The 70,853-nt window shown below is 43.1% G+C and overlaps 2 protein-coding genes across 6 annotated transcripts; one reads left to right on the forward strand and one right to left on the reverse strand.

The window, feature by feature from the left end:
- Positions 1 to 4,339: 4,339 nt before the first annotated feature.
- Positions 4,340 to 6,561, reverse strand: LOC135179077 (uncharacterized). The gene is made up of 3 exons (XM_064150447.1): positions 6,480 to 6,561; positions 4,951 to 5,666; positions 4,340 to 4,470 (listed from the first exon to the last, which is right to left on the reverse strand). The coding sequence occupies exons 1-3, from the start codon at positions 6,559 to 6,561 to the stop codon at positions 4,396 to 4,398; spliced, it is 873 nt and encodes a 290-aa protein (XP_064006517.1). The 3' UTR covers positions 4,340 to 4,395.
- Positions 4,398 to 51,759, forward strand: UGT8 (UDP glycosyltransferase 8). 5 transcript variants are annotated; one of them, XM_064149854.1, is made up of 6 exons: positions 4,398 to 4,456; positions 25,627 to 26,450; positions 43,670 to 43,812; positions 46,110 to 46,186; positions 47,618 to 47,837; positions 49,427 to 51,759. In XM_064149854.1, exons 2-6 carry the CDS (start codon positions 25,629 to 25,631, stop codon positions 49,788 to 49,790), a joined length of 1,626 nt encoding a protein of 541 aa, XP_064005924.1. In that variant the 5' UTR covers positions 4,398 to 4,456; positions 25,627 to 25,628; the 3' UTR covers positions 49,791 to 51,759. The 5 variants fall into 5 exon arrangements, with proteins under 5 accessions (XP_064005924.1, XP_064005925.1, XP_064005923.1 ...); XM_064149855.1 differs by having other exon boundaries at positions 4,409 to 4,834; XM_064149853.1 differs by lacking the exon at positions 4,398 to 4,456 and adding an exon at positions 5,473 to 5,558.
- The last annotated feature ends 19,094 nt before the right edge of the window (positions 51,760 to 70,853 follow it).

Consider the following 70,853-nt stretch of genomic DNA (forward strand, 5'->3'; position numbering starts at 1 on the left):
AAAAAAAAATAATACATGGGTGAACAAAGTCCCTCTAGGCCACTTGCAGGAAAAGAAAATAGCCTTTGGAGACAGTGCTGCCACTTTCTGTAATCAGTTCCCCTACTACTCACCCAGAATGCTCAGCTACTGCATTTGGACACCTAGAAGCTAAAATTCTACCTTTAGTAATTGATTATAGACTTCTGCTGCTGAAGCTGATTGCTCTCTTTATGAACTTCCTCAAACAGCCTGTCCCCCTAACTTCCATATAAAGAAAATGAAAGTTAGCTGCTCTTCTACAAGAGCTTCCTTTCCTCTCTTCAATGTGTTTTGATACTTGCTGAAATTAGTGTCACCTGGTTCTTAGATTACAGGATCTAGTGAATAACAGCTGTTAATCTATCGTCTCTACTCCCTTTGCAGTTTTAAAAATCTTGACCATACTCTCCCTTGGCTTTTTCCTTTCCACACAGAAGAATTCCAGCTGCTTTAGCTTCTGCTTGTAAGGCAGCTACTAAATCTCCTTAAACCCTGTGAGCACTTCTGTCTGTGTCTTCTCTAACGTATGTCCTTTATAAGAAGGCATGGTGAAGTAAGACTAATGACTTAAGCTTTTCTACATGAGCGTTCTGACTCTTTGGTCAACAAACCCTGTGATCAGGACAAAAACCTCCTCAGAAAGTTACAGTACTGCCAGATGAGGAAGAGATGAGCTCTCACTTTAATTTGTTTGCAAATGATTCCTTCTTCCTATGTTAATATTTCTGCTCAAGAAAACAAAGTTATGTTTTGTAAACACACTGGCTGCACTGAGAGAACAGCTGCAGGTGCATCACAGGGTTCTCCTCTCAGAGAAAAACTGATAGAGAACCCTGTATTCTGTTGCTACCTACATTTGTCAGTTACCTTGAAATGACTATTTCCTGCCTACAAGATTCATGCAACATTGTGTGATCACACAGTAGGTATTTTCTGTTAAGAGCCAGCATTTATAGCTGTAATATACAGCTATGGGAGTCACCTATGCAAGTAGAATAAATGGCACTTTAATGTGTCAGTTACATGAGATAATAAGGCCAACTGTTGCCTACAGCAAAGGCAGATGCTTCTGAGCTTTACTGCATTTATGAGGACTTGTGAAGAAGGTCACAATATGTGGCAAGTAGATCTAGAAGAGATAGTCATCTGGTAACACTGCAGTTAAATTAGGTAACATACATTTCAGATGATTAGCTCCATCTGGCAAACTGGTAAGGCAATAGAACTGAAAACCATATTTAAATATATTTGTTTGGCTGCTTATGATCTCATACCAATGAACAAGCAAACTTGCCTAACACTACCTTAGATGAGTTACAAGGAAGGTTACACATCTACTTTGTTCTGTAGAAACTCTTGAAGCACATGCATGTAGAGACAAAATAATCAAGGCACAGGGGAAAAAAACAATTAAAAGAACTGCATGTAAATCATCACGATTCAAAAATCTGCTGGGGAAATGACTCTTGCCAACAGGCCAGTGCAAATCAGGAGAAAACCACAAGGGATATCAACTTCAGTTCAATTCACACACATTTCTAGTCCAAATAACTAGATTCAAAGAAACACAAATCTGGAACTAACAATTTCAATATTTTCATTGGTAGGATAAAAACTCTAGCGGGAAGAAAACACAACGGGAAAAGTGTTCTGCAACTGTTGCACTCTTGCCTTCATTCATCTGAATCAAATTCTAACACACACACACACACAGAGCCCCACTCCTGAAACCTTTCATTTTTTGTTAGTAAAAATAACCTTGGTGACAATAGCATTCATTTTAAAAGCAAATTAAATAAATGTATCTTTTGAAAGCTACTCTGAAGAAGTCCCTTTGGACAACAATAAGAGGTTATTCAAAAACACTTGTGAACTGTTGATCAGCCCTATAAAATCTTAATGAAATTGAAAATGCTTCATATTTATAGAATGTTGTGTTTTCATTATTTTATATTTATCTGATTTCCTTATCATGATTTGGAATTCAAAGATTCCAAATTTTTTGCAACACAAAATGTTTGGAATTCACTGGAGAATAAAAATTCCCTATTTCAGTACTGGCTGTTTTCCGTATATATCTTATGCTTATAATAATGTATTAATTAATAATTCATACCTTGTATTTACTGTTGCTATAAGTATGTAGCAAGTAAGAAATAAATAGAAAAACATAGAAAAGCCCCAAAAACTTTGCCTTACGCAACCTTCTAGTACGTAAACAATCTACAGTTCACTTGCATCTCTAAAATGTTTAAAGAAGTAACTGAACATCATTATACTGTTCATCAAAATAACAGGGCAATAAAATACTGGAACTCTCAGATACAAGACATGATATTTCAAAGTAAAATACTATCTTGCCTGCCAACATCCCACAATTTGAGTCTCTAGGAACATTAAGTATTTCCAAGAGTTATTAAATGTGACAAGATACAATTTTGTGTCTTGTATTACATATTAAGAAAGGTATCACACAAGTTAATAATTCTAGTTTCAAATACTTTGGAAAATAATTGTGATATGAAACTTTAGAAGGTTTCACCCAAAATGCACTGTATTTCTGTATATAAACACTGAAGACAAGACAATCAACATTTAGTATCTCTGGGGCCCTCTGTATGAGGAAGTCATTGAAAAGATTCAGCTACAGTCACTATTTGAAGTTGCTTTTCTTGGAATAGAAAAAAAAATAAATTCCAAGTTAGCTGCCCAGAAAACAGTAAACTGAAGTTATACTGAGTGTTCATATTTGAAGATACTCTTCCAATCCAAAAGTCAGTCTGAGAGCAGGTGCTACTGCAACATTAGGTACCACATATTTCACTACTCATTTTGAAGAGACAAGACCATCTTTGAAAATATAAACAATTGCTAACCATTGCATATCTGGAGATAGAAATAAAATCAGCTTTGCAATGCCAGGCAACAACAGGACAACACAAACAAAGATCACTACATCACATTAAAATCAATGTACAATGGAAATCATTAACTCTGAACACATTAATTTTCAATAAAATGTTTTATCAGACATGCTATGCTGCTATGCTGAAGGCAGGAAATTGAGAAGGCAGAACACTGATAAAATCAAGCAACTCTGATTTGCTGCCAGGAAAAGTAGAAGGTGTAGGAAAGAATAAAAAAGCTCCTGGAAGTAACATTCTCTCCTGAGGTGGTATTAAATTGTCTACAGTAATTAAATTTGAAATACTACCATCACTGCGAGACATTTGCAGTACAATACTCCATGAACAGACTCTCACATTAACTCTTTACCAAGGTCTGATAATTAATTTTAATAAAATCCTCTAGATAGTTGCACCAGTTGCTACTTTTCAGCAATGCTACTTCTACAGTGAGGCCAGCTTTATTAAAACTGCTACCCAAGGAATAAAACAAATATGCAGAAACATGAAGGATATACTAAAAGATCTCAGGGAAGTCTGAACAAATATTAGGCTTCAGCCTACTGTTAACCTAGAAATAGTTCTGCTGTGTTTGGATTTGACTTCATCAGTTAACACCGGATTAAGAAAGTATCTTAACATCTGCAGAGAAACTGGATTTATTTGACTTTTACCTACCGTCTTCAGTGTACATTACAGTTTGAAATTTGCCTGCAAGTAACTAAAACTTTCAACAAGTACTTGTTATGTACTCTTTGACTTACCTCAAAACCAAAGGCCACTATCAGCCAGCATGATTTAAGTATCATCTGCTAAAGCCCCAGATCTCATTTAATATTCACCAGATGTCAAATGAGGCATGAGTTTTCAGAAATGTAATGATTTCTTTTATACATGGGAAACAGAAGAGCTTTTAAAAGGCTCTATAGTGTCCCAAATAAATTGGATTATTTTGAATCAGAGTTTAATTTTCTTTTGCAAGTCATCTTTCCTAGAATGGAGATCAATTTATAGCTTATGTTCAACTTTCTTATTGTGTGTTTCATTAACTTTTCAAATTTCATTAACCTTCTTGTTTTGACTGGTGAAACTTAAACTTTTATGACAGAATTAACTTGATCTGCCAAATCAGAAAGAGTATGAAAAGTCTTTTCTTCTAAAGTTCATTATAAGAACTTCAATGAAAGAAGCATTTACCTTGGTGGATCCATAAACCACTTTTAAGTTTATAACTTAAGCAGGGAAAAAAATTGCATTTTAATGTGTGCGGCAGGTGAAAGGCAAATCTTGTTCTTTCAAGGAACTTTGTTGTTGGTCAAATAGGAAATTAAACTTTTATTATATAAGAAACGAGTAAAAGTAAAAATACCCAAACCAAACACCACCCCACAACAAACCACACACACAACTAATTGGAAAATTACCATTAGTATTTAAACTTTCTCTGGTGAAGGCTTTGAAGACTCTCTCAGGGTGGTGAACAACAGGAGAGTAACATCCCTCTTTGCTTGCATTCCCTAGGCAGAGAGGTGAGTGTCTTTTCCTGCAGGAGAAAGGACAGAGTATCACTGGTATAGCCAGGACCAATTATGCAACTGCACTAAGGTCTAATGAAGGGGATGTTGGAGAGAAAATGTTTAGGTGTTTGTTGACTACTTAGGGACTATGTTTTTAAGCAAAGTTAATTTACGGTAAAAAACAAGGACTGGTGTTACGGCACAGCTCTGTCGTGATATTCCTCGAGGTTACAACAGGAGATTAAGATTCCCGCGGGGTACCAGCTTGTAAATCCTTCCACGCTTCGCAGCGCGCATTTCAACGCCTGGACGCCAGCATGCTTGGCTGCTGGCGAGCGTGAGAGGAGCCCGCGAAGCTTGGAGCGAACAGTCAGGCTGTATAGAGCTGCGGTAAGGAACAACTGCACCGCTCCTATACAGGCAGAGCCTCACTTCTTCTTCCTCCCCCACGTCCCATACCGCAGCCGCCGCTGCGGGCGCGCCCCCGATACCTCCAGCGGCCTTACCGCTGCGCTCGGACTGATTGGCGGAGGGCGGCTCCGGTCCCACCCGCCAGAGGCGGGCACAGGGGACCTGCCCCGCCGGGAGCTCCCCGCTGTCCTGGGAGCCGGGGCAGTGTATGGGGCAGGAGGGCATCCGGGGACCCGGACGGCAGCTCTCCGCGTCGGCGAAGGGAGAGAGAGCGAGGGAAGCCTTTCATTGTCTGCTCGGTAGTAGCATCTCCGTGGGGGCCGACAGCAGCGCCGGTGTATGCCTCCGGCAGGCGGTGGGGTGCCAGAACGGAGTGGAGGCAGAGAAAAGTGATGAGAAGTTGAGGGAGGACGGAGTGAGGGTGCCCTCTCCTCGGCCCGCGCTGCAGGAACAGCCCAGCCCAGCAGCAGGTGCAGCAGAGCCTGGGCGGAGGGCACAGGCGGGCCCGGCGCTCCCGGCGCCGCAGCGGAGGGTGTCTGGCGAGAACAGGGCCTGAGACTGGGCCGGACGGAACCGCGCAGCCCCCGCGCCCGCTCGACTGAAGGAAAAGAGTGGCAGGCGGAGCTCCGAGCAGTAGTTCGCTTCGGTTTGCGGCTCGTTACCAGAGGCAGTGAAGCAGAGAAACGGCCCAGAAGGGAGAGCGGTGAGGGAACTCGGGAATACCCCCAGGGGCAGCGGGAAGGGGGCGAGGCGGACAGAGGTACCTGCGCAGGGCGCAGCCGGCAGGGAGATAGGCGCGGAGGAAGGCTCTCTTTTCACCTTGCGGGTTTTTTTGTTTGTTTGTTTTGTTTACCCCTCTCTTGCTTGCTTTCCTTCCTCCTTCCATCTATCCCGTAACGCAAGAGCAAACCCTGAGCGCCTTGCATCACCCCTAGCGGGGGGTCTGGAGGAGTGGGTGCGGGGGTGGGGGGGCGCGGAGAACGTGGACGAACTGGCAAGAACCCGCAGGGGAACGTGGCGATGCGGTGTCCCTGAGCAAGCGGAACGGCGCGGAGGGGACGGTGTGACCTGGGAGTGGGGAGGCAGGAAGCGCCGTGTCCTTGTGGGGGTGCTGAGGGGCGAAGAAACGACACCTGTCTACCCGTCCTTACCCTGAGGTGAGCTTGGGCTGCTGGTGCGAGGAGAGAAGGGGCTTGAGGGGTAGCAGGGAGTGCGACCATCCATTCAAGAGGGTCGCTGCGCGGCAGGCACGGCACCTGTGTGGCACGGCCTCTCGGGGCGGGCAACCGGGCAGTCAGGCGGTCGCTCTGGCCGGCCGCCCTCCGGCGCCGCAGCGGTGAGTGCGGGGAGAGTCACTGTGGGGGGTGGTGCTGGGTGGGCAGGTGCCCGCGCCGCGCCTTGAGGAGGTTGAGCGCCATGAGTCGTGCGAAGAGGAGGAAGAGGAAGGAGGACGGGGCCGCTGCGGTGCTGCCGCTGAGGCAAGTGCTCAGCGCCTTAGCGGCGGGCAGGCGCTCAGGAGGAGTGGGGAAACTGAAGCGAGTGGTGCCCGTGCGTGAGGGGCAGGGGGCGAGGGGGCGCGCGCCGCGGCCGTTGGCAGCGGCCGTTGGGCGCGGCCGCGCGTTACCTGCTGCTCGGGCACCGAGGGCGGGAAGCTGGGACAGGCGGTGCCGCAGGCCCTGGCGGTGCCGGTGAGGAGAGGGAGCCATGCGCCTCTGACACTGATTTTTGGCTTAGTGCAGCCTTGCGTTTCGCTCTGCCCCGTGTAGTTTAGCTAATTAAAGTGGTTGCTCAGCCCTCGGTGTTGCCGTGAGGGGCTGTCACCCACAGCCGTCCCAAAGTTATGTAAGCCGGGCGGCCACATTGGCTTGTGGAGGCCGAGAAAATGTTTTATTACCCGGCTGCCAACTTGAACACATCATGTGAAGGATCTCTGTGTGAGTGTTTGGCCTGGGACGCGCCTGGAGCGTGCTGTGCTTTCCCTGAATGCTAACTGAGCTTGGACCAAAAGTGCCTTGCCTTTGAGGGGAGAGCATTGCAGCAGTGCTGCCATGCCTCGCCTCTGGGCTTAGAAAGAAGGAAGACGATTAAGCAGAAACTTTTAAGGGAAGATGTCAATTAAGTTGCAGCGTTTAAACAGATATTACCTTGTTTCTCGTCTTTTGTAACTTGCACACGTACTGGCCTTAGCACTACCTATGGAACAAGAGGAAATCATTACAAAATACGCAGCCTGTTTTGCATGCTCATCAGAGTAGCTTGGGGATGAACAGCAGTGGGTAACTAATGGCATAGTTCCTTGGAGGTTCCTTCACCGCCTCCCAAAGCAAACACCTTAAAAGTAGTGTTTTCATTTTTGCTATTATGACTAAATGACCTGAGTCACATAATTCCACTTGTTTCTAGGCATTCTAAAATGTGTCTTTATGTTTCCTATCTGAAGCTGCCTTTTCTACTTCAAGCAGTTGCCACACAAGGTCACTTACATACTTCAGCTGAGCTAGTTTTATAGGACCAACACAACATAGTATGCAGTTAACCTTTTATTTCCTTGTTTTTGTTCTTTTGTTTCTGTCATTAATCCAGGTTGAATGTTGCTTGCTGCAGTGACTCTGTTTTGTTGGGTTTTATGTATTTTTTTTCTCAAAACTACCAACCAATTTGTGATAGTGTTTGGGTACTTTCAGAGAGCTTCTATGTTATTGTGAAAATGTTTTTCTGTTGAAATACAAGGAAATGAGTATTTGGTCTGAGTTGCTTGCATCTTACCTTTGACTTTTGCACAACACTTGCCATCAGCAGAGCTTTTACCAGGAAGCAAGAAGAGAAAAAGATCTGCTTTTTGTTGTGTGTGTTTGTGGAGTAGATAGACTTGTAAGGTGAGAATCATGTTAGAGTGCTTTATAAATGCCCCTTTCGTATTCTTGGAGTGCTCTAAGCACTTGGGTGGTTGTAAAGTGGGATTTGTGTGAAGAAACCTGTAGGACTATCCAGGGCTTGAGGAAAGGGCTCTGAGACAGTCCCCACATCAGTTCTGCACAAAGTGGTGTCGCACCTGAGCTTTGTCAGAGCCCTCTCCTTGACTATGTCAGAGAGCAGCTGACTTCTAAGGAAGTAGTAATGAAGCAATAGATAGCTCTTATATACTGCTGGCAATTTCAACTTGGTGAATGGCTACTAGCTGGTGTATTTAATTGGCAGTCATTGCAGCAACAGTTTGGGGTTGGCCTGTGATCAAGGCAGAACTTTCAGCTCTGGATTGCCCTCTGATGATAAACAGATATTTTAGGTATCTTTTAGAGAAATTAAAGATAATCAGAACTACCATGTTCATGAAATGTTAATGCCTTGTTTGTCCTATCTAAACCATTTCAGAGGTAGCTATCCAGATCAACCCTTTGAGATGGTAACAGTTGGTCCACTTGGAGGAGAAGTAAGAGAACCTGCCACAATTCTCTGCTTTCTCTCTATAATTTACTGTGGCTTGGTTGATTTCTAGCAATAAGTTTTATTTCCAGGAATGGACAAAAAAAAATCATATCTACCACTCAGCAGGAACTTTGATTGATGTTACTGCATTAGATGTTACTGTATGTGCAGATACCAGATGACAAGGTATTGTGGTGTGCCTCATCATCCATAAAACATTACCACTGCTCATAGTGTTGCGTGGCCTTTTCTGTACCTGTTGAGACTTGAACAGAGCATGTATTTTGCTGGAACACCCCTCCTACTACTTTAAAAAGGGTCTGCAATTAATTATACTAATAGCTGTAACACAATGGCTGTCCTGACTTACTTTGTAATTGATGTTCCTGAGCATGAACTACATTATTTCTGACTATATCTGCAGAGTATTTTGTTGCCCACACCTACTTCCCTTTGTGTTTTACCCTTTGGGCTCTTTAAAGTGCTTCTTTCCACATCACTATTTTAAACTGGGTTGCTTGCTGTAGAACAGCACCAAGAATCACCCTGGTTTATACCATCTTTAGTCTCTTGTCAGTTACTAGAAAGATCAAATTATGGTATTAAAAGCTAGTATGATGCCTGCTGTAAGATCTCATTGAAGAGATGCTTGTCAAGTTAAATACTTTTTCTGTCCAGATCTTAACTTTTAACAGAAATACTTTTATTGCTGTTTCGGTATCGGAGCGATATTGAAAAAGAGAACAGGATTGTGTTTCAGAAGTGCGGATACATTGGAGGCATTTGAAATAACTAATATTTTGTTATTTTTATTATTGAAAAATCTGTATGATTTTTTTTTGGTTGTTTTAGAGATACCTTTGAGCTGAAAACTGACATTCTGATGCAGCTTGGTGTTTGTGAATAGACATTGCAGAGGCCTCTTTTCCCTGTTTGCCAGAAAGTAAAATACCCTGGAACTATATTTAATATAATTCTCTCTCCTGAAACATGTTGTGCTTTTCCATTTTTCCTCTGGAACAGCTGTATTTGAAGTGAATTTGTAAGACTTGTGACATTTAGTTTTTTGAACCCTTGTGAAAAAATAGTTCTAGTGTTTTATGCCACTTGGGATGTATAGCTCTTAAATGCTTTTTGGAGTCCTGTTAATAGTCCCTGCAGGGAAAAAGTCTTTAAGAGGTCTGTAGCTTTTTAAAGAACCTCTTAAGAGTTGATTACCTCTATTTTTCATTGCATTAAAAAAAAAAAAAATCATGCTGTATCTAATAGAAGAATTTTCAGCTCTGCTTTTTGCTGTTACATAATCACACCATGCTATTTTGGATTTTTTTTTTATTTTGCTAATTACATGAAAGATTTTGTGCTACAGTTCTTGACTTGGAGCCAGTTCGTTGGAACAGTAACAAGTCCTTTTGGAAAATTTTGGAATGGTTTAATGTTGAGTTTTATTTGTTAAATCCTAAATAAGAGAAGAGTTGTTGACACTACTTGTAGTTTTATGGAGTAACTTAATTGTTGAGCTGTTAAAAGCAGGACATTGAGATGCTTGAGCGTGTCCAGAGAAGGGCGATGAGGCTGGTGAGAGGCCTTGAGCGCAGCCCTACGAGGAGAGGCTGAGGGAGCTGGGATTGGTTAGCCTGGAGAAGAGTAGGCTCAGGGGAGACCTTATTGCTGTCTACAACTACCTGAGGGGTGGTTGTGGCCAGGAGGAGGTTGCTCTCTTCTCTCAGGTGGCCAGCACCAGAACGAGAGGACACAGCCTCAGGCTGCACCAGGGGAAATTTAGGCTCGAGGTGAGGAGAAAGTTCTTCACTGAGAGAGTCATTGGACACTGGAATGGGCTGCCCGGGGAGGTGGTGGAGTCGCCGTCCCTGGAGCTGTTCAAGGCAGGATTGGACGTGGCACTTGGTGCCATGGTCTAGCCTTGAGCTCTGTGGTAAAGGGTTGGACTTGATGATCTGTGAGGTCTCTTCCAACCCTGATGATACCGTGTGTGTGTGATACTATACCTGGAACACCATCCTTGCTCTGTCTTGAACTCTTTGATCAATAGATATTTAACTTTTTTTTTTTTTTTAGGGAAAGAATAGCTGCCTACTGGCCCAATTCAAAAAGATTATTTTCTAGTATGGAAAGAAGTGATGGTCATTTTTGCAGACTATAAAGTTAGCAGTTAAGATTTAAGGGGTTTGAAAGATGTTGTACATAACTTTTATAAATTTTACAGGTCAGATTTGCAACAAGTAGTTATAACCTGATTTGTTTTGACAGTATCTCTGAAATAGCGCACTTGGCACGCACAAAATTTTGTTTGTGCAGTGGGATGAGTGTAGTTTTATTATTTCCTCTGTTGTGCTTTCCTCCTATCAATGGGTGCTTTAACTTCATCAGAAATAAGTGACTGAACACATTTTTCCTTTCCTAGTGAATAATTGAAGGAAGAGTTAATGGGAAATCTTTGGTCAGCTTCAACTTTTGAACTACAATTCATTAAAAAAAAAAAGTATTTTTAAAAGAATTGTACAAGTCTTTGACAGAAGTGAAATACTGGTGTTAAAAACTGATGAGTAGTACTAATGAGTTGTTACTTCCTCTTAACTTCCTTTTATGAACATCATTGTTGTCTTCTCAAGTTATTGTTTAAATTGAGAAATTCTCAGGTTCAGAGAAAAGTCAGATTTTTTTACCTTCTTTGAATGAGATCAAACAAGCCTATCTCTTTGAATGAATGAAATTTGGATTAAGAACAGGGATTTTGGCTGGCTGAGGAGCCCACACCAGCTGGGTAGCAGGATGTGCTTTTTGCATGTCTCTCCTCTTGGCTACACCTGTCCTTGAACTGACTGAATGCATATTTAGTTACTGCTTTGAACCTGGTTTGTTTCTTGGAAAACAGTGTTTTCTCTATTTGTCTAAGATGAAACATGGGAAATAGACATAGGAACAAGAATACAAATATAGGTGGTGTTGTGCTAAATACGTAAACACTTCATACTGATGGAAATTCTGTCATGAAATACTGTTTCAAGTCAGCACTTGAGTTCTGCCTTCTTCAAAAGCAGTTACTGAGCTGTGGTAGTGACTTAAAATGTATCTCTTTTGGATAAATAATATGTAGTGATTTAAGAAAATGGAGTAGTTGTTAGAGAATGTAGATGCTGTTTCCAAGTAGCTAAATGTTTATTTTACAAGTTTGCTTGGGTGGCGAGTTCATCATAATGTAAACAAGCACTGAAACGAACTTTTTTTTTTTTTAACAGCATGGGTGTGCTTAGATGTTGAACTTGGACCTTGGTAACTGTGTCTTTCTCAAAAGCGTTTTTGATTAGAAGGTTGCTGTCAGGAAAAAGCTTGCAGACGGAGGTTTTTGACAATGGCAGCACTCAGGATATAGGTAGCACTACCACTGCAGGGATTATCTTTGGGGCAATGAAATGGTTAACTAGCTCTAGTGTCTGCAGTCAGTAGATCTCAACAGTTGGCTAGAAAAATCTCTAGAAGATCTTGTATGAATTGCACTCAATACGGAGTTATTTGCAACATAAAATCAGGTCAATTGTGCTCTTTTTCATCCAAGTCCTGAACAGTTGCTAGGATGGAGGTTCCCTATCCTTCCTGATAACCCTTCCCTGTGCCACACCACTCTTACAAATGAAAAGGCTTCTCTAGTGCCAGCCTGAACTTTTTAAGCTTCAATTATTGTTCCTTCCAGTAGTGACAAACCTGTAGGGAAAGAATTTGACAGTGAAGCTAATGGGAAGAACCAACAAGATGAACTGGCTAAGCTGGAAGCAAATGCACATTTTGATCCTGGTGTGTTTTTTTTTTAATATATATATTTATACGTATACTTTTTTTTTAAAACTAACTGTTATTTTTATCAGGTTGCCAAGTCAGGTGTTTTTTTGTCCCTGATGGTCCTTGTGGCACCAACTGAAATGGTATTCATAGCTTTAAGCTCTAGGTAGTGCTGGCTGCAGATGTTCTTGTGATATAAGAGTTGGGGCAATTTTTCATGCAGAAAACTTGGTATGCTGTGAGGTGAGCTATACAGACTGTGGGAATCTTGCTGCTGCTTCATACCTTGCTGGACAAATAGATCTCTTGCCTCTTCTGCTTATAGGCTTCTCTTTTGCTAAGCCTCATGTCTGAGCCAACTTGAAGGAGACTCCCAGTAGTCTAAAACTTGCACACCAGGTACTGTAAACACCAATAATGATTTGTTGAAGAATTAGACCCTTGATTTAAGCCTTGTTGGTCTTTGGAAGAATCTTATTTCCTGTTCCTGGGCTCAAAGAAACTGAACTTTGAGAGGTCTTGATGCAGGTGGTGTTTGGTCCCTGTGCACAGAAGTCTTAGAGAAATTGAGTATAAAATGCTGTGGGAAGTTTTATTTACATGTATTTTTCCTCCAAACACTCTGAAGTGAAACATTTCAGGTGTTTTTTAGTAAAATGGCTAGATAGGCCAGTCTAGTGTTGGAAGCATCTGTTGCTTGTAGGGCCTGACAGACTGTAGATGTCTTCTCATATCCCAGAAAGTGCAGTTTCAGTGGGTAGGAACAGACACTTGTACACATGTACTAGCACTTAGTGTGCATCTGGATGGTTTGTTGTTGAGTTGCTGTTTTGGCATTGTACCCAGATTATTCTCTGTGAACTGTAGTCTGTGAATCATCTTTAATCTTGGCCCTTTGCGTCTCTTAATTCCTTAATGTTTCATGGCATGGAATCATAGAATGGCTTAGGTTGGAAGAGATCTTGGAAATCGTCTACTCCCTGCCATGAGCAGGGACACCTCTCAACTAGACTTTGTAAATCAACAGATTGTATTTGATTTTCAGATTGTCTGAGAAAATCCACAGATGCCACCTTTAGACTCGTCTTCAGCTGTAATAAATCTGTAGTCAACTACTGATCCTAGAAATTGGCAGGATATTTTTGTGTATTAAAAAAAAAAAAAAGTAGAGCTACTGGAAAAAATACTGAGTAGTCTCTTACTCCTTAGTGGAGTGTAGAAGGATCCTGAGTTAACATCTGCCCCCTTTCACTTTAAGTGATGTGATCTTGCTCTAAAAATCAGAGTGTGAAGAGGGAAAAGGTGTAACACAATACTGTCTGTATTCTAAAAACCAAATTCTGCTAAGAGGCAGTTCAAAGCAGACACTACTAATCTGAAATCAAAAGAGAATGATTTGCTTTAAGAAGACCTACCTGTAGATCTCCAAACAGAACCTAGCGATGAGCAGATTGAATGAACTGAGTGTTGGATTGTGTGATGTTGTTGCATACAATCTTGAGTAATTATTTTAATTGAGCTGCATAGGAGCAAAACGTTAAGTATTTTAACTTTATTCAAAGTTTTATTTCCTATTGAAGAAACATCTGCTGTAGTTTCCCTTGTGATCTGTTTGTGTGACTGGTTAAAATGTAGTTATTTGCTATAGGATGAAGTCAGAAACCAAACAAAGAAAGTCATTCAGGGCTTCTAGGTGTCATGTGATGGCGTGACCAGGGAGAGCTTGTACCAAGCTGAAGCTAACTGTAGTCGAAAAAAAAATGAAGCATCCCCCCAAACAATTACTAAAATAAAAATAAAATCCTAGTAAAATGTGAATAAGCTTAAAATTGGTGTTGTTTCAGATCCCAAGGCTTGTTGATGAGGCAAAAAATCATGCTTGTGTGATGACAGCATATAACTAGGCTGTGCTTGTTGCACCAACAAATTAAGCTTACTACAAGCTGTGCTCTGTGATTTCTTCCAGCTCCTCTTTCAGAGAGTAATTTTAATAAAAGATAATCTGTTGATGATGGGAGTGTTTAAAATCAGGCAATGGCAAGCTTTTCCTTCTGTCCCTTTTCCTTTTTTGGTACTTAATTCAGTATTTTGACTTGTCTTTTGATGCCAGTGTGAAAGAGAAAGCTTCCTGGGCAGCTTTGACCTCTCAGTAGAGGCATCTGTCTCCATCATCTACTGTGGCATTTATGTGCCAGCTCCCTGCAGGTAGAAGGCTTTCTTCTTTCTAAGTTTACTCTTGACTGTGCATCATGAAACACTGTAGTAGGTTCCTCTCTTACTGGACCCTTCTGGGCAGTGCAGTGTCACACAGCAAGAGCAGGACCAGCTGTTTGTGAACTAGTAATAACATATTAAACAGCACTGGTGTCTCTAGGAAATGTGGAGTAACCTGTTGACTTCTCTGTGTTAATGCCCCCACCCCTTTATTTCACAACATTATTTCTGGTTGTTTACTTTCTGGTGCAAAATTGCTGCAGCAGGTTGGGAAGCCTTTCTTCCCTATCTCAACTTGGAGGAAAGGTCTCCGGAACTTGAAGGAGTTTTGTTAAGGGATACATATGTTACTGCCAAAATCTGCAGAGAATTCACAGGATCTGTGAGGATGCAAAACTTCTGAGAAAACATTCTCATATACTTTTGAATGAACTGGACAAATCTCTCCACAAGGAATATAGTTGTCTCACTTGCAAGTAGAAGATGCTTTTTCACTACATGCAGTCAGCATTTATCATTCCAGTGTGCTAGAGGGGTGGAGTAACCATGGGCAGAAAAAGAGAAGACCTGCATAATGGAGCGTGCCAATGCGGAGAAATCTGACTCACTTGCACACTGGGTCAGGTTGCATTTGGTTGAAAGTGCAGAGGTTTTAGAGCAGGCTTTTTGTTTCTCAGGTTTCTGCCCTCTGTTTCCTTTCCGTCCTGAGGTCCAGCACAGCACATCAGCTCAGCTGCAACACCTCATGCAGATATGGTCAGCTTTACTCTGGTGCAGAGCCCAAAATAATAAGCACAGCATGACCTGAGATATCCTATTGATGTATCTTTGCCATCTTAACACCCTACTGCAGTTCTGGGGTACAGTGCAGTATCTGAGGTGCTGGGGATAGAGGCGTGTTCTGGTCTTGCTCTACTGTTTTGAACCTAGGCCAGCAGCAGAAAGGATGATATTTTCCTTCATGTAGTGCTTCTTACAGAGATTCTCAATATCATTCAGTTTTAACAAAACATTGACAGGTGTCCGCAAGTACTTATCCCCACTACATAAGGTGGGGAGTGTGAAGGGGAACCTGTCTTTGCCCTGTTGTAACATACTTCATGTTATGGAAGCATTTAGTTAGGCCTGAATCCTTCACACCCAGGTAAATCTCTTCGTGACTGATCCTATCAATACTGGAGTATTTTAATCCTGAAGTCAGCAGGCCTTGCTCTGGTTTATAAGTGACTTGATTTAAAAGATGACCATTATTATCAGTAATATATTTTAAAATATTATATAAATTTAGAACCTACTAGATAGACTTCTTCATAGAATAATGAAGATAGACTTCTGTAAAGATTGATTGTAAGATTGTTTTCCATAATCATGAAGACTGATTTAAAGCCATTCTTTCAGAAAGCCAGTAGCAAAGCGCTACTACAGATGTTACAACTTGCTCAGTTGCTATAAATCATCATAAGATATTTTGCTTCGCATGAGAGTTCTGTTTTTCTGTGACTTCTTACTGTCATGCTACTGAAAATATTTAGTTTACTAACTGTAAACCTTATATTTTGCAAGAGAAGTCCCTATTTTCCTCTGCCTTGCTACCTTTTGAGTGAGGTTTTTTAAAATCAGGCTTTCCATAACTCTTGAGTACAAAAGCTTAGGTGAAACCCTGCAACATTTAATAAAACCTCCTGCACAAATAGGAAGCTGTTACTAAAATGGATTTCATAAACTGCATATCCTTTTGTCTCTCAACTCCTCTGCTGTTTGTATAACTGGCACAATAAGTCTCTCACAGATGATTACAGTGACATTGTAATGCCTATAATTCTTTCTTTTTATCTGAAGCTGTGACATTCTAGTACCCATTGAAATGCTTCAGTCATTGGATAGGGGATGTAGTTGTTACTCAAGAAACTACACAAAGTAAATGCAAAAGCCTGTTGTTCATGTGCATGTGATTTCTTGCTAATAATTTCCATTATTTTCTTCATTTATTCGTCTGGTTGTAATTAGAAGCCAGATCTTACCACTTACCTCAACTATTGCAACATAAAATAACAATCATAGTGTGTGCTACCTTGGCAATTAGTAACAAGATGTGTGATAGGAAAAACTTAAGGATATAAGCCCAGAGGTTTTGCAATACCTGTTATCAGTGTCTTCCTAGATAATACAATGGTTTACTGCTCCCAGATTTGTTCATACATTTCTGATGCTTTCATCTGTTTTACAGCACATGGGTTGCTTAGTAGCAGCTGCTTCCTAATCTTGAACTGCAGTTTTTGCTTGAAGTCCGCTTGCAGGCCTGACTTCCTTTAATGCTCCTAAAGGATTATGGAGTAGTGTTTCCTATTACCTATGGAATATGTCCAGCACAGCAGGCAGTATTCTAGGTTAAGAACACATTTTTTTTAATACACAGAGTCAACCAGGTTGGAAAAGACCTTTGATATCACTGAGTCCCATCTATCACCTAACACCTTGTAATTAAACTATGGCACGAAGTGCCTCATCCAGCCTCCTTTTATACTCCTCCAGGGCTGGTGACCCCATCACCTCACCAGGCAGTCCATTCCAGTGGTCAATCACTCTTTCTGTGATGAACTTCTTCCTAACATCCAGCCTAAACCTGCCCTGGTGCAGTTTGAGCCTGTGTCCTCTTGTTCTATCACTGGGTACCTGGGAGAAGAGACCAACCCCTACCTGGCTGCAGCCTCCTTTTAGGTAGTTGTAGAGAGCAATGATGTCTGCCCTGAGCCTCCTCTTCTCTAGATTGAACAAGCCCAGCTTTCTCAGTCACTCCTCACAGGGCTCGTGTTCCAGCCTCCTGACTAGCCTTGTTGCCTTGCTCTGGATATGTTCAAGTACCTCAACATCTTTCTTAAATTGAGGGGCCCAGAACTGGACACAGTACTCAAGGTGTGGCCTAACCAGTGGTGAGTACAGGGACAGAATGATTTCCTTGGTCCTGCTAGCCACACTATTCCTGATACAGGCCAGGATGCTGTTGGCCTTCTTGGCCATCTGGACATACTGTTGGCTTATGTTCAATCATCTGTCAACCAGTACCTCCAGGTCCCTCTCTGCCTGGCTTCTCTCCAACCAGGTTGGGGCCTGTAGCGCTGCTTGGGGTTGTTGTGGCCAAAGTGTAGAACCTAGCACTTGGACTTGTTAAAAGTCATGATGTTGGAATGTGCCCATTTATCCAGCCTGTCCAGGTCCCTTTGCAGGGCCCTGCTACCTTCTAACAGATCAACACATACTCCCAACTTGGTGTCATCTGCAAACTTACTGTTGGTGGATGCAATTCCCTCATCTGGATCATCAGTAAAGATGTTAAACAGGACTAGGCCCAGCACTGATCCCTGAGGGACACCACTCATGACTGGTGGCCAACTGGATGTGTCTCCATTCACCACTACTCTTTGGGCTTGGCCATGCAGCCAGTTCTTAACCTGGCACAGAGTGCTCCTGTCCAACCTAATGGCTGTCAGCTTTGCTGGGAGTTTGCTATGGCAGACAGTGTCAGAGGCATTGCTGAAGTCCAGGTAGACTACATCCACAGCCTTTGCCACATCCACCAGCCAGGTCACCTGGTCATAAAAAGAGATCAGATTGGTCAATCAGGACCTGCCCCTCCTAAATCTGTGCTGGCTGTGTCTGGTCCCCTGGCCATCATGTAGGTGCCCTGTGATTGCACTTGGCACTGAGGTCAGGCTGCCAGGTTTGTCATTTCCTGGGTCCTCCTTCTGAACTTTCTTGTGGTTGGGCATCACATTGGCCAGCTTCCAGTCTTCAGACACTTCTCCAGTGAGCCACAACTGTTGATAAATGACAGAGAGTGGCTTGGCCAACTCATCTGTCAGCTCTCTCATCACCCTAGCATGGATCCCATCTGGTAGCATAGACTTGTGAGGATCCAGGAGGCTCAACAAGTCCCTAACTGCTTTCTCCTGGATAACAGTGAGGGAATGTTTTTCTCCCTGACTCCACCTACCAGCTCAGGAGGCCAGCTGTCCTGAAGACAACCTGTCTTACTACTGAAAATTGAAGAGAAGGTGTTAAGCATGTCCTCGTTTTCCTCATCTGTAGTTTTACTTTCTGTGCCTGTGATGATTTGATCATCTTCTCAGACTTGCTTTTTTACGTGAACTGGTCAGCGTTTTTCCTTGCACGTGGCATTTCCTTACTTTGGTACTCAGCAAAAAATAACCATGTGGACTAGTATTAAGTGCAACAGAAAATATTTTGAGGGGGCCTTAAAAATTATTTGTGTTTCAAGACGAGTCTTGGACAATCACAATTAGAAGACAGACTTCTTTTTTCTGTTCACTCTTCTCCAATTTTGAGTCAATGCCACTGCATTCTTGCTTAGGTGTATGTACATATTTAATACCAACTGCTTGCACGTGGCTGATACTACTAAGAACTGGTTTGGGTGCATGTATTTTTATCACTGAATCATCCTGTAACCAGTGCTAGAGAATGTTTTCTTTGTTGGGAATATTTTCTTCCTTTTTCAGCTTTATACTTAACTGTATGTGCTTTTTGTTAGTCATTCCTTGCTATCTTAAGCTTGATAAAATGCTTTGCTTACAGGGCCTTTGGTCATTCAACTAGCATTGTAGGGCTTGGTTCTGTATTTAACTGAATTGTTTACAGGCCTGTGAAGATTGGATACTTTACTTCGTCTGTAAAACTGTTTAATAATGGCTAAAGCAAACAGATTTGCACATAAAATAAGTTTGTCAATGGAATTTAGAGTAAGTGGGGCAAAACTGAAGCTCCAGTAAAACAGGTAGCACAGGTAAAGAATTGAGTAACTATGAGATAGATGCTCACTGCTTTCTCCTCTTTAGTGCTTCATTTTTATGAAGAGCCACGGTAGACTACAGCTAGTAGCTGGTTATGTGCTGTTGAGTGGGAGTTTGTAGTGCTCTCAGTAACCAGCAGTCTTTCATTCACAACTTGGCATTTTTCTTACCATTCTTTTGACCATGTATCTTCTTACAGCTCCAGTACATGCTATCTTAAAAGAAGTAACTGCTCTTTATATGTGCATTTACCTGTGGTAGATGCTGATCTTGGGCATGGTCTCCTCTGGTTTTCACCTTTCTCCTCTGGTTTTCACCTTGGGTGGAGATAGAGGCAGGTAGGATAACTGATGATGAGTATGAGTTTGTAAGAAAACAATCTGGCTATGCAGCAGCCTCGTCCAGAGTCCAGGTCAAGATCCACTCTCCCTGAGTGGAGACCCAGTCAGATTTGACACTTTGAATAAAAGTTTACTTGCTGATAAGAGTTACTTTTTTGTTGTTGTTTTTGCCTTTTGTTCCAATTGGACTATATCACTAACGTAAAATTTTGGACAGTTTACAGCAGGGTTTGTGTTCTCCCCTCTAACATACTGAGGTTTTGGGTAATGAACTAGTAGTAAAGAGAGAGGACAATCCTGTGAGGAAGATGAAGTAATAAATGTGCACATCACCAGAACTCTGGAGGCAGCTTGCAGTATGCAGGGTTTGCTGCAATGCATACAAATCTCAAATTTCCCTCCTTCTGAATAATTGTACTTGTGTGATGCACGCTGTTAGTTTTCTGCTGGGGCATAGTCATTGCAGTGCTAATTAGCATCCACACTTGGGTCTGCTGAGGTGGAAGCCTGGTTGGTAAGCTTGCTCCTTTTAATATGTGCCTGGTATCTGTTAAAGAGTAATGAGTAATTTGACCTTTTTGGGTGAGGTGAAAGTGATCAGCAGGTAGACAGATTGCTCCTGTGCTGTCAGTACAGCACTGCTCTTTAGTGTGAAGGGCACCTTTCCAGGCAGAAGACCTGGTCTTCTGACCAAACTGCTCAGGTAAACACAACAAACCTTGGCAAATCTAACAAAAGGCTGAGAGGAAGAAAAGAACTTGAAAAAGTTAATAGCATCACTGAACAAAACCTTGCTGCTTTAGAAGTCAGCATTAGGTGTTACTAGTGATTAAACAGGACTCCATATGGTTATGATATGACTAAATGCGTAAGAACTTTTTATTTTTTGGAGTAGTGGGTAAGTGTTTGCACAGTCTGAATTCAAGCTGTGCTTCGTGTGGAGGTGCTTGAGAGCCATCTCACTACATGTGGAGGAAAACACAGTCTGTGGTATTGCTAGCTTGAAAATGGTTGTTTCTGTGAGGGTCAGAAATCGTAGGTAGGCAGCCAAGGACATAAAGCAGCAAAAGTTCCAAACTTATTTGTAAATTTTAATTACAGAATGATTAGCAGATTATTAAGGATTGGCAGTAAATCTAATCTTCAGTATGTATTCCAGTACTACAGTTGACTGTTACATAAATTATTAATTGGAATCACTTCTAAACCATTTTTCAGACTGAAATGTAACTATAGTATTAGTTCAGGTTTATAATACTAGTTTTTAAAATAAACCAGGATTTAGAACTGTTTTGGTCAGCTGAAAACATCCCCTCAGGGGTTTGCTGTGGGTGTGCCTTTAAAACTCACACTTTCTCTTTCACTTGGAAAAAAACCCACATGTAGGTCATTAAATTTAGATGATGTTGGAGTAAGTTTAATGTTTAACCTCTTGGTATTTCTTTACTCTTTAACATTCTCTTGCTGCACTCCTATAGGCAAGCTCTTTGCTGTTGGTTTCACTAATATAAAGCCACTCTGCTTCTCTTTCTCTCCATAGAATCATTTTGACAGCTATTTTGGCTGCAAGTAAAATTGGCTTCATTTTATTGATGATTTTGTGGGGTATTTGTGTTTTTATAGTCTTTGGGTTTTGTGTGTGGTGTTTTTTTTTTTTTTTGTCTTTTTTTTCCCTTTTAACAGTTTTCACCCTCTGTTATGAAAGGATGTTATATACAATATTAGGCACCAAAACCATCTTGCTTAATGAAGAAAAATCATAAGAACAACAACTTAAGATAGAGATTGAAAATGGTTTTGTGTCGTTCTTGGATAAATGTGTCCTCTGACTTTGGGATTTCTCTCCTTTTTTCTGTTTTCACACTTGCCAGTTCTTTTTTGTGCTCCTTCCATGTGGAATTAGTTGCACTGAATTTCGATCCTTTTTATTTTAACAAGTGATGTATTGTGGGTCTTTGCAGGATTATGATTGGAAGTTAGTGGGACGAGTTGCTCCCTGTGCTGTGGCTTTGATAAGCTGTCTTCCAGCTGAGCACCACCTCCTACTTTTCCTGATCTCTGTAAAGTCTTCTTTGCCTTTGCACTGCTCACTGCTTTTGGAGAGGAGTTGAATCAGAAATTCTTATGGAAATAGGCAAGCCTCAGCATCTCTTTTTGTCTTGGTGGAAATACCTGATGTGCTGGAGGAGCTTGTTGCTGAAGATGGTTAGAGCAAAGGGGTATCTTGGACTGAACGTGGAGCTGGGCTTGCATAGTCTTGTGGCATTGCCCTGTTGATGGCATCAAGTACCTACCTTGCCCCCTCCCAGTCTGCCAGATGGGAATTATGCTCCTGATGAATTGTCTTGAAAAGTTCTGTTAAGTATTGCCTTGTTCCTCCTAAATACAACCCTTCCCTTGCTTCTGGCTGGCCAGGAGGCTTCGTCCTGCAGCTTTCTGCAGAAAAGTTCAATGTAAGGTCAATGCCATTTTTCCCAGTAAAAATGTCACTTAATTGGTATTTCTCTAATGGCATCATGTGTTTAATACCTCTATGGCTTGGCGGGTCCTGTACATAGATTTTCCTGATCCTGTGGAAGATGCTTGCATTTAAAAGGAGAGTTGCATAATACATTTTTGAGAAGTGATTTTTTAAAACTAGTTCTGAAGATACTGCAAGCTACAGACTCTTGGAGAAGCTTGTGTCATCTCTCAACACTGATACACCTCAAGAAAAACTAATGTTTGTTAAATTGCTTGTAGTTCTACTGACAGATTTTTATGTTAGGTAGGTTGTGCTTTATAATGCCTTCATAAAGAGAGAAATAACCAATATGGTTCATGTTTATGTGCCTACTTGTTGAAGGTGGGGATAGGAAGTGGTGAGATGGTACGGTCATCATCCTAGGGAAGTGCAGCTATAGTCCCCTTGCTTTCTTGTGGCATGTGCTTAACCTCAGCTGTGGAAAATACACCTTAGGGCTAAGGACTGTATTTTCTTGCTGTGCTCTGGGCTTGTATTGGGGTAAGAAATCAAAGTGAAAGCCTAGCATACCTGCAGTTGATCTGCTGGATCATGCTTAGCCCTTAGACTCCTGCTACCTTTGATTTCTGCTGATAGAAATGTTAACTGTTTTTGAGTTTCCCAATCCTACACCTCCATTCATGGTTTTGTAGTATCACTGTTGTTGACAGGAGCTGTACTTTAATATCGTGGGAATGCTTACAGGATGGGGAGATGTAATCAATAATGGGTTTTTTTTCCATGTCTGACTAATCACTTTTCTTGTATATTTCATTGATAAACCATTATTTACTTGTTTTTTAAAACCACACTTACCTATCTGGAGTGTTTTCCTCCAGTGGGGTGCTGAGCATGGCACAATGTTGAATGCTGCTTCTGCCCTTTTAGAACCCTCTGTTGTGGTTTGAATGAGAGTTTATGGTCAGGAGTGAAGTGGGATTGTAAGACGGGCTTGGTGCTGGCATGTCCTTTGAATGGGAGCTACTTGGAGGGTACCTGAGCTCCCTGATTATCTACAAGGCCTCTAGTGAAATTGTAGAATCAGTCGGGGTTGGAAGGGACCCCAAGGATCATCTAATTCCATACCCCCTGGCACCTCACACTAGGTCAGGCTGTCTAGAGTCTCATCCAGCCTGGCCTTAAACACCTCCAGGGATGAAGCCTTGACCACCTCCCTGGGCAACCTGTTCCAGGGTCTCACCACCCTCATGGTGAAGAACTTCTTCTTAAAAGCAAAGGCTTAAACTAAAAAGGCAAAATTAATGCCTTAAAACTCTCCAGCAGGTCAGACCCTTGTACTGGAGGGTTTCCGGTGTAGTAAGGATGCTTCTTCCACCCTCCTTGGAGAGCAGACAGGATTGCTGTTTAGTTTCATTTAACCACTGCTGTTTGCCATGAAGATGTTTAAGGGTAATCTCCAACACCCTAGTAGAAGCAGCTTAAACAAATGAATTCCTCCTCATGTCAATGGCAAGGATGCAGTTTAATGAAGATCTTGTATGCTACTGGTGATGTTTCCAGCAAGTGATGTCCTCCCTTTTGCCTTGAAATGTTATCTCTGTAAAATTGAGCTTTGTGCCTAGGAACAGCGAAGCCTCTGAGTACTAACCAGAATGCTACGTCAGTCTGTGACTGGTAGGGGTGTGGAGATCTCAGTAAATTTTCTGTGTTCAGTTCCTCACAACTTGCCCTTGAGTTTTGGCATACATCTTCATTCTACCAGCTTTGTTTTGGGAAAGAAAAAAATGAAAACTTGCTACAAAATTGTATGTCAGCTCAAATGAACTTTGTGGTACATAAATGTGTGTGTGTGTGTGTGTATACTGCTGCTGAATGCAAAATTGAGAGAGTTCTGTAAGTGTTGGTCAGCTATCTCCGAGGCAGTGGCCAACACTTTCTGAAGACAGATGTGGAAGAGGCTTCATATTCAGAAAGGAAACACCTCATGTGAGAAACATGCAATAGTCATTGTAGGTTGAGATTTTCCAGCTATACTTGGGCTTGGTGCAGGCTTAGATGTGGTCCAAAGTCAAACCACTTGCACAAGCTGGAATGGGAGAAAATCGAGGCATCTTCAGAAGAGTCGGTATTATGTAGTGGCAATATGAACTCAAGATTCTGTGTTGGTGAGCTGGTAACTCATAGAAGATTTAAAAAAAAAACAACAAACCACCCCACAAACCCAAAACCAAATCTGAAGCCCTGAGCAGCTTGTTTGCTTGTTGTAAAAGGGTTGTAAGACTACACTGTAAGGAGATAACAAGAACTGAGTAGCAACATTACCTGTTTCTGTTGTGCTTATTTATGAAGGACACTGCAACAGACTCAGGTTTCCATGTGAATTGGGTTGGCAGAAGAAAACAGCAGATTGTTTGGTTTGGCTTGCAGTTGTTTCTCTGTCCTGGGAGGGTTGAAGTGACTGAGGACCTCTCTGTGCTTTAATGGGCTTTGCTTTCATCTGGTGCAAGCAGTGTTTTATAGGCTTTATGCAACAACACCTGGAGGGGAAAAGGTATTTTCCCTTTCTGTGGCAGCCTGCTTCTGTCAGGAGCTGTGGAGCTTTCAGCACAAGTTAGAGTTCATGGTTGAGTGCATGCTCAAGTGCTGCATTAAGCAGGTTCAGAATCAAGTACTTCTAATGGTGCTTCAGTGGAAGTTGTGATGTTTACATACGAACTACTAAGTCGTTCACTTGTTCTCATATGCAAAGTGTAACTTTTGAAAGCTCAAAGTACTTAAGTTGGTTCTTACTTGATGGCAGCATCTTTCTGACAAGTTTTGACTTTCTGATTCTATATGTTTGATCAGTCTTGTTACTGAAAGAAACTACATAAATTTGCATGTCCTTTTAGGAGAAAAAGAGTTATCTATCTCTTCTTTATTCCCATTGACTTGTATGAAAATAAAGGGGAAAAAAACATCCTTAAATCAGAACAGAGAGGTGCAGTTTGAAGGAGGGAAGCTTGAAGGCTGTGAGTGAGAGACAGGATCTTGTAGTAGAAATGCTCATAACTAGGTTAACAGCAGTGTAATGGGTGGTGTGCTTGAGCTGCAAAACTAAAATGGGAGTATTAGAAGTTCCAGCTGAGTGGGCAGGGCTAAGCTGTATTTCTAAGAGAGTCATCTTAAATCCTCTGCACTGAAAATCCCCAGTGCATCCTTTGGGTCTCCTGTCAATAAATGCAGGATTTTAGGCTTCAAGTCTTTGGCTTCAGTATCTTCCTTGTTCACTTAATATAATACTATAACAGTAGTGCAGTGTGCTTTTAAATATATAGTCCCAAAATATAGCAGGATCTGGCTTTCAGAAATGAGCAGTTGGGTGGCATATATAATTCAAACTGGTGCATGTGGCTTCTCTGTGAAGGGTACCAACCTCATTGTCTGAACTGGTTTTCTTGCCATGTACTGCAGGTGGCCTCTTGGTACCTGTGTTGGAAAAAAACATCTTGCCTACCTATAGTGGGAGGGAAAATCAGGGGAGAGGAAAAGGCAGATCTTGTTGGAAACCAAACACTACTAAATGCACTCTGGAGCTGAGCACATTTCTTGTTCCCCATGACTGCTGCAGTGATGTCTTTGAAATAGGGAGATATGATATGTCTTGAAAGCTTAACTTTTTACATTCCCAGCACACCAACCTGTTTGCTGTTGTTGTAATGCTTTTCTTTCTCCTTTCAGCTATGAAGCTGTACGCTCCAGCTTTCATTCTCCTGTGGAGTGCTGTCGGGATAGTGAGGGCTGCCAAAATTGTTGTCGTGCCGCCAATTATGTTTGAAAGCCATCTTTATATTTTCAAGACTCTGGCATCAGCTTTGCATGACCAAGGTCATCAGACAGTGTTTCTCCTCTCTGAGGGCAGAGAGATTCCTCCATCTAATCACTATAGACTTCAGCGCTACCCAGGGATCTTTAACAGCAGCACCTCGGATGATTTTCTCCAGTCCAAGATGAGGAGTATCTTCTCGGGGAGGCTGACAGCTCTCGAACTCTTCGATATCCTGGACCACTATTCCAAGAACTGTGACATGATTGTTGGCAACCGAGACCTCATGCGCACCCTCAAACAGCAAAAATTTGACCTGCTCCTGGTCGATCCCAATGAGATGTGTGGATTTGTTATAGCTCATCTTTTAGGAGTTAAATATGCTGTCTTTTCCACTGGCCTCTGGTATCCAGCTGAAGTGGGTGCTCCAGCTCCCTTGTCTTATGTCCCAGAATTTAACTCGCTGCTCACAGATCGCATGAACTTCTTGGAGAGGATTAAAAATACTGTTGTTTATATTATTTCAAGATTTGGAGTCAGTTTTTTGGTTCTGCCAAAATACGAAAGGATAATGCAGAAACACAAGGTTCTGCCAGAACGGTCCATGTATGACTTGGTTCATGGATCCAGCCTGTGGATGCTTTGTACTGATGTAGCACTGGAGTTTCCAAGACCTACGCTCCCCAATGTAGTTTACGTGGGAGGAATCCTAACCAAACCAGCCAGCCCTCTACCAGAAGTAAGGTTTGCTGAGCTTTACAGTCATTCCTGTGCTATCTGCTTGAGCTTGTACGGTGAATGGCAGATTCAAATGGGATCTAGTCACTTTTGTTGTTGATTGATGAAATGTGGTCTTTCAGTACTTGGAAGGGGCCTACAAGAAAGCTGAGAAGGGATCTATTACAAGGGCTTGTAGTGATAGGATGAGAGGGAATGGATTGAAGCTTGAAGAGGGAGGATTTGGACTGGGTATTAGGAAGAAATTCTTTACAGTGAGGGTGGTGAGAAACTGGAAGAGGTTGCCTGGAGAGGTTGTGGATGCCCCATCACTGGAGGTGTTGAGGGCTGGATTGGATGAGGCCTTGAGCAACCTGGGCTAGTGGGAGGTGTCCCTGCTAATGCAGAATATTTGGAAGTACATGATCTTTAAGGACCTTCCAACCCAAACCATTCTATGAATGTATGATGTAAATGGCATCACTACTGTATTCAAATATGAAATTCTACCATACAGTTACTGAGCATCCAGAACTGAACTTCAGACAGAACTAGTGATAGTGGCTGGACAGATTCCAGAAATCCTGGCTGCACAGATTAATAATTAAGTTTGATTACTTTGGTGTACCATGTGATCTTTGCTATCTGATATCCAAGCATGCCTCTGTTTAGAAGCACAATGGTGAGTGACAGGCAGAACAGAAGTTCACAGAAAGCCATGTCACTCTGGCTTCTATTTATGTATACATAAATAAATAGCTGTTGGAGGTCTCTTCCAACCTTGGTGATACTGTGATACTGTGATACTGTGAGGTGATTATTAATAGATGTTTCTGGCTGGGTGATAAATAGGTAGGTAAACCTACAGTGCTCAACAATTTGCTTCTAAAAATGGATTCTTCAGCCTTTGCTTTTTCATGTGGAAACTGCCAGGCCCACTTTTTGCTGCAAATTCATTGTGGAAGGCTGGGTGTGGGTTTTTTTATTATTATTATTTATTCTTGGTGGTGTTGGTAGTGTCATGGCTTGACGATATTCATAGTATTTTCACCAACTCAAAGCACCAAACAATTCTCTGATTTGGGCTGCAGGATGTTGAGCACTGAGCTGATTCTGTGATCTCATTTTTTGCTCTTCTGTTCAGCCTCAAATGTATCTGAGCTGAATGAGGGCAAGCACTTGGCACTGCGCTCTGGACATACTATTAGTTATATCCCAGCATATAATTCTTTTCTCTAAGGTATCATCAAATGACCCTTAAAAAGTGCTGTGTCTTGTGTGTACATTAATGTGACCATGTTTTGGAAGCATCGGGCTGCTTGGATGTTCTAAGAGAGCTACTTAAGGTACCCCTGTGCCATCTGAACAAAATTCAACCCTATTTCTCTCCAGGAAAAACATCCTGGCTGGGTTGAGCTTCAGCTCTTGATTCTCCAAAATGATGCTTGTTCTGCAGAAAGAAAGATGTCTTTGTTGCATGATAAATTTGGGTGCTGCATTAACACTGTCTACTTTTTGTTTTTGTAAATTCATCTTCAGGGTAAAAAATTAACTGTCCTCAGCAGCAAGCACTATTTTTGCTATAAAATTGAGTGGAAGTAAAATGAAGGAATCAGTCATCTTTCAGTGTTTTGCTATAGGGATGTGCATGTGTGTAAATACAGAGAAATATATTTGTACATGTTTATGTGTTTGGGGCCTTTAGAGAATATACTTGTCTATTTTCTAAATTTACTCTGGAACCACAGATGTTATTCTGTTACAGTATCTTATGCAAGAAGGTGAAGCAATAAGTAAAATGTTTAATATAACCAGGCTGAGAGTGACCTTGAAATAGACCTGTAGGTAGAAAAATATTGCTTAAAAATATTTATTATGGAGGGGAGGGGACACACCTCCTGTAATTACTTGATCTGAAACATTATTTATCTGCTCTTCAATTTTATCAGGTAATTAATTCTTAGTGTTGTCGGCACAGCATTTAATGTAATGCAAGAAAGACAAAGTGAGTATGTTCATCTTAGGTATCATTTGTCCATGCCTAAACTATTATGCATAATCCACCGTGGTGTGTATTTTAGGTAAATTATTGGGCAATCAGTTTGCTTTTACTGAAGAGCTAGGTAAAATTCGTAACTTGCTTGGTTCTGGCAGATGTAAATTGGATAGCTAGTGCTGCGGCTTTTCAGCTACTGCTGCATCTCTGAGGCAGGAGCCTTACTAATTTATTTGCTGCAGCTTTTGGCCTGGTGCATTAAGGTAAGCCAGAAGCACCTTTCTGTGCTGGACTGGAAGTGGTGACCCTCATAAATGAAAGCAATATTCCTGCCCGGAGATGATCATCAGAAAAGAGGGGCATGTGGCTAGAGCTAACAGCTTTAGCAGGCAGATTGAGGCTATTCTATAAGCCATTACTGCTTGTAAGTGCCTGGTAGAGAAGTATTAGGAAAAAAAAAAACCCTCCATGTTAATGTTTTCAAGTATGAAGTATCTGCTTGACACAAAATAATTGGGAACCTCAGCCATGGCACAACTACTTTGCTTTGTAATTTTTTTCCCCTTTTCACACCTTTCCCCTCCCAAACCAACAAACAAATAAAACCAACCAACCGAAAAAACCCTAAACCAAGCAAACAAAAAAACACCATGAAAACCCAGAACAAAGTAAAGCAAACAAACAAAAACCCAGTTTAACCACATGAAAATTCCTATACCTACCTGAGAAGCTCCATTTTCTGCTAATAAGGAACTTATTAGCAGAAAGAACAGGCAGAGAGTAGTAATTAAGGAGGAAACAAAGGTCAAGGCCGTTGAAACTGTTAAGAGATGGCTGTTGTTTAGTTTTAAGGGATGTGGTAGCTTTGTTCTGTGCTGAGTCTGCACCTGTGTTTTATTTACACTTTAAAGAAAAGTTAGAACAGCATCAAAAGTAGAACACAGCATGGGTTGCTGAGTATCCATTCTATGCTATTATTCTGTTGCAGGGCAATGGAGGGGTTTTATGACTTCTCCAATCATCTCCACTTCTTGCATGTAAGGTCTCTTTGTAGAGTATTTTTGGTGTAGGTAAACTAAATTTATTTTGGAGGGTTTTTAGATGGGAGCTTTATTTTACCTGCAAACAAATGTTTGTAGGTGTCTGATAGGAGAACATAAGGGTCTATAGCAGCATGTTTTTTTTTAAGTAACGTGCTTCATAGGGGGACATCAGATCTGGGGCTGCAATCCAAAGTCAAGCTGCTGTAGTGTGGACAGTGTATGTGGAGCCTCTGCTGTTCTGGCACAGGGCTCAGGTAGGGCCAGGCTGCAGTCTCTGCAGGTACCGTATGTTGTCTGTGCATCACTCGTGAAGGGGACTGGCCTTAGGCTGACAGGAGACCTCATGGCTCTCTACAACCGCGTGAAAAGAGGTAGGAGTGAGGTGGGTGTCGGTCTCTTCTCTCTAGTATCAAATGATAGGATGAAAAGAAATGGTCTACAATTGTGCTAGGGGAGGTTTAGGTTGGATATTAAAACTTTCTGTAAGAGTAGTCAGGCATTGAAACAGGCTGCCCAGGGAGGTGTTGGAGTCAGCCACTGTTCCTGAGGGACGTGTTCAAGAAGCATGTGGACATGGCACTTGCGGACATGGTTTAATGACCATGGTGGTGTTAGGTCAGTGGTTGGACTTGATGATCTTAGAGGTCTTTTCCAGCCAAAAAGATTCTGTGTCCTTACTGCTCTGCGCAGACAGAAAGCAGCAGGAGTTGATGATGCAGGTGGCTTGCGTGGCAGGCATGGTTTGTAGCTGCTGCTGAGTTCTCCAGTGATGACTGCGGGATGCAGCACTGAGCTGCAGCACCCACACTGCAAACGTCTCTTTGGGCTGCAGCTCGCCCAGAAGCCTCGGACAGCCTTTCCAGGCTCTGAGCTTCCTCTCTGCTTTTCTCTGAGGCAGTGTCCCGCGGCCGGGCTGTGCTTGGCGCAGTGTCCCGCGGTTGGTCGCAGTGCTGACCGTGGCGAGGAGCGGGAGCCAAAAGCCTGCGAGAGGAAGAGCAGCGAGTCCTTGGGAGGTCACCGCTCTGCCCGGCTCCCTGCAGCGGCTTGCGGCAGCCTGCTCCTCAGCAGAGCAGGGCTAGGCTGGCCCGCACAGACGCAGCCTGTCACTGAAAGTCCCCATCGTCACACATTTCCTCCTGTGCTGCTCTTATTCCTGCTGCAGGTGGACGGAGCTGAACAGAGCCTGTGTCACTTATTTCATTGTGGCAGTAAGGTTGATCTTTGCTCGAGGAAGGTCAGTGAAGGCAGGACACACTGCAGACTGTCTTCTGTGGTTTTCACTGGATAGTGTGTGTGAATGCAGAAGGTGCTTCCTGCATGTATAGTATGCTCTGTAAAAACGAGATGTGGCTGCACCCATCATTCCTAAATGAATAAAATCTTAAAGGCATGGTGGAAGAAATCTGGGATTTGTGTAGTTAACTCAAAGAAGTGTATTTTGAATTGCATGGAAGACAGCACAAGCAGAATTAGCCTTAGAAGATCAAGAGTTAGAGACAGGCTGAATATCAAGTCCTTAAGGTCATTGCTGACTTGAACTATTAAGTATACAGTGTTACCTGGCAGCATTTTGCAGGTAAATGCCAGTGGCCATTAGCAAATTAAGGCTCCTCTTTTTCCTTATTACACTTCTCCAGAGGGATTGAAGCAGCACATTTTACAAATCAATGGGAAAGACTCTGTTATGGCACTTTTATCTTGTTACTATGTTGATAGGTAGCTAGACATTAATCAGCCTGATATGTCCTTGAATTGGGGTAGAAACCCAGTAGTACCTCAGCTGACATGGGAAACATTGGTTTGATGGGTGGACCACTAGATGGATAAAAAGCTGGCTTGATGGTCACACCCAAAGAGTGGCTGTCAGCGGGTCCATGTACAAGTGGAGTCCCTCAGGGATCAGTCCTGAGACCAGTCTTGTTCAACATCTTTGTCAGTGACATGGACAGTGGCACTGAGTGCACCCTCAGCAAGTTTGCTGATGGCACCAAGCTGTGTGGTGCAGCAGACAGGCTGGAGGGAAGGGATGCCATCCAGAAGGACCTAGACAGGCTGGAGAGGTGGGTACAAGCCAACCTTATGAGATTCACCAAGACCAAGTGCAGTGTCCTCCATCTGAGTCGGGACAATCCCAAGCACGAATACAGGCTGGGCAGCGAATGGCTGGAGAGCAGCCCTGAGGAGAGGGACTTGGGGGTGCTGCTGGATGAGATCAACATGAGCCAGCAGTGTGCACTTGCAGCCTGAAGAGCAAACCAGATCTTGGGCTGCATCAGGAGAAGTGTGGCCAGCAGGTCGACGGAGGTGATTCTCCCCCTCTACTCCGCTCTGGTGAGACCCCACCTTCAGGCCCTGTCCCTGGAGGTGTTTAAGGCCAGGCTGGATGGGGCTCTGCCCAGCCTGATGTAGGGTAGGGTGCACCTGCCCATGGCAAGGGAGTTGGAACTAGATGATCCCTGCAGTCCCTTCTGACCCTGACTGATTCTATGACTCAGGTGAGGAGGGAACAGAGGGCAGTGAGAATGAGCTGTTGCTGCAAGAAAAGCAGTTAAACAGTGTCTCCAAGGGACTTCTTCCCATCAACTGGTTGATGTTGGTGAGTTTTGGACATAGGATAGATCCTGCAGTTGGGGTACAGCTGTACCTGGAAGAACCTGTGTTGGTGTTTAAAAACAAACTAACCCAACAGAACAACAAACTAAAATGCTGCATCCATGTAGTTTGTAAGTTGGGCTGTTGGTTTTTCACATCTACCGTTTTTAAAGTTCTTTTGTGTGCCATACTGTGCCTTTTAAAATGCTGCTCTTGAGATGGTACTGCGGACTGGAAGCCATTTGTCATTGATAGGAAAAGAGAAACAAAAGACAGTTGTGTTTTTCTTAACCTTCTGTACCTCAGTAAATTAAATTTATGCTACAAAGGAGGCTGTTCACATTTCAGAGTTAGAAGCTATCCTTTCAGCCATTGCTGTCAACAAATAGTAATTACAGGAACTTGCTCCTCCCTGTGTGTCTCTTATCTCATCTTGTTACCATATAGATCCAAATCTACGCGACAGATTGGTGGCTTTGAAATGTCTTCACTAAAAATGTTTTGTGGTTTGTTTGTTGGTTTTTTTTTAATTCTCCCTTGAGTCTTGCTAGCAGTTGTATGTGTAAAGATAAATCCACTGGTATTTAGTAAAATTAGGTGAAAGAATAAAGTGACATTTTAATCCTTAGTTTTTCCTGCTTCAAGGACACAGTCTAAGCTCTTGTAGCAATAGATTTTTGCACACGTCATAGCACCATCATTTGAGGGGTTCTTTTAATCTTTTGAATTTTTTAACTCTGGCTATAGTTCTTCTAGAGCTGCCTTTGACAGTTCTGGGTGGTGTGAAGCAACTGTAGAGCTGTTTTAAAATGCATGTCATTGTTAACTCGGGAGACAAAAAGTCATTTTAGAGGATGATGTAGCTTATGGAGCACTATGTAAATTCTGTGCTGAACCATGTATTTATAAATCCTTTGGCTGGGTCAGTGCTAAACAGCAGCTGTTGTTTGGGGTGGTGAGGTGTCTGCAGGAGAGGATGAAGGTTTCTGAGGGAGAACTGAATGTGATGGATGGGTAGGAGAAAGTACAGTTCCATGCCTGGTTCCTTGCTATGGTGTTAGTGTCTGAGAGCAGCTGGTATGCAGCATCTTCCATGATGTGGCTTCAGGCACCTCTTACCTGACCTTTCAAAGAGTGCTGGGAAAATTAGTAATCTATCTATAGCTTTTCTGACTTAAAAAAAACCTCAAACATTTGTCTTCCAAATAATGCCATTCTTATTAGAAGCTTACCTTCAAGGGAATCCTAGGTCCACTGGGTCAGTTCATGCTTGGCTTGAAACATGGTATACAGTAATTTTTTTCAGGGCCAAGTTCATTGTATGTGCTTTACAGATGACCTGAAGTCAAGTCATCTTTCATATCCTGACTGAGCAGTTGTGACAGTGACCTTGTTGAGGGTTATGACAGCACCTTGAACAGAAGTTCTGTTATTAACAGTGGTATCCAAGTGGGTTTATTTTATCTGCCCTTAAGAGGATAAACTGAGGAATTTCTGCTGCGGTGCTTGATCTCTCTTCATGCTTTTTGCCCAAAGCTAAGGGGGATGCACATCTAGATGAGGCCCCTACTAAGAGTTTGAGTGCAATTCTTGTCACCTTGTGCAAGCAAAGGTGCAGAAGAAATTAGTGAGTTATGTGAGATCTTGCCACTTAAGCAAAGACTAAGAAGCCAGATGATCTTAAGTGTCTTAAAGAAGTGGTAATGACTAATGGCCTGCTTAAATATATAAGTATTATATAAAAATCTCTGTGTTGTAAATGTTTTTTTTTTTACAAACAGGGAAGAGAGTAGGTAAGCTCCAGGGGGAAAGAAGAGCTGTTCAATCTGAAGAGGAAGCTAAGAACAGTTTACCTTTATTAAATCAAAGCCGCAGGTTAAAGTTGTCTTCCACCGTCCACAGACATTGTACCAGAGCAATGAAAGACAAAATTTCTCACCTAAATTAGTTTACAGTTTAGGTTTATGGATGACACTGTGTGTTAGGATCTGTAATGCAGAGGGATGGATTTAAAACTCATCTGCTTTTTAGTTTTCTTCTTCCTGTATTCACTGCATTTTAATCTGAATTGATGTAAGTGGAGTCTCTGTCCCTAAAACTGTCTTTTCTTGACTGCTACTTATGGAAGGATTGACAAAACCCTGGTTTGCTTTTACATTTAATAACCAAGCTTTTCTGTATATGCTTGCAAGTTATACAACAGGGCTTCCTGCTTAGGGTTTGTGTTTTTTCCTTTGTTTGTTTAGTGATGTGGGTTTTTTGTTGTTGTTCTTTTTTTTGTTGTTGTTTTGTTTTTGTTTTCCCCAGGTATATTTTTAACAGAACATTGCTTCTGGGGTAACATCAACAAGATTCCTGGTTTGAAACTTGGATTTAAGGATACCTCTGCTCCTCTGCAGTGCTTTTACTAACCTCTTTTGAAGGGCAAGCTGCTTATTTTCGACTGCCTTCCATTCACTTGAAAGGCAAGATTGCTTTCCCAGGGTGCCTGCCAAAGGTCCAGTGAGTAATGGATTTTTGACGGAGAGCGTTGCATCAGGGAAGTACTTGTGTGGCAGTTTTTTGGTTGACCTCTAGTTGTAGGTAGGCTCTGTTCTCAGAGGCTTCACTGGATATGCCTGTAACTCTAGAGAGGGCTGAGGTACAGGAGAAAAGACAAAGGCTTGTGGTACTGTTTTTGTCTATGTTTTGGAGTCTGCATTTTCTTTCTCTTGGAAGTTACATAGACTTAAACTTTCTGTCTGCTTTGGATGTTAAATGAGAAAAGGAAGTAGAGGTCAGGGAAGAGAAAATGCCATACTTTAGACACTGAAAAGCTTCATGAGGCTTCACCCTCCCCAGTGCATTTTGATAAGCCAAATATGCAGTCCATATACTAAATAATAGTTGAGAATCATGAAAGGAAAAAGTCTGTATTTCATTAGGGCTGAAGTTGTGTCTGATGCAATCAAAGCAGTGCTTTATCAGTGGCATTGTTAGATTAATATCTGATGATATTGCACTTGGTGCTCGGGGTCTTGAGAGAAAACCAGTCCAGATCTTGCAGTTAGTTCCCCAGCAGGTTGTTGGCATGGCTTTAACTAGCAAGAAAGCAGAGGAATTTAGTCTAATGCCAAAACACTGAATATGCTTTCTAATGCCTACAGAATATTGTGTTTTGGAATTATCTTACTCTATGCTAACATGAACTATCAAATCTGAAAAAATACTGCATTAACTGCATTTGTGTATGTTAGAACTCATTAATAGAATGAGATTTATCAGTATCTTAATAGTACATGACAAGAGATGAACCAACATCAGCACATGTAGGGAAGACAAAACATAAACTTCCTGAGTCTTTACAAATGCTTCATCCTTTCTGCTTCATTTTGACATCACACAGCAGAATAAATGGAGACGAGAGGGAGAGAGCAGAAAAGAATATGTTTACTTACAAGTTCTTAATGGAGAGAAGTTTGGCCAACAGGAGCTTGTACTCGAGGACACTGAACAATTAACTTGTAATTAATCCAGAAGGAAATAGTGGGGTGGAGAAGGATCTTTTCCTGGTAGGGAGCAGCATGGCTGCTGCTAATTGAACTCTCTGAGCCTGGTGGTACAAAAAGGAACAAGTCTGCATAAAATGGGACAAACACACTTGCCTTGTGGCCTTTTCTTGTAAGAGGCAGGAATTTAGTTAGAAACGTAACCTTCAGAGTGTGACATCCATGATAGCTGATGCAGAGACCTTGACAGAAGCAGCAGAAGGTCGCTAGATGTGTTGAGTCAGGGAGATGCAAGCCACCCGCTACTTGGTTCAGTCAAGTGTTTGTTCTGGTGGCCAGTGTCCTTTGTTTGTTACAGCAAATAAATTAAAGCCTTCTAGTTTAGGTTGTGAACTGATTCACAGATTCATAGCAAGTATATAGAAGGAGCATACTTGGCTTAAGTGATGGTGCTTCTCTGGGTTTGCTGTAGACTGAGATGTTATTTCAGAACTTTCAGATGGTACAATGGGATCCTGTTTGTTCAGTGATAGAAGGGGTCATGTAATGGTCATCTATATGACCTTTAATTGCCTGTGTTTGCTTAGTGAAATTCAAATGAGATTAAAAATGTCTTAATATATCATTTCAATTTTCACATGAGACGAATACTAATGTAGAAGATGCCTCAAAAGGTAGGCCATTAATAAAAATGGCCTGTGTACCCTTCCCTTTATTTTCCTGCAAGTATCTCCTTTCTAAAGATCACTTCATATGCCTTCTTATTTATTCATTTTGAAATAGATCTGGTTTTGTCTAGTCTAAGCAGGATTCTTGTGGTAGCAGTTACATAGTATGCCTGTGCTCTCCATTGGGGAAGGGTGGTTTGCAACCATATTCAAAGAACAGGCATTTGTGCCATTACCCATTTGAATCGAGCAGCTGAACAGGGAAAGCTTGGGGTATTAAACCCGGTGATGTTTGTATTTGTGTACTTCGTTGATCAGAGACAAAGCTCAGTATTAGGCACCACTGGTTACTGCCAGCTGGGCCCTCACTCTATACTCACAGCTGTGCATTTAGCATCTGAGCCTGCTAAGAATAGCTAATTAGAAAATCAAACAGAACAAAGCTCACACAGTAGGGTTGGCACAATAGCATTCCTGTCTGAGAATGGTAAAAAGATTTGATTTTATTTTTTATTCCTACCCCCCATGCCTGTAGTACAGCATAGATCAGTGCTTATTCTTCCCATGCAAGCACAGGGAGCACCTCAGTAAAAGACCAGTACATGCTCTAAAAAGACCAGTGCATACCCTAAAATTAAAAAAGGAGGACCTGTGCATACTCAAAACCTGCACTCCTGCTAATATAATGATCTCTGTGTGGTACTACGGATAGGCAACCAAATCTGGAAAAAGAGAGGCAAGGTCATAGTGTCTGCTCCTGTGCACAGCTCTGACTGCAATAAATACTGCCCATGCTGAAAAAGAAGCCTGCTTAGGCAGCCTTTAAACAGTGTGTGTGGCAAAGTCAAGGCAGCATTTGAAAAGCAAGCATGAAAGTTCTGAGAGAGGAGTGTGGAATATTGTGTCTGGTTCTGGGCCCCTCGGTTCAAGAAGGATCTCAGGGAACTGCTTGAAAGAGTCCATTGCAGAGCCACGAAGATGCTGAAGGGAGTGGAAAGTCTCCCTGCTGAGGAAACACTGAGGAAGATGAGGCTCTTTAGCTTGGAGAAGAGAAGATTGAGGGATGACCTCATTCATGCTGATAAAGATGTGGCAGAGGGCTTGGACTGGATGATCTATTGAAGTCACTTCCAACCCCTAACATTGTGTAATTCTGTGAAATGGCCACAAGGCCAGTCTGCTGCCGTGGGAGAACCATCTGCCTAGGGAAGGATAGCTGGCTGAACACCTTCGGTCTGTGCAAGTGTCATGTCTCTGAGACACCTGTAAGTGTGTGTAATTATCACTTACTAAAAGGGTTTAGAAAACCCATCAGATGTGGAGTATGGTCAAAGACGAAGTGGTGTCTCCTTTGGGACTCGGTGTGCCAGAAGCAGTCAGTCAACATAAGCAAAATTAAATATCTGAATGAAAAGGTAGTGAGCTTCAAAAGAAGGTGTGGGGTTTTTTAACTCAGTCCCTTGCACTATTTTTTTCAATGAACTTGGATTTGTACACAAGTTAACATGAAAACAGGCAGAGGCCTGACAGGATTTGGCACTGTGTTGTAACTGGGGTTCCCTTAAGAATTTCCTACCTTAGCATATGCTGATTCATTAAAAATAATTTAAAAAAACCACTTAAGCACAAGTGTTAATTAATGTATGTTTTAGATGACATTTTGCTGGGGATGCATATGAAGCTATAATTGGAAACCAAACATTCAGTTAGAAAATGTAGCTCAGAATTCAGTGGAGTCTGTCATGTAGAACAGCAGCAGAACATGCACTGTAATAGACTTGACAGGTTTTGTCTTCCATATGGGTTAATGTCATTGAAGTCATACCGTGCCTGGTGAGAGTGCAGTGGGCAAGAAGAGGAGTCACATGTCTAGTTGCAGGTACACAGCTTTATTCTTCAAGTGAGTCTCTCTACTGTGTGTTGAGATTAGCCTAGAGAAAGCACTCTTCTCCCACTCTCAAGTCATTTTTGCCAATACCTTTCCAATCCCAGGCTTTTCAGCTACGTTAAAGTGTCTTAATTTGGGTAAAATCCCAGTAGGCAACTGTGGATCCAGTTTACTACTTAGAGTGATTGTTCTCACATCAGCTTAAAACTAACAATGATTTTGATGCTTCTTCCACTACCAGTGAATACCTGATCATTTTTTTTTTTCAGGCATTCTATTGAAAATGTGGCTTCAAAGTTCATGGGTTTGGGAGTATATTGATATCAGCTGATTGTGTGAAGTCAAAGATGTTTCCTTCATGTTCCTGTGATCAGTAAAAGTTTGAAGAGTTTGAGAAAGGCTCCCTAATGTGGCTCATTAAACAATGATCCTTCCCAGACCTTTATTGTAGGTTTAGACCTCAAACATTGTAATTTCAAATATTAAACATCCTTTCACAGAATTACTGAATGAGAGGGGTTGGAAGGGACTTTTGCAGATCATCTAGTCCAACTCACCTGCCAGAGCAGGTTTACCCAGAGCAGGCTGCACAGCATCCAGGCAGGTTTAGAACGACTCCGGAGATTGGGACTCCATCACCTCTCTGGCAGGACTCTGCCACCGTCCAAGTCAAGAAACTCATGATTAGATGGGACTTCTTATGTTCAAGTTTGTGCCCATGTCCTATCACTGGGCACCACTGAAGAAAGGCTGCCCCCCTATTCCCCTAACACCTGTCCTTGAAGTATTTATAAGCATTGCTAAGATCCTCTCTTGCTCTTATCTAGGTGAAAATCCTTAAGTCCCTCAGCCTCTCCTCTCAAGAGAGATGCTCCAGTTCTCTCATCTTTGTAGCCCTTTGCTGTACCTTCTCGAGCTGGTCCCTGCCCTTTTTGAACTGGGGAGCCCAGAATTGGAAATAGTGCTCTAGATGAGTTCCATTTACTTCTTACATTAAAAATTAAGTCAGACTGAATTTACAGTGAACCTGAATATCCTTCAAATTGGGCACAAGGAGGTCACTTTGCTGCAAGCAAAGAGCTGTAAAATGCTGCCTGGATATGGAAAGCCAGTCTTAAGGAAGGCAACTCTAATGACTCAGCCTGACTGTGTGTTTTCATATGGTGTGTAATTAGATCAGGAAGACAGAATGTGCTGGAGGTCAAAAGTGTAAGTGAGTTGAAGAAAAAGGAAGGGATAAATCCATAGGGAATGAGCCTAGGTGTCTGTGGCACTTAGCATACAGTTCTGGAATGGTGGCTTCATTGAGCCTGGTGGTTGGGATTGATGGAATCTCTGACCCTGGACAGTTTTATCTCTGAGTAATCAAAACCATATTCTTTATAATTCAGCATTCTAAAAGAAACATTGAGGACTTAAAATTTGATTTGCCAAGTGTCATCCAGACATGGTCTGGAAACCCCTGGCAGACATGTAGGCAGTTGTCTGAGATAGGTCTCTGTTGCATTTGTCTTAATGATTCTGTACCTGTTGAATAGGAGTTGAGTTGTTCTTGAGCATCTTGGAGCATTGCAAACCTCATTTCATGTGTGGCCCTGTCTGTTGGAGAAGCATGCTTGATCTCTGAAGCTAAGGAAAATATTTCCATGCAAACCCAGATTGAGAGGTAACAAGTGGGCATTTGTGCATTGCCACACTTGGGAAGTGGGTCAGGAGAGGGAGCACTTGGATAATAAGCTTTAGTTGATACAAAAGAAACCAGTTTGTATTCCATTGTCATCTTTTTTTTTTTAATGTAATCCCATTTAACATGGCAAACATCTTCTCAGCCTGATGACAGGATCTTGTCTTGCCTGTCAAGATTTTAAGTTCCTTATTGTATGTGTTGTGTTCCACTGAAGCCATGGGATTACCTTCAAAGGGAAGGGTTACAAAGATTTGGCTATAAAATCAGCCAGAAGGATGTGAAGCAGGTTGATTTGCTGTTGCACAACCATAAAATGTAAAAGTCTGTTTGCAGGGTGACTGATTCTGTGGCACATAGTAAAGTTTCTTTCTTTTTTTTTCTCCATCTCCATAACTTTCTAAGTATTTAATAGCTCTTTGTTACCATACACATGGGATTTTTGAGTGCTGGTTTAGAAATTCCATTATAAGGAAATAATTTTTACCTCTTCTGTGTTTACATAGATTCATATAATCATAGAATGGTTTAGGTTGGAAGGGATCTTAAAGATCATCTTCTTCCCATCCCCCTGCCATGAGCCTTCCACTAGACCAGATTGCTCAAGGCCTCACCCAGCCTGGCCTTGAACACCTCCAGGGAGGGGCATGCACAACCTCCCTGGGCAACCTGTTGCAGTGTCTCACTATAGAGAATTTCTTCCTAATCCCCATCTACGTCTCCCCTCCTCATGTTTAAAGCTATTCCTTCTTGTCTTGTCACTACAAGCCCTTGTATAAAGGCTCTTTCCACCTTTCTTGTAGGCCCTGTCAGATACTGAGAGACTTGCTCTAAAGTCTCCCTGAAGCTTTCTTTTCTTCAGGCTACACAGCTTCTACTCTTTGTCTGTCTCCATAGGGCAGGTGAACCAGCCCTTTGATCATCACTGTGGCTACTTCTGGACTCACTGCAACAGTTCCATATCCCTGTTACACTGGGGGCACCACAGCTGGACTCAGTACTCCAGGATGGGCTCTCACAAGAACAGAGCAGAGGGGCAGAATCAGCTCCCTTGTCCTGCTGGTCACATTTCCTTTGGTACAGCCCAGGGCATGGTTATCTCTTGGTTTGCAAGCCATTACACACTTGTACACATAATGGTGAATATGTCAGAGTTTTGGAGTCTCACAACATTTCTAATGAAGCTCAGAGGAGCAGCAGCCTCTGGAGCCATTCCTCAGCGAGAACAGACTGATCTCTAGCAGTAGAAACCACATGTCTCACCAAGCATAAGTAGTCATAGGTAGGGCTTCCTGTTGGAAGGACTTTAGCAGTGGTGCCATCTCTCCTTTTTTCATCCTTGGTAAAGCAGACAGGCTTCTAACTGGACCTCGTGCCACAGATCACAACCATTTGGGCCCACATTTCAACCAGGTTTCAGTCCCACCTCGCTGTCTCTGTAGCCAGTACATTACTGGTTTGAGAGGCTGTGGTGGGAGGCAGTGCTGAAAGCTTTACCCAGACACACAGCACTGCAGGTGGTGTCCTACCAGAGAGGAGCAGAGGGGTGGAATCTCCTCCACTGACCTGCGGCCCAGGACGCACTTGACTTCTAGGCGGTGAGCACAAGCTGCTGGCTCATCTCCAGCTTTTCATCCACCAACACCCCCAAGTCTTTCTCTGCAGGGCTGCTGTCCCTCCAGTCTCTGCCCAGCCAGCGTTTGTGCATTTGCATTTGTGAATTTGTGCATATATGCATTTGCAACGTGCCTTAGGTCCTTGAGTAAAATTCAAGGGCAAACTTTACATAAATCACAAAACCACTTGGAAACTTTCATGTCAGAAGTTCTGCCACTAATAAATGATTCAGCTTCAAGGCAGGTCACAGACGCTTCCCCTCCTTTCTCTTTTTCTTTTCTCCTTCCACAGATATAGGACAAGAAAGTGTACTGGAAGAAGATGAAGCACATGCAAAAGCATGGATTCTAGAGAAAATGGCAGTCCCTCTTTTTTCCACCATGTACAACCCTCAGTGTCATTTGCAGGTCTTTGATATGCCTGCTGGTTTTTGTGGTGGCTGTTGTGGTTTTGTGCTCAGATAGGATAGCACAGTGTTACTCTGTTACTGTCTGCCCTGCTGTTTATTGCCAGGATAGGAGGTGCATTGTGAACAGGGCTCTTAATTTTCTTTCTACTTATTTCTTGTTGCTGTACTGCTGTTGAGCAGGCTTATACTTAAATTAGATGAGACCAGAATTAAAGCATGTCCTGGGAAATACAAGATATTCTTCAGCAGGCTGACATATTGATGTCAGTGCTAGAAATTTTCATTTCCACTGCCAGCAGCTGCATTGGAAAAACCCCAGAATTTGAATCTACATTTCCAAAAGAAAAGCCTACACTGAATTCTTTACCTTTTTTTTCCATCATTTTTCTCTCTGCTTGAAGCCAAATGACATTGTTTCTGAGACCTGTGTAGCTGGCAGCTCTGCTCTCTCTTACACACTTGTATGGTTTTTCCTCTGGCCCTACAGAGCCCTGCTGTCCTAGTGGTGGTTTGTGGTGGTCCACTGCCTTCTCTTGGGGTCAGTGACACAAACTCTGTTACCACCAGGTCAAACAGTATTTGGATTTTGCAGTCTTCTTTGCAGTTTAACTGTGGCTTGCCTGAAGCGTCAAGCTATGAAGGATTGCCAGTGGCTGGGCTCACTGAGGTGTTCAGTGCAGTGAAGCCCTGGATCAGCAGTGGTTGTGTGAGGTGACTACTATGCTTGCATGGGCTGAACATCCCTTGGTGAGCCCCAGAGCTCTGTGCAGCAGAAGGCAGGGAATTTGACCTTGCCTTCCTTGCCTAAGATGAGACAGCCTTTGAGCTGAGAGGGTAATTTAAAAATGGTGTTACAAAGGCTCAGTTTCAGAGGAATTACAGGAGGAGGCTGAGCTGACAGATGTGAAGGGGTTTGGCTTTTGCTACACTTGTGTATGTTTAATGCAGTTTTGGTAACGTGCTGTGAAAGAGGCACACAGTTAGGTCCAAAATCAGCAAATCGTAGAATGGCTTGAGTCGGAAGGGACCATAAAGGTCATCCCTGTGATTGTCAGGGACACCTCCCACTAGATCTGGTTGCTCAAAGCCTTATCCATCCTAGTCTTAAACGTTTCTAGAGATGAGATGTTTGCAACTTATTTGGGCACTGTGTTCCAGTGTATCACCACACCAGCCTCATAGCAAAGAACTTTTTCCTGATGTTTGATCTGAATCTACTCTAGCTTAAAATCATTGTCCCTTGTCCTATCACCATGTACTACAAGAAGTCATCGATAAAGTATTCGTCCAAGGAAGAGGGACATCCACCCTGTGCTGGCCACACAGATACAGTATTGTTCTTTACTCCTTGAAATACTGGAAAGTGAGTGTTTTTTTGAAGCTCTGGCTTCTTTCAAGCTATGTGTTTTTGTTTAAATGAAAGAAATCCAGCCCTTTTGAAGTGCTCTCACTTCTGTTTAGGCTAGAAATCACACAGTTAAGTTACAGACTGTTTCCTGTGCAATACTTGCAGGCTGGTGGTGTGAGATAGGTCTGTTTATTTAGCTGAGTTTAAAGTGTACTGTGTTGGGAATATGTGTCAGCTATTAAGTTAAGAAAGGAGAAATTGTCTCATGAAAGGGGTGGTTAATCGTGAACTTGGTACAAACCCGGAAGAGTTTTACTGTTCAGAGCCTGTTCTGAATGTCCAGATCATTGTGCTCAGGGATTTCTGAAACGTTTATGACTTTGGAAACCTGGCTGGTGAAGTAACTTAGAGACCAGCAATTGTTCTTCTTAAGTATTGTTTATTCAGTCTGTTCCTGTGTTTTTAGCCCTGCTTCCTCAGTGCTCAGTACAAGTTTTCACTTTGACAGGATCTCCAGACATGGGTGAATGGTGCTAATGAAAATGGCTTTGTCCTCGTCTCCTTTGGAGCTGGAGTGAAATACCTGTCGGAAGATATAGCCAATAAGTTAGCACGTGCTCTAGCAAGGCTGCCTCAGAGAGTGATTTGGAGGTAAGTGCAATGATAATTTGAAACATCCTTATTTCCTCTTGTGCCATCTTGCTCTAGAGTTGCAGAAACTGAGATCGAGAGGGTTTGGTGTAGCACAGAGGACCTGACTGTTTTGAAATACTCTCTTTCTGAAATCATTGCAGTCCCCTGGTAGTAAGGAGGTGTGATAATTTTGTTGCAGCATAAGGCATAGGTTACGCTCCTGTGCTCAGTTTATATCCTAAAAGGGTCGAGGAGAGAGAGAAGAGACTGAGGTTACAGTGCTTGTGACACACTGTCGTCACTTTAGATAAAGAAGCCACCCTGTAGTGCAAGAATAGCATCCTACTGGTCAATCCTACATTTTCTTTCTTCTTTCTCTTTTTATTTTGCTTTTTGGGACTCCTTTTTTATTCATAGACATACTTTCATAATTGTTCTTCTCACTTGTCTCTTTCTGTGGAAGAAGAAACATTTTCAGGAGTGAAAATCAGAAATAAGCTTCTCCAGGTCTAAAAACATCTTGAGCAACGCTCTCAATTTATTGTTAAAATCCAAGAGCTGGTCAGTCATCTCTTCTTCACAAGGACTGTCTCTCTGGAATGTAATCCAGAGGAGTTCAAACAATCCTCTGGTTTCCAGATAATCGGTTTCTTACAATTTATGACTGCTGTCCTTGCTGCATGTTGCCTGTTTACCATCTCTTAGGGACTGTTTTCACTCCTGTGTATATTCAAAATGGTGAACTCCAGTAATGAAGAAGAAAATGGAAATTCTTCAGGCTGTGGCAAAGAACCTTTGTTAGTTATAGTAAAGATCTCCTCAGATTTTATTTGGGGTACAGTTGCTATATTTATTCCTTATGAAGTCTGCAACACTGCTTAGCTTGAAATTCGTTATTAGTCCCAAATGATCTTACTGCTTTTATCTGTTTATCATGTTTTGGTTTTTTTTTTCCTGTGGGAATTATCCACTTTACGCTTTCTGTAGTAAAAAAATCTATTTTAATAGATTTTTCTGGGTGATAGCTTTTTTTAATGCAAAAGCAACAATTTCACTTGAAGCCATCTGTTAAAATAGTTAATTTTCCTTAGTAGTGTTTCTTTATTGATGCTTTTTTTTTTGTATGTTTTGGTTTGGCTTTTTTTACTCTTCAATCTTATTTTCCAGAAAGCTTTTTGGATAAGGAAATTCATCTGTTGTTTCTTTCCATCATGATTGGTGGAATGGCAAGGTGTTCCTGGGACTAGGTGTAAAATACAGTCTTTGAGAAGGCTGAGCAAGTGGCTTTCAGTCACCTCATAATGAAATATCTGAACATCACATTCTGAGTCAAACTTGCCTTTGGTTTTATGCTTCTGTTTACAAAGTACTTTTTAGAAGCAAGCCAAATAATAGTTTATTTGCTTTTATATAACTTGGTGTAAACAACAGAGCATTGTTTTAACATCGTTTTGTGTATGTTGGAATGTGCAGGAAACAATTCCAAGTTTCAGTTTGAATGCTCTCTAATAACCAGCATATTTTTAAGACATTGGAGCTGTCATAAAGCAACTCTGTCCTCTAGTAGCTACTGGAGATTTCCCCCCTTTCTTTGATTTCTGTCCAAAGTATATTTAAGTGTATATCACATTAATATGTAAATCAGCTTGTATCTTATGGGTTAAATTTTTCCAGCAACTCCAGGTGAGTGAAACATTTCTGCTGAGTTTCAGGCAGCTGAGCATGAAAAATCCACTTGTCTGACAGTCTAATCCCAAACTTGTCATCAGTAACTTCTTGCCTCAGAAGCTGACCTGTCAGCCTTTACCTTCCTGGCTTTTAAATTAAGACAGTGGCAATTATCAGAAGCTACAGGAGACTGGATAACTGAAAGGGAATGCCTGGTGTTGGTGACGGGGATTAGTATTTGTTTGTGGGTGAGATGTTCTTGGTGAAGCTACTTAGCTAGTACCAGAGTTTTCAGTGAAACTGTAGACATGAAAGCACAGAGAGGTTATAAAACCTCCTGTCAGTCACAGTGCTGAGAGTTAGGTATGTTGTGAGAAGGAGCTATGTCATGTTACTAGAAAACATTACATTGTGAGGCAGATTGCAAGGAAACTGCATGGCGAAGACATGAAGTTAGAAGTTTTGGGCTGCACACAGCATTTTGGTTGAGCTTATTTTGCTGTTTTTGTAATAGTGAGTAAAGAGTATCCCCATCTAACTGGATATCTGTGTCAGGCTCATGGATTGTTTAGTTTGATTCTATGCTATGAGTTGATCCATTTTGGACATCTTGAGAACTCAGCTTCATTTGATTTTTATGTTTTTAGGTTTTCAGGAAACAAACCAAGAACTTTGGGCAACAATACCAAGCTTATAGAATGGCTACCACAAAATGACCTTCTTGGTGAGTATCTGTTTTGATCATAGAATTAGTAAGGTTGGAAAAGACCTTTAAGATAATCAAGTTCCAACTTTCATACATTACTACTTCTCACTCAAGTTTAGGTGTTGCTCTTCCAACAATATTCAACTGAATTAGCAGTCATTCTAAAGCTAAGATAATTTTTGCAATGCAAACTGTAGAACAAGGGTATGACTATGACACTGGAACAGGTTGCTTGGGCAGGTTGTGAATGAGGCCTTCATGAAGGCATTCACAGCAAGGTTGTAGAGGGCTTTGAGCATCCTGGTCTAGTGGAAGGTGTCCCTGTCCATGGCAGGGGGATTTGAACTAGGTGATCTTCAAGGTCTCCTCCAATCCAAGCTGTTCTATGATAGTTTGATTCTTGTATGAAGTCAAACACCTTTCTGATGTTGATCATCTCTCCCTGGTATGATCTCCATCTTTTTCCATGAATTAATAGGGTGGATGGATATATATCCAAATAGTCTTTAGAATAAAGTGTCTTGTATACTGTGGAAGTACTTTGAGAAAACAGCAAGAAAAGATAAATAAGTAAGAATTTTCTTGAATCTGCCATTTTAGGGAATGGATAATTGCAGTTGTCAATCTCCATTGTGAAAATGCATAATTGTTTTTAACTTGAGATATTGCAGGTTCTCAAGTGTGGACTTAGAACCTGATATTCTTTTCTCATTTGTATAAATACTGTTAGAGTCTATATATTGTTTTTTTGTGCCTTCATTCTCAGTCAAAGGCTTCTGAACTGCAGCTTCAAGAGCCGGTAGTGGATGGCTGTTCTGGGTGCTAATGACCTCGCTGAGCATGTGTTGAGCATCCGTGTGTGTGTGTGCATGTCAGCTGGGGCGTTTGTCAAAATGTAGTGATTAGGCAAAGGACCTTTAGAGCAGGTAGATTTGATGTGGTTACTAAATTGCTCTGAAGCAGTCTCACTTTTCCATTACATAATATTGTTATCATTATTGTCAGATCCTGCTAGCCTGAAGTAAAGCATGTGAAGCTTCAAAGAGAATCTATCACCATTTGTCATGTCATTAGCTTGTATTTCATATGAATAATGAGGAAAAACACTCTCTTCCTAACTTAATTTGTACTGCTGAACTGATTGTAGTCATCACCTGCAGCTACGTGGGAGTAAACAGTGTTTTTCAATCATTCTATTAATAATTTTGCAGAACTGACATACATTAGAGTTTTCTGTGGCAGTCCCCTCTCAGTGTTAGGAAACAATCTAACTAAAAGAACTTCAGAACAAGTTGCATTTAGTTTCCCCTTCCTGAATGGCAGCCTTAGAAACCTAGCGACAGGTGTTGCAACTAAGTGCTTCCATAACTTCAACATCAAGGTGATGTAAATGTTGTTGGGTTTGTTGTTGCTTGGTGTGTTTAATCTTCATGCCTCTTCTATTCTCAGGTCATTCTAACATTAAAGCTTTTCTTAGCCACGGGGGTTTGAACAGCATTTTTGAAACCATGTACCACGGAGTCCCAGTGGTGGGAATTCCCCTTTTTGGAGACCATTATGATACTATGACTCGTGTGCAGGCCAAAGGCATGGGAATATTGCTGAACTGGAAGACAGTCACTGAGAACGAGCTGTATGAAGCCCTAGTAAAAGTGATTAATGATCCCAGGTATGGATCGAGCAATTGTTAATTGTTTGTACTGTAAGTTACTGTTATGGGTTAAATGTGCATGTACAGAATGTTTGTGCATGTCGTGATTTATTTGTGTGCACAGTTGGGGCAAGTCTTTGGGTGGCTGTTCCATTTCAAAAGATTACTCAATTGCTGAGGTTTCTGTGTAGGTGCTAAGATCATTGTTCAGCACACCAAAACTCAACAGTCTTGCTTGCTTTTTGTGATGGTTGCCATGTGAAGGGCAGAAAGGTTATAGAAACAAACCTGTCCTGACTTACTCTTTGTTGCAGGAATTCTTTTGTGTCTCGCTTAGTGCATGTTTAGCAATCTGTCCATTGTGCTGCCTAAGGGACCTGGAGCAAAATACACCTCTACAGTCGTTTAGAATATAGCTAAAAAAATGAGTGACTCTTTTCTGAAGTCCCATGATTTGATTTAAAAAAATACTATTACTTTTCTGGCCAGTAATATCTCTGTGAAGGTCAGAAAGGTCATTTGTGTTTGTTTGCAATGACATTATTCTAACAAATTATTATGACCATGAGGACTCCAGTCTGGTTTTTGTAAGTATTTTTTTTAATCAATCAAATGGAACAACAAAAAGCTGTCAAACTGGGTTTCATAATTCTTCCCAGTTCCAGCAGAGTAATTTGCCCAGGGGTATTCCAAGTGCAGATAGAATCACTTCACAAGTTTGTTCTGAACTGTCCTGTTTTAAACATCTGATATTCAGACCATCTCCAGATTGAATATCCTGATGTGTTAGCTGCTGGTTTATTGTTTTGGGCTAGATGTAGTTTTGGAGTAAGGTCTGACAATGCTTCCTGCTTTCACTGGAGCAAAGGCTTTTAGAGGTGCTTGCCTTGGGAAGGAGCAAACAGCAGAACTGCAGTGAAGGGGAGTGTTGCTAAAGAGATCTTGATGATGACATCAGTTGCATCACCTTTCCTTTGTGCAATTGTCCTGAGTGTAAAGACAAGTCTTGCATAAATAACCTGTCGACCCTGTGGCTGTGGTGAGGTGGGAGAGGATGGATCTGACATGATCAGCTTCTGGCAACAGAGTTAAGAAAAAATTGTAGGTTGAACTCTGGACCTGAGCAAAAATGATGTATTGTGCAGTCAAAAAGGATTTTCTCACTTTGTTCTGTGTTCCTCTAGTAATTCAGTTGCATAATAACATACCTGAGCTATGTGTTAGACAGGATATGTTGCCACTTCACAGTGGGAAGGACAAATGCGTCTCACTCAGTAGGATTCATTTTGGATTAGATAAGATTCCCCTCTGGCAGCAGGTCGGGTCAGCTCGGCTCTTCATGGGTGTGCTGGAGAGTGGATTTCTGACTTGAGTCACAACATGGGTCTGCTTTTCTCGTCACTCTTCACCCCTGAGCTGAAAGAACTGATCTAAAGGCAGATTAGCTGCCCTGTCTAGCCTGCCGCTGGTTGTGAGCGCCCTGCGGTAATGCGCCGTTTGATCTGGTGAGACTTAAGCCTGTTTAGGTGTTGGCAGGCTCGCCTTGCTCACAGCACTGACAACCATTCTTCCTTTCTCTGCCTTTGACTTCTTGTTCTTCCCTGCAGCTACCGCCAGCGGGCCCAACGGCTGTCTGAGATTCACAAAGACCAACCTGGTCACCCTGTTAACCGGACTGTGTACTGGATTAACTACATCCTCCGCCACAACGGAGCCCAACATCTACGTGCCGCTGTTTACAGCATCTCTTTGTATCAGTATTTCTTACTGGATATTGCCTTTGTCCTACTAGTGGGTGCTGCCTTACTTTATTACATTTTGGCTAGGATAGCAAAATTTGTCTGCAAACAAAGCAAACAGCTCTGGTCAAATGACAAACATAGTGCTGTCAATGGACATTACCAGAATGGGATCCCAAATGGCAAGTATAGAAGAAATAGCCACATTAAACATGAAAAAAAGGTGAAATGAACCAACAGCCCCATGTAAAGTAGTCCTGAATCAGATCAGTAATCGAATTTTATCGCTGTAACTTAGTCTAACAACTACTTAAAAACCTCGATAAGCAGTTCTAACACTCCCCTTCAGTATGTAATATTATGTGACAAGATTCTACGGAACTAAGAAAAGTCTTTTAAGAAACAGCATAGGCAAGCACAACCTAAAATGGAACATATGTTATTCTTAATACTGATGCAGAGAGGTTATTTTGGCACTGAAGTTTTTAGAAGCCTTAATTCTCTATAAAGTTATCCAGTGATCATATTTATGGATTTTTTCCCCCCAGTTTTTAAAAGCTAAATGTGTGTCCCCATGAGAAGAGATTTCTTTTTACTTGCAGAGTTGGGTTCCCTCCCCCACCTTTTTTATTGTTTTAATATATCCCTCTCTTAGCTGAGAGAACTTTAGTGCTAATTCTGTGTTTTTCTTTATTGAAAATCCAAGATGTTGTGTCAGGATGCTGTTAAAAAATATTTTTTTCCCCCAGTCTTTGTGCAAAAAATAGCAAGTTGCAGACTGAGAACAGAGACATGAAAAAAAATCTTCAAATGAGCACTGAAGAAAAGTGGCAAAAAATAGGTACTTGTTTTACTGATAAGCTGCATGACTCTTCTGCTCACTACCAGTGCATTGGAGAAAAGGATCTCGAGTAAGACTATGACATGTCCTAATTTGTAATGGGTGCAGAATTTTATTTGTTGCCTTTCTCTGCAGAGACAAATTTATGCCATGGAAATATCAGCAAGGTTAATTTCAGTTTAGAACATGGCTGTGTGGGAAGTAGATTTGCATAATTAAGGCAAACAAATGACACAAACAGGCACAAGAAGAAGAAAATCTAGCCCTGTGCTCAGTGCAGAAGGTTTTGTAATGGCCCAAAGCTGTGCAGAATCAAACCAGTATGACAAAAAAAACCACCCAAACACCCCCTCCAACCCCAGAGTTGAATGTCTTCCCTATTAATTCTCATCACTATTATTGAGTTCTTTCTAAATCACGATGTTGTAGATGTTCTCTTTCAATGGTTGTATCTGGAAAAGAAACAAAATTACCTTTATTAGTCTGGGCCACGCAATCCATGTTTCACGTAGTTGCCAATTCGACTTCTCTGACGCGGGAGGTGGGTAAGCAGCCTTCCTCCTGTGGTGTGACGGGACGTGTGGGCCGAAGCCTGGCCACCCAGGTTTGCAGAGGTGGTCGTGTCCTGTCCCCCCTTTGCCCTGCTGTAGCCCCTCCCTGCAACAATCTCCTTCAATCATTGTCGCTGACGTGGGACACTGGCGGTGGTGTGCACCAAGGTGGGGAGGCAGGGCACCAGGCAGAAAATCACACCTGCCCTGCTCAACCAACGTTGGCAACTATGAGTTTATTTCCATGTCATTCTGTTTACTTGGAATTTGCACTACACATGTTGTGAGTGTATGCTTTATTTATTTGTGGTTTGAAATCCCATGCCTGAAAGAGAAAGGGAAGGAGCCCATTTAGCTTAGTGTCGTTCACTAACATGGGAAGAGCTGTGATGAGGACAGGATGCTGAGATCATCTTCATACACAGTGATGCAATATTTCACTATCATTCCATCAGGAGCCTCTATCCTATAGCAATAAATAACAGTACAGATATGTTTCTAATGTACAGTACAGCTTCTTGTACTGTTTTCTGAATACTTGAAGAAAATGGTATTATAAATAAGCCTATTAGCTAAACCTTTTTACAATCTTGCAGTTTGTGGCAACTAAAGGAGCACACAGAGGCGATGAATGGTGGGGTGGTATTAAGAACTTCGAGTGTATGAATGAACTTGGTTTAAATGTATAATTCTTTATTATTTTTTTGGCATTGAAGAAGGTACAAAAGCACTGACCGGATGATTAAGCATAATTTAATCTCCACTGTGATAAAACTTAAGCAATAAACATGGATTTAATAGAGAAATAATGTTGTTGGAAGTATATTTTTTGTTCAAATGTATGCTGTTTATTTTAAAGTATGCGTGAGTGTATCTAAATGTGGATGCTTATTAGGGCACATAAGTTCTTCTGAGCATATCACAGTATCACCAAGGTTGGAAGAGACTTCATAGATCATCAAGTCCAACCCTTTACCACAGAGCTCAAGGCACCAAGTGCCATGTCCAATCCTGCCTTGAACAGCCCCAGGGACGGCGACTCCACCACCTCCCCGGGCAGCCCATTCCAGTGTCCAATGACTCTCTCAGTGAAGAACTTTCTCCTCACCTCAAGCCTAAATTTCCCCTGGCGTAGCTTGAGGCTGTGTCCTACCATGATACATATTTGAATGAAATGGTGATTAAATGATTGAGGCTTTGGAATGGGCTGCCCAGGGAGGTGGTTGAGTCACTGCCCCTGAATGTGTTTAAAAGTCAATTGGATGTGTTTAAAAGTCAATTGGAAGGGTGAACCTTGTAGAGTAGGATTATCAGTTGGACTCGGTGATCTTGAGGGTTTTTTTCCAACCTGAATGTTTCTGTGATTCTTTGTGATTCTGTGCTTATATTTTGTGCATGTAGTTCTGTTTCCTGTAGGAACATTGACTCAAATGGCAGATGGAGTCCTAAACCAAGCTCCTTTAAGGCAGTTTAAATGTTTTAGAGTTTGTATTCATAGAGTCATGGAAGGGTTTAGGTTGGGAGACTCTTGGAAGGTCATCTAGTTCCAACTCCCCTGCCATGGGCAGGAACACCTCCCACTAGACCAGACTGCTCAAGGCCCCATCAAACCTGGCCTTGAACACTTCCAGGAAGAGGGCATCCATGACCTTCACAGGCAACCTATTCCAGTATTTTAACACTCTCACTGCAAGGAATTTCTTCCTTATGCCCAACCTAAATCTACCCTGCTCCAGTTTCAAATCCTCCTCCTATCACTACAAGTGCATTTAAACAGTCCCTCCCCAGCCTTTCCATAGGTTCCCTTCAGATATTGAAATGCAGTTATAACGTCTCCCCAGAGCTTTCTCCAGGCTGAACAACCCCAATTCTTTTAGCCTGTCCCCATAGCAGAGCTGCTCCAGCCTTCTGATTATCTTGGTAGACCTCCTCTGTACCCTCTCCATATCTTTCTTGTGTTGAGGGCCTCAGAACTGAATGCAGTATTTCAGGTGAAGTCTTGGCTAGAGGGTCAGAATCACCTTGACCTGCTGGCCACACTTGTTTTGATACAGCCCAGGATGCCATTTGTCTTTTATGCTGCAAGTGTATATTGCTGGTTTGTGTCCAACTTCTCATCCACTGACACTCCCAAGTCCTCCTCTGCAGGGCTGCTCTCAATCTCATCATCTCCCATCTTGTACTGATATCAAGGATTGCCCCAACCTAGCTTCAGGACCTTGCACTTGGCCTTATTGAACCTCATGAGATTCTCCTCATCCCATCTCTCCAGCCTGTCTGGGTCCCTCTGGGTGGCATCCTATCCTTCAGTCTTACATCCACACCACTTGGCTTGGTATCATCAGTAAACCTGCTGATGGTGCACTCAATCCTGCTGTCAGTAGCACTGATGAAGAACAGCACTGATCCCAACACAGACCCCCAGGAGACACCTCTTGTCACCCATCTCCATCTGGACACTGAGCTGTTGACCACTACCCTTTAGATGCGATCACCCAACCAATTTCTTATCCACTGAACAGTCCTCCCATCAAATCCATATCTCTCCAGCTTGGAGAAAAGGATGTTGTGAGGAACTGTGTCAAAAGCTTTACAAAAGTCCACAAATTAAGACAACAAAAAGAAGTCTGCAGATAGCCATTTTATTCCAGGCTGACACTGGAGTAGACCTCATAGCTGGTGGATCTCTGTGCCAATACTGATGAAGGAGATGAGGAGGGTAGGTTACTCTGGTGTGCATCCATTCGCCTTGTTTTGCTTATGCTTGATTACTGCATGATATAAACTAAAGTTTGCTGGAGATTTATATAATTCATGATCTGAATTCCATGGAAGCAAACCTTCTACTGCATTCCTGCATATTTAAAGATCAGCTAAAGGTCAACATTTTAATTATGAAAACAGAAAATCTTGATAGGTCCTATAAAATGACAAGTTTCTTATGTAAGGACTGAGAGGTCATGGAGCTAAGTGAAAAAGATGTGTAGACAAGGTTTAATGGCCATGGTGGTGTTAGGTCAGTGGTTAGGCTCTATGACCTTGGAGGTTTTTTTCTAACTGAAACAATTCTCTGATTCTATAGGAGTTGGTAGTTTCCTCAAGGTCTCTTACCATGCAAAACAATTGGTGAAGTTGAGTTTAGGAAACCATGAAGGGGTGTGTGTGGGGGGCAATTCTGCTGGAGAAGCTTATGGCTTAGACAGGTGGACTCTTCGCTGGGTTAAGACATGGCTGGATGGCTGAGCCCAGAGACTCACTGTGGAGTCCCTCAGGGCTCAGTTTTGGGGCCAGTCTTGTTTAGTCTCTTCATCAATCACCTGGATGAGGAGATTGAATGCACCCTCAGCAAGTTTGCAGATGACACCAAGTTAAGCAGAAGTGTCAATCTGCTGGAGGGTAGGAAGGCCCTGCAGATGGATTTGGACAGGCTGGAGCGATAGGCTGAGGCCAACTGCATGAGGTTTAACAAGGCCAAGTGCTGGGTCATGCACTTTGGCCAAAACAACCCCCAGCAGCCCTACAGGCTGGGGGAGGTGTGGCTGGAGAACTGCCTGGCAGAGGACCTGGGGGTGCTGGTGGGCAGCTGGCTGAACATGAGCCAGCAGTGTGCCCAGGTGGCCAAGAAGGCCAACAACATCCTGGCCTGTATCAGAAATGATGTGACCAGCATGAGTGGGGAGGTGATCATGCCCCTGTGTTCAGCACTTGTGAGACCACACCTTGAGTACTGTGTCTAGTTTTGGTCACCACAGTATAGGAGGGACATTGAGGTGCTGGAGCAGGGGCAGAGAAGGGTGATGAGGATGGAGAGAGGTCTGGCAAACATGGCCTATGAGGAATGGCTGAGGGAACTGGGGTTGTTTAGTCTGGAGAAGAGGAGACTGAGAAGGGACCTTATTGCCCTCTACAACTACCTAAAAGGAGGTTGTAGCAAGGCTGGAGCTGGTCTCTTCTCCCACATTAGTAATGATAGGACAAGAGGAAATGGCCTCAAGTTGTGTCAGGGGAGGTTTAGGTTGGATGTTGGGAGGAAGTTCTTTACTGAGTGGATGGTCAGCCACTGGAACAGGATGCCCAGGGAGGTGTTTAAAAGGAGAGTGGATGTGATGCTTGAGGCTGTAATCCAGTGATGAAGGATGCTGGGATGAAGGTTGGACTGGACGATCCTGGTGGTCCTTTACAACCATATCGATTCATAGTCATAAGATACTGTGCTGAGGGATTTGGTTTAGTCAAGGACTTGTCAGTATGAAACTAATGACTGGACTCAATGATCTTGAAGGTCTTTTCCAATCTAAGAAATTCTGTGATTCTACGTGAAGATGAAATGTTCTTTTTGCAGTAGGAAGTATTCCTTGTCCTACTTTTGCTGCCACCGTGTTCCACTGACCAACTTGTACAGTGTAATAATTAGCCAGCATTTTATGTGTTTATATGTAATGCAGAATCATATCAGCTATTCAAAACCAGAAAGAGCAGAGGTGATACAGGAGCTGCTAACCTTGCTCAGTAATTTAGGCATGAAAGTGAAGTAGGAGAGAGGAAACGTGGAGTAAGTGGCCAGCTTGAGATGAGCTGCAAGGGACTGGTACAAAAATGTTCATCATTCTCTTGGATGTATTAATCAGGGCATTGCTCAGGGATAAACCATCACAAGCAAACTAATGAGAAGTTTCTCTCAGTCCTTGAGGTTTGGCCACTCTCAACAAATAAAGTGGATGGAGAGTTCCAGTCAGAAGGAGAAGCCTGAAGGTTTTTTTTGGCCTGAGGAAAGAGGAAGAAAAAAACAAACCCCAAACCAACCAATGTATATTGCTGGTGTAATATTGAGTTTTAAAGGTCATTAACCAGATTGCACATGATAAGTTTGGTCTAAATATTAAACCCAACATCAATATAAAATGGAAGAGTTGCTAGGTCTGTACTTTGAACGCATCTGGCATTTTTATTTGTACTTCTCAGAGGGTGGCTAAAGCTTAGATGGTCTTTTTCAAAGTTGGTGGTGGAAAGATGCTCTGAATTCCTCTGGCAGCCTCAGAGGAAGGCTATGTTCTCATTCCAAACACAAACAACTTGTTTATTTCTTGAAACCATCTAGCAGATATGTGATAATCTCAGATAGAAGGTTGGAATTAATTCCCTTCACTTCTGTGAGATCTGAAGCAAAGAAAACATTTTCTGAGCTCCAGGAGACACCCCCTTGAGAAAACTCTACCAAGACAGCAAATACATCCAGAAAATACAGAATACAGAACTCTATAAGGAATTCAGCTGTTTGCCTGCCTTAATAAGAGGTTCTTCTCTTGTGCTTCTTTGGTTTTCAGCCTGGAGAAGAGAAGGCTCCAGGGAGACATAACAGCAGCCTAGCAGCCTTCCAATGCCTGGAGGGGGTCTACAAGAGGGCTGCAGAGGGACTGTTTCCAAAGGCCTGTAGTGATAGGACAAGGGGCAGTGGTTTGAAATTAGAGAAAAGGAGATTTAGATTGGATGTTAGGAACAAGTTCTTGACCATGAGGGTGGTGCAACACTGGAAGAGGTGTCCAGGAAGGGAGTTGAGGCCCTGTCCTTGGAGATATTCAAGGTGAGGCTCAAAAAGCCTCTGAGTAAACTGATCTAGTGCAGGATGTCCCTGTTGACAGCTGAGGGGTTGGACTGCTGGCCATTGAAGTCCCTTCCAAGCCAAACCATTCTATGATTCTGTATTTCTGCATCTTCCCTTCATAGTGCTGCAACCCTTCTCAGCAGAGTTTCAGTGTGTTTAGTTTTTGTGCATGTCAGGTGTCGATTTGCCATGCAGCCCAAACTTTGTGGCATTTGCCACTCCTCCTGGTATTGCTTTCCTGAGTAATGCTCCTGGTGGTAACCCTTAGGTCCTGGCTGGGGTCTGTTGGCTTGCTGGAGGAGCTTTGTCACCCCAGGGAACATTTCCAAGCTGGGATCTAAGACCATAACTTAAGCAGTTTGATTTCATAGCAGATAACACCTTTCAACACTCTGAGCCTCACCTGTCAGCTTCCTGGTGAAAGAAATGTCTGGTTTGCTTTTCTCTTCTGTTGTTCTTGGCTCTGCAGTTTCTGTCTGACATTCCAGAAGAAGGTGCAATCTTGAGTCTTCTGGTGGTGCTGAAAAAAGCATGACAAGGAGAAGATGCACAAGTTAAAAGCCTACCTTACTGGAAACAGATAATTTATGGAGGTTTTTAAGTAAAATCATATGGAATTCGTGGTGTGATTGATCACAGGGTATAGCAAAGACAACATGCAGTTTTTATCCTGGGTCCTGTTATTCATTGCTTAAGTGCAAGAGCTTTTGATGTTCTTCTCTAAGGACCCCTTGCTACTTCAGCCTGCTCTTTCAGCCATGACCTGCAGCTTGCTGCCTCCTGGGTCATGCAAACCCATTTTGTGTAGCTGCACCATAAACAAAGCCAGCTAGAAGATCAGGTTAAAAGTAACCTTGGGGAAATAAAACTTGGGCCATTCCCTGTTTGTTGTATTTTCTGAACAGCTTTACAACAGCAGGAGGAGCAGTGAAGGAAGCAGGATTGACATGTAATAATCATTTGAGGATTGGCTGTCAAGAAGAAAGGGAGTACCTCTGCTCACTTGTGTCCTGTGATAAGACAAGGGAAAATGGATGTCAACTACAGCACAGGAAGTTCCCCCCTCAACATGAGGAAGAACTTTACTGCAACACCAACAGAGCCCTGGTACAGGCTTCCCAGAGAGGTTGTGGAGTCTCCTCTGGAGACTTTCAAGACCCATGTGAATGTGTTCCCATGTGACCTGCACTAGATTATGTGGTCCTTTTCTGGCAGGGAGGTTGGACTTGAAGATCTCCAGAGGTCCCTTCTAATGCCTAACATCTGTGATGACTCCATGCTTTTGCCAAAAAGACAAATGACTCCACACTGTGTGGAAAACCATCAGCTCTTTTATTTTTTGCTTTGATTTTTGCAAGGTCTGTCTAATGGTCATAAAGGAAAGAGCGCCTCAAGGCCACAGCAGGAAACGTTGCAGCCTGTTCATGGGACCACTGGTGGGATTGCTGTAGAAAGTTTTGAAGGGTGTGAAGGTAAAAAAGGCTTGTAGTTAGAAGGTTAACTTTATGCAGAAGAGAACTTTCTAAGTCACAAACAACTTGTCAGCACTGATCACATAAAAGTAACTTCCTTTAGGAGAGGCTGTTCCCCGATTTGTCACCATCTTCCTTGCTACTAACTTACCTAGTCCTCTGGAAGTGTCCTGCCTTTGGCTTACAAGGTCTTGAGAAAACCAAGAGATGGCAACTGAGAAGACAAGACTCTTCTTCCATCATGTGCTGAGCTCCTTTGTGTGGGGAAAGGCCACAGGCAGCTCTTGCCAGCAGCCTTTGAGATTACCTGTGACCATCTTCTCAAGTCACACCAGAGGAGTCAGGGCAACACCTGCTGCTTTTGAGGGTGTATTCTTGCAGAGCTGTCAGCCTGCTGATGACCTCCGAGTGATTCCAGGGTGGAAAGAAGCTATTCAGCCATGGCTGGTGCTGGTTTTCTGCTTGCCTTTCATCGTAGTGCCTGCTCAGAGTGTATGTCAGTGTTTCATGAGCTGAGCAGATAGAGAGCAGTAGTTTTTCTCAACTGTTGATCAGCCTCCTCTGCCTGCTTCTATCTGTTGGTTATGGGGGAAAGGGGAAGAAAAGGACATTCCTCTGCTGCTGGAAGGTTAACTCCAGGGAGATATTCTAGTCCCACCACACTGGGCTTGGCAACAGCACCTCCTCACCAATGCTGCTCTTTCATCCACCTGGAGACCAAAGCTGTGCTGAGATGCCTCCTGGGAGCAGACACCTCTTGTATTGATGCTTGGGAGCATTGGCTAAACTCACGTGTAGGAATGGGAAATAAAGGGGCTGTGAGCACAGCTGGTGACTGTTTGGCTGTTGAGGCCAAGTTGAAAGGCAAATACCAGCATTCAGACTGAAGGGCTTCAAGAGATTTCTTTCAGCAAGAAGTAGTTTCTGACACTCTCTCTTCTTTCCCAAGCCTTTAGCCCTCTAACTCCAAACTATGAATGTCAAGGATATTCTAGGGCATTACTTGAGTGACCATGGTCTTCATGAAATGAAGGCAAAGTTATAGGTCCACTTGCAGTGTCCATTGGAGATCTGGATGGCTACACCTACCTCTTTCAGCCTCCCATGTCTCCATGGTTCAGAAATTTCTAACTGAGGAACAATTAGTTCTGGGGCTGGGAGATGTACAAGAACAGTGTCCAGGCCCTGCTGATTGCAGAGCCACAAGCCAGGGTGTTGGAGAGATTCTTATCTGTGGCAGGATAGCAGTCATGCAAAGCAAACCAGCTTACTGAGGAACAATTCTTGTGTTGGTCCAGCTCAGTTGAGCCACCTGCCAATGTAGTGTAGCTGGCCTCTCCTTCTCACTGCCCTTATTTGTGTTCTCCTCACGGCTGGCCTCACTTCATGAGCAGTCTGGAGACATAAAGACCCCCTAGAGAAGTCTCAGCTCAACAGAGGTTCACCTCCCCAGGACCAATACCATGAAATGCCAATGTGGACAAAAGCACACCGAGAGGTTCCACGTGTGGGACATGGGGAGGGCACTGCCATTTTCTGCTCTATGAGGTTGTGAAATGAGGTGTTGAGAACTCAGGATGTCTCTTGTGCTGCTTGGGTTTTGTGGTTGGATTGCTACAATGTACACATGGTTCTCTGAATAACAAGCTGAAGATTGGGTCAGCGGCCAGGGAAGTGCTTGGTGGATATCCATCTCCCCAGGAAAGGTGGTTGACAGATGCACAAGATAATATCTTGTGATTTGCTGCAATGACAGAAGAAAGGAGCCATGAGATCCTCAGTGAACAGAGTGTGGACCAGGGGCAGTGTCTGGGGATTTATGGTATGGCATTTTCATAGATTCATAGAATGCTTTGAGTTGGAAGAGACCTTAAAGATCATCTGCCCTGGGCAGAAACACCTTCCACTAGACCAGTGGACAGGGCTCACAGCCCTGTCCAATCTGGCCTTCAAATTCTCCATGACCTCCCTGGGCAACCTGTTCCAGTGTCTCACCACCCTCACTATAAAGAATTTCTAATCTCCAGTCTAAATCTGTGCTCCTCAGGCTTCAATCCATTCCCTCTCTTTCTGTTACTACCCCTTGTAAAAGGTTCCTTCCCTGCTTGCCTTGTTTTGCACAACTGTTACAAGTCATGTGCAGGACATTTGAATGCTGCTCTTTGCTCTCGGCATTGCCAGAACCTTTGAGCTGGGAGTGGTGATGACCACAGGTCTATCCTCTCCAGCTCAGGTAGGAACAGGCCACAGAAGAAGTTGGGCTGCCTGGCTACAGGAGCTTACTGTAAGATTGCAACAGAGCGTTTTGTGAAAGAGAAAAAGCAGATTTGTTGACACTGAAGGCATCAATTCCAGGAAAGGAGAGGCCAGTTCCCAGCTTGTTCAAGTCTAACCAAGAGACAAAGGCTGGGAGGAGCTAAGATCATACAGCAGTAAAACACAAAAAAGGACTTGAGAGGGTGTTTTAGGCAAAGATGTTGAGACAAAACAAGCTGGGAAGAAGATGGGCAGGAGAACGTTTAGGCTGGTAATTTTCTGATTTTAATCATGTGGGACCAGAACAGGCTTTTAAATAGAGTTACAGGAGGCAAATGCTTCTTGGTTTCACCCTGGAACATGGATAAACTTACAGCCTGCACCTCCAGTCATGCACATGGATTGAAAAAATTGGTTTACTCAATTTCTAAGCATTTCTGGGTTTGGAAAAGAGTGGGTTAAAAATAGTCAGTGCTGAAGCACTCCACACTTGGATTTCCCAGCAGAACCTTCGCTTCTCTGTTCCACAGGCTGGCTTTCCTCAGCCATGCCTGCTGATTTGCTTTAAAAAGACATTTAAAAAAGCCTAAAAGTGAACAAAAGATGCTCGTCTGCCTAAGCTGAACAGGTTGGGTTGGAAAGGACCGTAAAAGCCATCTCATTTCAATCTCCCTACTGTGAGCAGGGGCACCTTTCACTAGATCATGTTGTTCAGAGCTCCATCCAACCTGGCCTTGTAGATAGAATAGAATAGTATAGAATAGAATCAACCAGGTTGGAAGAGACCTCCAAGATCATCCAGGCCAACCTAGCACCCAGCCCTATCCAGTCAACTAGACCATGGCACTAAGTGCCTCAGCCAGGCTCTGCTTGAACACCTCCAGGGACGGTGATTCCACCACCTCCCTGGGCAGCCCATTCCAATGCCAATCACTCTCTCTGGGAAGAACTTCCTCCTAACATCCAGCCTATACTTTCCCTGGCACAACTTGAGACTGTGTCCCCTTGTTCTATTGCTGGTTGCCTGGGAGAAGAGGCCACCCCCCCACCTGGCTACTCCCTTCAGGTAGTTGTAGACAGCAATGAGGTCACCCCTGAGCCTCCTCTTTTCCAGGCTAAACACCCCCAGCTCCCTCAGCCTCTCCTCATAGGGTTTGTGTTCCAGGCCCCTCACCAGCTTTGTTGCCCTCCTCTGGACATGTTCCAGCACCTCAACATCTCTCTTGAATTGAGGGGCCCAGAACTGGACACAGTACTCAAAGTGTGGCCTGATCAGTGTTGAGTACAGGGGAAGATAGGGAAAGGGTAAGGGATAAACTCTAATTTATGACATCTTTTGAAATCCCTGTTCATTACTGGGCATTTTTGGGACGAGGAGGAACAACAAATGCATGCATCTGTGTCCTGGGATGGCTCATGTCCGTGCATCTGTGTCCTCTGTGCCATCCTGTGGCTGGAGCTGCCCTTTCCAGGGACTGGAAACAGCAGCATCCCACGGAGTTTTCCCCACAGCAGAGCTGCTTTCCGCGCAGGCTTTCTCCCCCCTTCCCTATCTTTCTTCTACCCTCTCCTTTTTTGCCTGGCTTTATCCCCACTCTGCTGGCCTTGGCCGGGGCTGCACTGCCACCTGCGGGAGGGAGCCGGGAAGGTGCGATGCTGCCTAGGAGACGGCTTTGCTTCTGCCTCTCGGATGATGTTACCTTCGAAAAAACCCAACGAAACAAGAAATAACCCTGCAAAAATATCACGAGAAAACCCTCAAACGGAAGGATGTTGTTAGCATTTCCCACAAAGCTGGACCTGCCTCATTTGAAGGAGTTTCATTAGATGTTATTATGTGTTTCTACTGGAAATTATTAGTAGATAATTCTCTTGGGATTTGAGCCCTTTTACAGTATCCTTTCCCTTTTCCTTTTTCCTCTTTCCCCTTTTCTTTCTCTTTTCTTTCCCTTTCCCTTTTCTTTCCCCTTTCTTTCCCTTTTCTTTCCCCTTCCTTTCCTCATTCCTCTTTTCCCTTTCCCCATTTCCTTTCCCCTTTCCCTTTTCCCTATTAACACTCTTTCCCTAATGCCATGGACTCTTTGCAAGCACAGAATCACAAGATCTTTTGGATCAGAATGAAGCATTAAAGGTCATCTAGTCCAACCTGCTTGCAGTTATCAGGGATATCTTCAACTAGATCAGGTTGCTCAGAGTTTTGTCTAACCTGACCTGGGATGGTTTCAGGGCTGGGGCATTTCACACCTCTCTGGGCAGTACCAGTATGAGTGTCTCATCACCCTCATTGTAAAACATTTCTTCCTTCTCTATAGTCTAAATCTCCTTAATTTAGTTTAACCCTTCACTCCCTGTCCTGTCACACCAGGCCCTGCTCAGAAGCCTGTCCCCAGCTTTCTTATTGGCCCCTTAAAGTAGTGAAAGATCACAAGAAGGTCTCCCTGGAGCCAACTCTCTCAGCCTGTCTTCACAGCAGAAGGGTTCCAGCCTTCCCTCATTGCTGTGGTCTCCTCTGGCCCCACTCCAACAGGTCCATGTCTGCTGTGATAAACGCTCCAGACCTGGATGCAGCACTACAGCTGGAGTCTCAGCAGAGCAGAATCCCCTCCCTTCACCTGCTGCACACACTGCTGGGGATGACCCCAGGAGACAGATGGCATCTGGGCTGTGAGGACACACTGCCAGCTCACATTATGCTTCTTGAAAACCCACATCCCCAAGTCCTTCTCCTCCCAGCCTGTTAGTGCTTGGGATAGCCCAACATCCTGGCTGCCTCCCTGCACTCCCCAGGCACTGCAGGTTGTAGGGGTCCAAACTTGGGTTCTCTGTGGTCTCTGCCACAGTTGTGCTGCTAGCTGATGCAATGCTGCTGTGTTCAGTGTAAGGGGCAGTGCTTTGTCCTCCTCCTTTGGGGAAGATTTCTTGGAAGTTGATAACCCTTGGGAAATGTCCAGCAAATTGAATGTGGCTAATCTGAATGACAGCTTGAATTAATAATGTGGAGCCCTCCATGTTCACCTTTACCTTCCTGCCAAGCATGGCTGTGGTGCAGGAGAACTGCTTTCTCCCTCATTTCACATCTTGCCATCACCTGGGTTGTGCAAGTCTCTAAGGGCAGAACTAGGAGTTTTGTTGTCAGAGATGAAAATCATGGTTGTTGGTATGCTTGGCTTGGGAGCTGAAGGCTGGTGACAGATAAGGACAATGTTTATTTTATAAGCAGGATATGACACCCACCCTGTACAAGGGTGGGTTTTACAAGAAATCCACCCAGCAAACACCAGCTGCTGGATTTGGGTCTTGCTGGTCTTGCTGGTTTCTGGGAGGGTGCCACAGCCCCAAAGACTTGATGAGTCTTTTCCCTTGTACAAAATGCTGACAGAGCCCTGCTCTTGAGTAATCAGTGCTGAGGGTGAACTTCGAGGACAGAGAGATGAATCACCGCAGTCTTTCTGAAGCATGAACTAACAGGATCGCTCCCATTTCCAGTCTGCTTCATAATCAGCCCGCAGCACCTTGTGCCAGCCACTGGTGACCTGTCATGTACCCAGTTTTGAACAAGTGCTGCCAATGCTGAAGTGGAAGGCTGAGGACTAAATGGCTCTGACTTCAGCTCTGCTCCTTCCTCCAGCCCTCTCCAGGCTTTTCTTCCCGGGGATCTGTTCTGAGAAGTCATCCTGCAGGAGACTGGACAATGCTGGGTGCTGTCTGTAACAAAGACAAGGCATCAATTCAGAGAGATGTTCCTGTTGATGCCACTAGACACAAATCACAATTCAAGTGGAGCAGCCCAATCTGGGGGATGAAATTGCAGCCCATGTATTGTGCTGAGGACAGGGCCTTGTTTTGTTCATCTTCTGCAGCTCTGTGGATTCTTCCATTTTAAATGTGAAGAAAAGATGGATGTAAGCACAGCTGTGAAAGGAGTTACTGATGGCAAAGAAATGTGATATAAAAATATAGCCAGGCAGAGATTTGGGTTGGGAATGATGCCCATGTGTGCAAGCATGAATCCAAGTTACCAGTTACTCATCTACCAGGAAAGTCAGCCTGAAGAAATGGCAAAGGTTGCCCAGGGAGGTTGTTGATACCCTCTCCCTGGAGGTGTTCAAGGCCAGGTTGGGTGGAACTTTGAGCAGCCTGGCCTAGTGAAAAGCGTCTCTGCTCATGGCATGGTGGGGTTGGAACTGGATGATCTTTTAGATCCCTCCCAACCCAAGAAATTCTATGGTCCTATGAAACAAGAATGAGGTGTGGTGCTGTCTCCTTTGGCAGGGTCAACTTTAAGGTATACAAGGTTGTGTCTTGACACTTTAAGACTTGGGTGCATCCCTTTCCTACTTATTCAGAGCGAAGTATGCCCTTACTTGTGCAAGATGCAAATGAGTCATGGACTGGAAGCCACTGAATGTTGCAAACAATATTTTGTTCCTGATAAATTAACACACTAACCTCCTCAAGGCGACTTTGAAGGCAGTTGAAAGCCTTGGTGACATTGCTGAATTGCTTTTCTCTGACATTCATCTTCAACCCACGTGGCTTCTGCAACAATGGTTTAAAAATAAAGGTGAGTTAATGTTTTCAGAGTTCAAGAGGAATTCTGCTTGGCTGGACCTTGCCCCTGAAGAAGTACTTGGGAATGTTTTGTTTCTTATGGATGCCCTCTTAAAGAACTGTTATTTTACACCAAGCCATAGTAGTTTAGTCAAGTCTAATTTAAAACCAAATTTAGTTGGTACTCTACTGTCAGGTTTTGCTTCTTCTCTAGAGGCTGGACAGAACCAGAGCCAGGGCTGTCCAGTCAGGGTGCTCCTCAGGAGTTCACTTTTGTGAAATCCTCTTTTTGAATCAGAATGGGGAAAATCTTCCATGGTTAACCATTCTTGAAGATTTCAGATGTATAAAACTCCAGGTTTTCTAGCCTAAGCAGCACCTCAGGCCTCTCATCAACAGAGATGAATGAAACCATCACAGAAGTGAAGGGGTTTAATTCCAGCTTCTTATTTTGATTTAACCCATATACAAACCATGTCAGCGCAGTTTAGTGTGAGATGATTTATGTGGCAGATATGATTCCCCTCAGGACACATTTCCTCCTGATGCTGTTTGTAAATGTGTGGGTTTGTTCTAGCAATGCTTTGCTTCAAGCTTTATTAATATGCTGGGATATTTACACCTACCAGACTGTGCTACTTGACTGATTATATATAGAAAAAATTATTGCAGAGGAGATGAAAACATATCCTAGGTATAGCCTGAAGCTCCAGGGACTAGCTTCTACCCAAACAAACCTTCAGCCTGCTAGAAAAGCTGCAGTGCAAAGAAAAAAACTGCAAACAAGCAGGTCTTGGGGAGAGGACAGAAAGGTTTGAAAGAGCACAGAGCCAAGTTCTACCACAGCCTTGCTGCATGGAGATGTTTAAAGGATTCTTGGATGAGGAGCTTAGGGATGTGATCTAACAGTTGTGTACAGAGAGATGACAATGCCAGGTTAGAAGGGACTCTAAAGCTCATCTGGTCAACCTTCCTAGGTGATAATGTAGTTTAAATGAGATTGGCCCAGCGCCCTGTCAAGCTGAGTCTTAAACCTGAGATGTTGGGTTATGGTTACACTCAGGGATCTTAAGGTCTTTTCCAACTGGGTGATTCTGTGATTGCCTGAATGACCCAAATGAAATCCTCCTCCTCTCAAAGTGAATTCAAACTTCAAAAGTTTTTAGGTGCAGGTACTGATTCCCTGTGTGTATGAAACTGCAGTTCTACCTGCAGTGAAACTGCCTGGGGTCAGGGAATTGGCGATAGAAGAGGTTTAAAGCTTTTAATAGATTTTGCATTGGGGGTTGGCAATTTAATAGGCTCTGGGCTGGAAGTTTCATCTGTAAAAATGGATGTCAAGGGGCTGATGAGTATAAATTGCTGAACAATATAGGCCTGCGAGGCTGGAGAATGCAGGAGAGAGATGTTTCTGTCTTCCATATTGAGGAACTGGAGTGTGAAATTAAGCACATGGTTTTGCAACCTTGTTACTTTGCTTTTCATTTCTGGGAGTTCTGTTGTGGGGGACATATTCAGTTTATGAAGACACCCAACGAGAGGAGAAATCCCCTGTGACAAAGACAAAGAACAAGCAAACAAATGTAAAAGCTGTAGGAAGGAGGTTAAGGTGTGGAGGAGCCTGGTATGGCTTTAGAAAAGCCCTTGAGAAATCCAGATGTTATCCATGTGCCGTGCAGGATATTGCATCTCTTTTTTTTCTCTGCAGGAAGGATAAATATATGAAATCTCCTGCTTTTCAATGCCAGGCAGAAAACAGTCCTCTACACATCCCTTCCCTGCATTGCCCATGCATGCTGGTGACAGTCCCTCCCTGTGGAGATGGTCTTGGGGGTACCTCCAGTGTAAATTGTGGGGGTCAGACAAGAAAGAACAGACTCAGTTTGCAATGAATAAGGTTGTGGCTAGGCCTGAGGAAAGCCATGAAATATCAAGGACAGAGAAGCACTGCTAGAGCTTGCAAGGAGAGCTCTGGTGTTGGGAATTATCTTTGATTATTGGAGTGGTGTTGGGAATTATCTTTGATTATTGGAGACAGATGGGTCAGGCACCTTCCTGCAATGCATACAGGTGTATCTAAACTTGTTCTGGGGCTAAAGGATGGATTAAGTGACCTCTCACAGTCCATTTTTTCCTCTAGTTCCTGGAGGAACTTTCCTGACCTCTTTCCTAGAGATCATTGCTCATCCCAGCTCCAAATGATCTCGCTGGATCTTCCGTCTGCAAAGAGCTGCATGTCTGTAGCTGTTTTCCACACAGGTGAGTTTCAGGTCTTTTCACTATTATCTGATTAAGGGGATGCTAAAACAATCTGTTGGTTTTTTTTTCCCTCCTTTATTTGCAAGGAAACCAGATAAAAATAATCCTTCTTTGCAGTGGTTGTGATCTTGCAAGGCTCTTTTCACTTTCTCCCTGTGATAGGACAAGGAGCAACGGGTGTGATTTGCAGCAAAAGAGGCTCTGCCTCAACACAAGGGGGAACTTCTTTACTGTAAGGGTCACAGAGCACTGGAACAGGCTCCCCAGGGAGGTCGTGGAGTCTCCTTCTCTGGAGACTTTCAAGGCCTGTCTGGATGTGTTCCTCTGTGATCTGTGTTAGATAGTATTGTCCTGCTCTGGCAGGGGGGTTGGACTCGATGATCTCTTTGGGTCCCTTCCAACCCCTAACATCCTGTGATCCTATGATCTATAGTTCAATAGCAGCTAAATCAAGATCCAAAGTTGTAAGTGGAGGAAGGTAAGGGGAGATAGCCAGGGCAGAGTGATGTGAGATAGAGATGAAGAAGATAGATGCCAGCTTGGAGAAGTCACTCACATCTATTAAAATAGATATAATTGTGGGGTTTGTGCTCTATGCAGAAAGATAAAGGTAGGCTTAGCAAAGTTTCTGATGAACAGTGGCAATCTACAGTCAGAGCTTTGGGAAACATCAGGAAGCAAAACTACTACTACAGACAATCCTGCTTGGCCGTGTCCTCCAGTCCATGTCCAGTTCTGGGTTCCCTGGTTCAAGAGAACAGGGACTTGCTGGAGAGGGTACAGAAAAGGGTCTAGAATGTCTCTTATGAGGAAAGACTGAGACATTTGGGTCTTTTTAGTCTGGAAAAAAGTCTGAGAGAAGATCTCATCAATGCTGATAAATGCCTGATGGGTGGGTGTCAGGGGGATGGGACCAGGCTTTTTTCAATGGTGACCAGTGACAGGACAAGGGGTAATGGGCACAAACTTGACTTGAGTATGAGAAGTTCCATCTAAATAGGAGGAGGAAATACTTTAAGGGTGGTTGAGCATTGTCTGCCCAAATCGGTGGTGGAGTCTCCATTTCTGGAGACATTTGAAACCAACCTGGATGTCTTCCTGTGTGGCTTTCTTTAGGCTAACCTGGGTTGGACTAGATGACTTCCAGAGGACCCTTTCAGGCAACCCCTGTTATTCTGTGATACGTTAACATCTTCCTAGGCATCAAGCTACATGTGCCCTGGTGTGGTTAGCCGCAGCTGATGCTCTCCTGGCAGCTGTGTTGTTCCTATTGCACCTACTGCTATAACTTCCAATTGTCCCATTAGGTTGTTTGTGAGGAAATGCTCTCTGACTTCTACCCTGCAAATGGCTCTTTCCACAAGTTCCCCCCAGTCCCTGTGTCACCAGCACCCTGTCACCTTCTCCAGTCTGGTTTGGCCACTTGAAAGGTCACTCTGGGCCTTTGTACTAAGTCCTGCTTTGCTTTTTCTGTTCAAATGGAAACTTTTCAGTGCTGCTTCTGGTCCTTATTCTCCTTTTGCCTCCATCTTATTCTCCTCTGTACCATTTTTTTGGACTTTCTGGAAAGTCTTTCTGAAAAGCTTTTTCTCCACCTGTTTGTGTACTCAGAATAAGGCAGAATTGTGGCTAAGAGGGAGTGCATGAGCAGATGTGGGAGGACAAAAGTTGTCCTGGGCACTGTGTAGTGCTGGCAGAGCTAGACTGTACCCTCTCAGATGCTTCAGATGAAGCAATTTTGCTTTCCCTGTGTAGGAAAAACGTGACTTTCACAGGCTTTGAACTTGGGTTAGTATTAGCATTATATCAAAGTAAATGAGGTGTCTGATAAACAGTGATGCAGAAAGGCTTTTCTGGTCATTACTCTAAGCTAGGAAAAGAACCTTTCTTGAAGGCTCTGCTTGACTGAAGTCTTGATGGCTTCAATAATTTAACTGGCCAAAGGCTTTGAGAAAAATATTTTGTCAAATTCCTGATTACAACAAAGCAGCAGAATAGATTGAGCTCCTCTTACAGAAGGAATTCCAATCACTCCTCTCCTATGAAAGGAGTACTTGGAAAGACAGTTGACACATAACTAAATCCAAATGGACAGCACAGATTTACTGTGCCCCATTCTGGTGTCCCCATTATAAGGAGGGCACAGAACTCCTGGAGCAAGTCCAGAGTAGGGCCACAAAGACGACCCAAGGACTGGAGCACCTCTTCTGTGAGAATTGCTGGTGTCTTTCAGCCTGGAGGGGAGAAGACTCTGGGGGGACCTTAGAACTGCCTTCCAATACATGAAGGGATTTTACAGGAGGCCGGAGAGGAAATTTTCAGAGACAGGACAAGGGGGTATGGTTTGAAGCTGAGGGAGAATAGGGTTAGACTGGATCTTAGGAAGAAGTTCTTCAGTATGAGGGTGGTAAGGCTCTGAAAGAAGTTGCTCAGGGAGGCTGTGGATGCCTCCTCCCTGGGGGTGTTCAAATTGGATGAGGCCTTGAGCGACCAGGTCTAGTCAAGCAGTGTCCCTCCCCATGGCAGGGAGGTTAGAGCAGGTGATCTTTAAGGTACCTTCCAACCTGAGCCATTCTGTGATTCTCTTGATTTCATGCTGCTGGTGAGATGGGAGCCTGCAGTGTTGAGGCACGCAAGGGAGCGCAGAAGTTTCGACATGGAAACTGGTTTCGGTAACATCCCCATTTACAAACTGTTCTGCCACCTCTTGGAGATGGACCAAATAGATTAGAAAGCAAAGGTTCATTTCCTCTGGATGGATGGTGCTTTCGAAACTAAAATGTCATCAGATGGATTTTTATCTGACACAGAAGCTACCTTGCAGACAAGGTCTTCACGATGGATGGATCCGGAGCTCCGAGCCTGCGTGGCTTGGCAGATCTCCCAAGACGCCTGGAATTTCACATATTGCAGCTATTTGCTCAGGCCTTTAGCACACCCCACAGATCCTCTGTGACTACCTGTGCAACACAACTGTGTTCTAGGGGTTCTAGTGTGTTCATAGGCTGCTTGGGGCAGCTTGCCTAATGTTTTTAGTGGGGATTGATGAAAGCTGTGGGGAGGTGGATATTTATCTGCCATCTCACAGGCTCACAGGTTGCATTGAGTTAAAAGGGACCTTCAAAGCTCATCTTGTCCAAGCCCCTTGCAGTAGGCAGAGGCAGATCAAGCTGCCCAGGGCCACATTAAGTCTTATCTTGAATGTTTCCATGGATGGGGCTTCAACCACATCCCTGGGCAGCCTGTTTCAGTATTTTACTACTTTCATTGTGCAAAACTTCCTCCTTATGTCTGGCCTAAATCTTCCCTGCTCCAGTTTCAAACCAATGCCCCTCATCCTATCACTACAAGTCCTTCTAAACACTCCTTTCTCAGGCTTTTGTAGGTCCCCTTACAATACGGAAATGTAGTTATTTGGTCTCTTCCTTCATACTGCTGGCACCACCAGTTAAGGATGACAGAGTTCAAGACCAGTTAGTAAAAAGCCTAGAAAATGTGTTCCCAGCTCTCTGGCAGGTTTCTGTGCATTTAAAACCTTAGCAGAGGTCATTCAGCCCACCCAGGCAGGGAGTATTAATCCCCTGCACACTTGCCCTCCAGCACACCAGCAGTCCCACAGACTTTATGGAGAATATTTTCGTGCCTGAGCTCACATTTGTATTTCTTCTTCCTAGACCAGGGTCTAAATGCTCCTTCTGGTAGGATCAAGCCCTGATTTGAGCAAGCTCTGGCAGTGCAGCTAGCCTAGTATATTTTAAGGGTT

The sequence above is a fragment of the Pogoniulus pusillus genome, chromosome 10, assembly GCF_015220805.1.
Source record: "Pogoniulus pusillus isolate bPogPus1 chromosome 10, bPogPus1.pri, whole genome shotgun sequence".
Taxonomy (NCBI): Eukaryota; Metazoa; Chordata; class Aves; order Piciformes; family Lybiidae; genus Pogoniulus; species Pogoniulus pusillus.

What these genes read in the sequence shown, in the direction of transcription:
- LOC135179077 (XM_064150447.1), bottom strand. Translation starts at nt 6,561, where the DNA reads ATGGCTCCCTCTCCTCACCGGCACCGCCAGGGCCTGCGGCACCGCCTG. An exon ending in CCTCGGTGCCCGAGCAGCAG is followed by an intron (nt 5,667 to 6,479) that starts GTAACGCGCGGC and finishes CAAGGTGAAAAG; the next exon opens with AGAGCCTTCCTCCGCGCCTA. An exon ending in CAATCAGTCCGAGCGCAGCG is followed by an intron (nt 4,471 to 4,950) that starts GTAAGGCCGCTG and finishes TTTCTCCTGCAG; the next exon opens with GAAAAGACACTCACCTCTCT.
- UGT8 (XM_064149854.1), top strand. Translation starts at nt 25,629, where the DNA reads ATGAAGCTGTACGCTCCAGCTTTCATTCTCCTGTGGAGTGCTGTCGGG. An exon ending in CAGCCAGCCCTCTACCAGAA is followed by an intron (nt 26,451 to 43,669) that starts GTAAGGTTTGCT and finishes TCACTTTGACAG; the next exon opens with GATCTCCAGACATGGGTGAA. An exon ending in AAAGTGATTAATGATCCCAG is followed by an intron (nt 47,838 to 49,426) that starts GTATGGATCGAG and finishes TCTTCCCTGCAG; the next exon opens with CTACCGCCAGCGGGCCCAAC.